Genomic DNA, 70,469 nt, shown 5'->3' with positions numbered 1-70,469 from the left:
CTTGAAGTCTTAGTGCAGATGCTGGGAGACACCCCACAGCCAGCGCACAGCCATAAAAGCCTCGGGACAGGACTGAGCGAGGACGGTCTCCGTGCCTGTGCGTTGTGAAGAATAACCTGCGTCTACCCTCAATCCTGCACCTATGACCAGCAGAAGAGAATGAGCCTTTGCAGCTGAAAGTCTAGGGGTTTTGGGGCCGTCTGTTCCAGCAGGATGTTCTGTCAGATTGCTGATGCCAGAGGCAGGTTGAGATCCTTCCGCTGACAGGAGCAGCTTTATGGGCAGTGGGCAATGAAGGGCTGTATTTGCAGTGATCACAGAATGACAGGTGCTGAATGGAGACACTGCTGCCTGAGACTTCAGCCCCAGAAGCTATGCTGATTGCCATACCCTGAGCTCTTCAGTTCTCCAGTGGGTATGGAGGGGAGGTGATGTTTATAAATGATATAAACATTTATAGGGGCTCTAAATATGCCTCTATGGTCGGGTGTGCTCACGGTACCATTTGGAAGGAAAGGGGGCTCCTGGTGGCAGGAAATGAGGATACTAAGTCTGCTGTTGAAATAATGACCCTGATACAGGTCGTGGTTGAACCCAAGCAGGTGGCTATCATGCACTATCCTGGTCACCAAAAGAGGAGACACGTTGCAAAAAGGAATCAGGCTGCTGGCAGAGATGCCTCAGGGCCTTTGATAGCCTAGCTGGATTTAGATCAAAATGAACCCCCTTTAAAACTGAAGACGGGGGCTTTGAATTTGGAATGGCACAGCTAAGTGGAGGCCAATTTTTTGGCCATCCTATGGCCTTTTATGAAGTGTCTACATGAATACACACATTATGGGTGTGATGCCTTAACTGGTTTGCTGGGACCTCATTTAAAGCCGCCCACACACACACTTTTTTGTTGCAGTTGTCATTGTTGTTCAGCTGGCCCAGGCTGGGCTGGAACCTGCCAGCCTCGGTGCATGTGGCTGACGCCGTAACCCCTGTGCTACGGGCGCCGCACCAAAGGGGCCCCTTTTGACAGATAACTCAGAGCCATTCTTTATGCTCTCGAAACACTTGCTGCACAGGGAACCTAATGTGGAGACCCACCCTTTCAATAACCGGCAGGTTCATTCAGATCCCTGAGCTTGTATTAGCAGGTACCTTTTCAGGCTGGTTAGAGGCTTGTCCCACCCAAATGGAGAGAGTGTCCGAAGCTACCAGAATCCTTCTGAAGGAACTTGCTCTGAGATGGGCTCCCAAAGAGAGCTGTTGGCCTGGGACAGGGCCTTCGTGGAACTCCTGTGTGCATAGGCCAGCGTGGGCAGGCACAGGCCTCGGAAGATGACAGGATGATGGACATCGGCAGTCCAGAGAAAGAGGCCAGGCAGGTGGAGAATGCCATGCTGGTGATGGACACTGCGGGCAGCTCCTGCTCCTACACTGGGGATGCCAGCGGGCACCCCAGCAGGCACCCCACCAGCACAGCTGAGCTGCAGAAGGCCGGGGCCAGGGGGAGACAGAGCTGGCCTACATGAAGGCCACTGGACTATACATTGCCTTCCTGAGCTTTTTCCTCTCCTTGTGTAACCACAGTGCCACCCTGGCTTCTAACTATTGGACCAACATCCCATCGTCAGCAGGACCCAGGAGCACACTAAGGGTCCTTTGAGTGTCTACAGAGCACTGGGCACTTGACAAGGTATCACTGTGTTTGGCCACTCCCTGGTGGTGTCCATGGGGGGCAGGGATCTTTGTTCCCCACCGTCTGCACCTGGACTCGCTGCAGTGTCCTGCGGTAGCCCACAGACTTCTTCAAGCAGACCCCCTGTGGGAACTTGGTGAATTCTCCAAGGAGCTGCACATGATGGGCTCAGTCATCCTGAAGGTCATGCAGATGTTCATGGACTCCCCTCCTTCATGCACAGTGATAACAGACCATCCTTTATATCAGAGGTAACTGGTGAGTAAGCAAAACCTTACTGGAATGGAAATTGCGTGTGTCCTGGAACTGACACCTGAAACCCACCTAGAGTGGGATAAGGTGTCGTGGTTTGCCCTCCTCCCAATACAGGTAGCCTCTACGAAATGTTTCTGAGAGACCCCTCCTGACACCCCAAGGTAAGTGTGGCACGTAACCGTGAGTAGGGAAAGCAGAGTAAAGCAGCCAATCAAGCAGGTCAGGTGCTAAGCCCTGGGCTTGAGTCTGCATCTTTCAGGTCCCTGCCCCAGCTGGAAGCAGAGAGGTGGAAGGGACCCTGAGAAAACCTTCTAACAACACAAGCCTTGTGGAGATTGTTGGCCCATCCTGCCAGAGTAAAAAGATGCCCCATGGAAGAGGAGGACCCACACCCAGTGGGCGGGCCATGCTTCAGGGACCTAAAATACCTGCTGAAAAAGAAGGAAAATGAAAATGTTGATGATGAGGCAACTCCTTATAAGGATTTCCCAGGCTATCACCCCTTCTGCTGGTCTGTCTCGCTGCTGGGTTTGCTGTCCTGTGATTTCTGAATCACCTGCAGGACATAACTGACAGCCCTGTCCTCAGAGGTCCCACGTTTCTGCCTTGCCCAGCCCTGTTTTGGACATTGTGGGCAAGGTGACGGACAGTGAGGGCCCTCAGTGAGGACCCTCTTCGGGTGTCCTAGATACAAGGTAGCCTCTTCCATCTCACCTGGTCTGTTCTCACGGCTGTAGTCGCTGCTTGCACCCTTTCCTCCCTGGCATTCTGTTGCCCACTTTAATTTTGTAAATCTGCTGCCAAAGCCTTGACAACGGCATAAGCAAATATAAACCTACTGTTGAAAACATCATTCCAAGTGAGTAAGAGTGGTGCGGTGATGGTGTTGCCCTTTCTCCCGTAGATGTGGGAGGGGAAAATTGACGACAGGGGAATATGTAACAGAGGCAAAGGCCCAAGGAAGAGCAAACGTGTTTTCCAAGCTTTCTCTTTAAAGCCTCCTCACCCTTTCTGGGAAACCTCCAGCCCCTTCTGAGGCCGGTATTCACAGGGCCCAGGGAGTGTCTATGTTTTTTGTTTTGTTGTTGTTGTTTGGAACACGGGAGATGGCATCACAGAATTACCAGGCAGAGGTCATGAGACGGTCTTCACTGGAGACGGGGTCCATTGGAAGCATCACCTACCGTTTAACAGCAATAGCTACGGGCTGAAAACCCCCCTTTAAAAGCTCTGTATTTCTGCTTATAGTTAGGATGTTGGTGTTTGAAGATGAGAGTCAGCTATTCTCTTCATTTGTCAGCAAATTAATGAACTTCTTTTTCCTTTTCCCCAAGCTGCATGTCATTCTCAGTTTGACCATGGAAACAAGCACCAAACTTTTGGTCACAGTGGGAGCTTGGAGTCGGCTACAGCCTGAAGTCATCAGAGGGAGGAGTTCTGGTGAACAGCTTGACTTTGCACTTCCGGCCTCCAGAACAGTTGAGTGAATAAGCTTTTGTTTTGAGCTTCCCCCTCCCCAAGCTTGTGGTCATTTTTTCTGGCAACCTGGGCACTAACTTGGGTCTTAAGGTGGCAAATGGGGAGCAGGCCGGTTATGGCCAGACAGGCACCAGCACTGCATGTGTGCACATCAGGGAGGCTGGACTCAGCCCCAGCTCTGATGCTGGGCCTGACTGGCTTAGGGCCAGTTATATCGTGATCAGTTGTCCCTTCTGTTATATGAGTTGATAATGCCGACAGGTGCAGACAGGGCTGCTGTGGGGTTGAAGGAGATAATGAATGCCTAAGATTCTGGGCTGACACCTAGCAATTACCCAGATTTTATAATTCCTTTTTTTTTCTCCTCTGTTGCTGTTTTAAGCATGGGCTCTGGCCGTGGACAGCCTGAGTTGAAGGCCATGTGTCAGTTGTATAACTTGGAATGTCTCTAACTTCTCTCTAGACCTCAGTTTCCTCATTTGTAAAAAGAGGGCTATTAAGAGATAAAGTGGGACATTGCAGCAGAGCGCTTGGCCCGTCCCCTGGCTCAGAGGAAGGCTGGCTGGAAGGGCTTCTTTGAATGTGGGTGGTCCTGCCTGGCTCCTCAGAGTGTGGTCTGTGAATGGCAGGTGGGCGCTGGCTCGTGTGATGCAAATGACCCGGTCAGGACATGTCAGAGGGGGACTTAGGAACCGAGGCAGGGAGCAATCATAGAAGTCCACACAAGTGGCAAGTCCCACACACTTTTATGTTGGGGGAACAGCAGCGGCAAAACAGCCAAACAGCAGTTACCTGGCCACAGCATCCCCACGCAAACCTGGCTGTCCAGGGAACATGGCGCCCCCTGGTGGGACTGTGGAGGAGGAAGCCCAAACAACTTAGGCCTTGCAACGCCAGAGCTGCTAACTCACATTGAATGAGGGCCTCAGGTGAACTGGGCACAGGCAAGTCTGAGAAGCTCAGCTGTGACTGAGTGTTTCAACAAGGCCACCACTCATTGCTGTGATCACAAATGCTCCCGGGGAAAGAGTGCAGGGAGGGGTGGTAATGTCCACATGTCCAGCTGGCGTGCCTGGTGAGTATTGGAGTGACTCTATGCTGTAGGTGTGTGACCAGTCCCAATGTATGGAGGAGGAAACTGAGGCCCAGAGGAACCTGGGTGACTATCACTCACAGCCATGAAGACTGTGCTACGTGGCCTGGTGGGGAACAGTCCCCATGTGGGGTGAGGAGGGCTTACAGTAGGGCTAAGTCATACAAGAGCTGCTAGGCCTGGGGACAGGAGGCCCCTGAAGGAAGGACAGGGGCAGAGGTGTGGCCGTAGAAGGTTGGCCAGTGGGTGGGGAGGTCTTCAGAGACTCAGTCTGGCTGAAGAGAGGGTAGGGAGCTGGGGAGGGGGCAAGCTCACACAGGTATAGTGGGGTCCAAGTGACCAGCTTTTACTTCCTGTCCAGCCATGTTGCTGCTGGTAGATGCTGGGCCTGGGGATAATATAGGGACAGCCCATGGGCCTCCTGAGCTTCTGGGACCCTCCTTTCATCACCGTGACCTGGTCAGGGGTCAGGCTGCTATTCTGAGATTTGAGGCATTGTTCTGCCCACTTGTCACCAGCTCCAGGTCACCTTCATGAGCCCCTAAATTCCAGAGGTGATGAGAGGAGCTTATCCCTGACTATGCAGCTAGATTGAAGCCCTGCTTCCCTGGATTTTGTTTGCATAGTTGGGAGGTCTGTTTGAAGAACTTAGGTTCCATGATTGTACCCCCAGGCAACTGCAGGGAACTCATCATGATAGCAGTTGGAGGGATCCTGGCTCAGCACATATGGAGGGCTCTGCTGGGCGAGTGGCCTGCGGCTGGCAAAGACTGAAGCCCAGAGGCTCCCTTGCTCATGTCCAAGGCTGTCAAGGATCGGGAGGAGGAAAAGGGAGAGAAGGGGTCCCCCGAAGAAGGGGGCATTGAAACAGGGTGGAACATTTGTTCCCCTCCACCTTTCAACAGCTCTGGGAGCGAGTCGTTCTTTGTCTTAACTGCTTTCTGCGTGAAGTAACTGGAGAGGTTTCTGTGTCCCTAAGGCTTATGTGTCACATGCACCTGTAAACACCTCCTCTCCCGCCTTCCTGTCCCTGGGAGCATTTGATCCTGACCATTCATCCTCCTGGACACCATAGACTGTGTCCTTTCTTCAGGTTCCCCCTTGAATACCATGGTCCCCATGAAACCTTTCGGACAGCTTGTAGGGGTTGCTCCCTGCTGCAATGCATTCATTCATTCATTCCTCATTCATTCAGTGATTGTTCACTGATGGTCTACTCTGCGCTAGAAAAAAAAGGCAGACACTCCTTAAGGCTCCTCTGTGCCACCTTACTTGAGTCTGCGCTTCTGGAAAACAGTGAGGATTGAGAAATACCCCCACCTAGAAAGTGGCTCATGGCAAAGAACCAAGCTTTCCCAGAGGACTTTGCAAGACCTGTAGATGTCCCCTTATTTGCCTGGGACAAAGCCTGATACAGACCCTCCAAAGTCCCATTCTTTGTATTGTCAAAGATTAGATTAACCATTCATTCCCCACTGACCAAGGGGAGCAATGCATTGATCAGCTTCTGTCCTTCCCCAGGTCCCTGAACTCCTGCCCTCCCTCAGCCTTGCCACCCACCCTCACCAGCCTCTGTTTGGACTTCCCTGCCTCTGCCTCGGCTCCAATGCTTCAGGGCTCATGCTCGGAGCCTTCTCGCTGTTAGACCTTGCTCTTCTTACAAAAACACTTCCCCATAAAGTCTCTCCTTACCTGAGTCCAAATTGGGTTTTTTGTATATGCTTATTTCTTTTTTTCTTGAAACTGTGGTCAAAAATAACATCAAATGAACCATCGTAACTAATTTGAAGAGTATAGTTACATCTGTTAGGACTCAGGCCACACAGCAGCAGCTGAGCCAGAGAAGCTTCATCTGTCATTGTCCCCCATCACCCCCAGATGGCGCCGTCCAGTTGCAGGAAAACAAGCTCTGGGTGCCTGCTGATTCTGCAGTATGGTGAACTGTGTATTACTTCACTATATAGAACAGTGTAATAATGATAGAAATAAAGTGCCCAATCCATGTAATGCACTTGAATCATCCTGAAACCAACCCACAACCCTGGTCCGTGGAAAAATTGTCTTCCATGAGACTGGTCCATGGAAGGTACCAAAAAGATTGGGGGCTGCTAAGTGTAAGTACACTGTTACACAGCCATCCCCACCATCCATCTCCAGAGCTTTTTCATCCTCCCAAACTGATACTCTGCATCCATGAAACACTGATTCCCCAGTCCCCTTCCCCAGCCCCTGGCACCTGCCATTCTATTCTCTGTCTCTATAAATTTGACCCTACTGTCTAGGTACCTCCTGTAGGTGGAATCATGAGTATTTATCTTTTCATGACTGACTTATTTCTCTTAGAAGAACATCCTCAAGATCTGTCCATGTTGTAGCATGTGTCAGAATTTTCTTCCCTTTAAAGGCTGAATAAACTTGCATTTTTTTTTGAGACAGAGTCTCAAGCTGTCACCCTGGGTAGAGTGCTGTGACATCATAGCTGACAGCAACCTCCAACACCTGGGCTCAAGCGAGTCTCCTGCCTCCACCTCCCAAGTAGCTGGGACCACAGGCGTCACAACGTCCAGTTATTTTTCTTTTTGGTTGCTGCCGTCATTGTTGTTTGGCGGGTCCGGGCTGGATTCGAACCTGCCAGCTCAGGTTTATGTGGCTGGCGTCTTAGCTGCTTAAGCCACAGGCGCTGAGCCATAAAATTGCATTCTTCCCACACACATTTTATGTACCCTGTCATCTATCAATGGACCCTGTGGCTGCTTCCACCTCCTGGCTGTTGTGAGTACTGCGGCTACCGTCATGAGGATGCTTCAAGACCCTGCTTTCCATTTTTTGGGATATATACTCACAAGTGGGGCTGCTTTTGTCAGTGGGAAAGAACTCAAATCCTGTAAAATAATTTAAAGAGGTATATTCTGAGCCAAATATGTGTGATCGTGGCCTTGGAGAACCCCTTGAGTGAAAGGTTATTTTTTTTTTGTGGTTTTTGGCCGGGGCTGGGTTTGAACCCACCACCTCTGGCATATGGGACTGGCGCCCTACTCCTTGAGCCACAGGTGCCGCCCTGAGTGAAGGGTCTTGCCATGATTGGGTTACAGTTTGGTTTTCTGCAGTTTAGGGAGGCAGAAATGATTCATAAAGTCACACAACACTACAGGGAAGATGCACATTGGTTTGGTCCCAAAGGCAGGACATCTCAATAAAGTGGGGGATTATAGGTTGGTTTAAAGATTCCTTGATTTGTAATTTGTTCAAGAAATAAGGCTTTGTCAGAAGGTTCATAATATTTTCAGATAAGGAAGTCTTTTTTTTTTTTTTTTGAGACAGGGTCTCACTATGTTACCCTCAGTAGAGTGCTGTAAGATCATCGCTCACAGCAGCCGCAAACTCTTGGGCTTAAGCGATTCTCTTGCGTCAGCCTCCCAAGTAGCTGGGACCACAGGCCCCCACCACAATGCCCGGCTATTTTTTGGTTGCAGTTGTTTAGTTGGCCTGGCCAGGTTCGAACTCAACCACCCTCGGTGTATGTGGCTGGCACCACAACCACCGTGCTACAGGCGCCGAGCCAAGGAAGTCTGTTAACCAGAGACAGACCACTGACACTTATATGAGATTCAAGTGATATGTTAAGTAAACCAATGACCTGCAGATATGGTATAATCTGTGCCTTACATAGCCTTAGGTCAGTTAATGATTTTGTCATATCTTATTGTTAGAAAGAGTAACTCCAAAAGGGAAGGGGAAGAACTAGGCGTGTCTGACCTCCTCCTCATGACTGACAACTCAGCTGTAAGGGTTTTCCCTGGGGGAGGGGGGTGCCCCATTGGCCAGGAGGGGATCCATTCAGTTGACTAGGGGTGGCTTAAGGTTTTACTTTAGTTCATTCTAGCTCAATTTCTAATGTTTAATTTTAATTTTTAAAATTAATTTTTACTGGCTCGGCACCTGTAGCTCAGTGGCTAAGGCGCCAGCCACAGACACCAGAGCTGGCGTGTTCGAATCCAGCCTGGGCCTGCCAAACAATAATGTCAACTACAACAAAAGAAAAACAGCCAGGTGTTGTGCCAGGCGCCTGTAGTCCCAGCTACTTGGGAGGCTGAGGGAAGAAAATTGCTTGAGCCCAAGAGTTTGAGGTTGCTGTGAGCTGTGATGCCATAGCACTGTACCAAGGGCGACATAGTGAGACTCTGTCTCAAAATAAATAAATAAATGAAATAATAATAATAGTTTTTTAAAAAATTAATTTTTACTTTAAAAAATGTTTAAGAAGCCGTCATATCATCTTCCACAGTGGCTGTATTATTTGATATCCCCTCCCAAGCAGTGCTCAAGAGACCCAATTTCTTCATATTCTTTCTGACACTTGTTATTTTGTGGGGGCTGATTATGATGGTCACCACTGCAAAGGGTGTGACATTAGATTTGCTTTTTATTTGACAAAATCAATAAATATTTCTGAGCACTTACCATGTATAAAGCCCCAGAGGATGCCATAGGCAGGAGGGATGAGGTGGTGTCAGGAGGCGAGCGCTGTGCCGCGGTCCTGGGAGGGCAGCAAAGTGCCTCCTTCTCTGGGTCAGTGCTTGAGTGTGTCTTCCTGAAACAGGCTGGGGATGAGCACTGGATGGGCGCTCACAACTGTCTGCCATAAAAGTGTAAAAACCAAGGTCTGGGACCCATAATAGACACAGTGGCATTCTAGAACATGTTCCCCTGAAGGGCCTTTGAGGTCATTTAGTCCAGGGATGTCAAAGATCTTCCTCTTGGGCTCAGCACCTGTGGCTCAAGTGGCTAAGGTGCCAACCACATACACCTGAGCTGGCGGGTTCAAATCCAGCCCAGGCCACCAAACAACAATGATGGCTGAAACCAAGGGCATTGTGGCAGGCACCTGTAGTCCCAGCTACTTGGGAGGCAGAGGCAGCAGAATCGCTTGAGCCCAGGAGTTGGAGGTTGCTGTGAGCTGTGATGCCATTGCACTCTACCCAGGGTGACAGCTTGAGGCTCCATCTCAAAAAAAAAAAAAAAAAAAAGATCTTCCTCTTGGTGCAATTGTTCTGGTTGAAAATACCTGCTGAGAGCACAGTGGTGAGGAGGGCCCTGCAGCCACCCTGCTACCAATGAACTGGGTCCCCGGGAGGCAGGTCATGGGGGGCACAGAGTGTGTTCTGCAAAGGACAAAGGTGAGGCCCAGGATGATGTGTGCCTTCCCCAGCACTGCGGAGCAGGCAGGGGCAGCGTGCAAGTCCCTGGCAACTCTTCTCTCTGCCGATGGGAAGGTGAGCCCAGAAAATAGCAGTGTTTTTTTCCCAGCTCTGTGGCTGCCCTTCCAGCCCTGTCTGCCAACACTGGAGACGGTTCCTGCAGCACACACCTGAGAGATGGGGCTGGCCCTGTGGTTTGGCTGGAGCCCACAGCCCACAGGTCCCCTGCTCAGCTTTTCTGGTGGAATAAAAACCAGCACCAGTCACTGAAAGGGGTGTGTGAAATCTTAAAACCCCCTAAAAGTGATATGGTGAAACTCTAACACCCAGTATGGCTGTGTTTGGAGACAGGGCCTCTAAGGGAGTATTTAAGGTTAGATGAGGACACAAGGGTGACCCTTGGAAGCAGAGGCAGCAGGGCTGAAGGAAAACCTAGACAGTTTGTAGTCGATTGGTTTCCAAAGTGATGATTTCATGGGGAAGAAATTCTGTGGTCTAAAAAATAAAAAGTAAGAAAAATGCAGAGTAACATTAATTTTAAGCACTGTCTGGGTGTCGGACACTGTGTCACCCACTTTGGATCTGTCAGGACTGTTGAGGTGGCCAGCTTGGCCTGTGGGAAATGCTGAGATGCCGACAGCAAATTCCCTTCTTTGCTTTGCCCCCAGGATTCTCCTGGCCAGACGAAGGCGGAACTCACATGTATTACCCGGCTGGACTATATGTATGTGTTAGTTTGCTGGGGTTTCCAGGACAAAGTACCACAGACTGAGGGGTTTAAACAATAGATATTCCTGCAGTTGTAGAGGCCAGAAGTCTGAGATTAAGATGAATTTCTAACGAAGGGTCTTCTCCGGGAATGATTCCAGCTTCTGGTCATTTCTTAGTGGGTGGCAGCTCTGTCCCTCACAAAGTGCTCTTTCCCTGTCTATTTGTGTCCAAAACCCCCCTTTTCACAGGGACATGGATCACACTGGATTAGGGGTCCATCCCATTCAGGGAAACGTCATCTTAACTTGACTAATTAGATCTGAAGGACCCTGTTTCCAAGAAGGTCCCATTCTAAGGTACTGGGACTTGAGACTCATATGACTTTTCATGGGATCTGGCCTTCCCTTGCTGTGCTCTTATGAGAAAGTGAGCTAGCTCTCTGCTGCCTCTTCCAAGGGTCACCCTTATGTCCTCATCTAACCTTAAATGCTTCCTTAGAGGCCCTGTCTCCAAATACAGCCATCCTGGTGTTAGGGTTTCACCATATGACTTTTAGGAGGGAAACAAACATTTGGTTCATAACAACCAGTAACAGCATGTTATGCATCTCTGAACAGCAGCCCAACCCCCCCCCCCCCCGCCACATTCACCACTTGACCCTGTTTCCCTTTGTCCCAGTCTCCATATATAGACCAAGATATCTCTATTTCTATAGTCTTTACGGAGTAAGGAGGTCTTTATAAATAACACAAGTAGAAGAAAAATGGCAAAAATGTTTTGGCCTTTGCATCGAGGAGTTACAGGTTGGTTCCCTCTGGGGCAACGAGGGAGAACCTGCCCCTCCCGCCCCATGCTACGTGGCCATCCTCGGTCCCCTGGCTTGTGGAAGCAGCATTCCATCTCTGCCTTCACCTTCACCTGGCTTCTCTCTGTGCACATGTCTATAAGGACACCTGTCACATGAGGGGCCCATCCTACTTCAGCATCACCTCGTCTTATAAAATTTATTGTATAAATTAAATTTTATAAATACAATATTGTATAAATTAAATTTTATAAAATGTAGTCATTATTGTATTAAAATGTATATATATAGTTAAATTTATACATATATATGTATAAAAGTTAGTCATTATTGTATTAAAATGATCAGTAATAATTTTATCTAAAATCCAAGCAAAATGTAATTACTGTCATGGATTGAATCATACCTCCAAAATCTGTATGTTAAGGTCCTAACGTCCTCACTGTTGCTCTAAGCTAGAATGCTGTGGTATCATCCTAGCTCACAGCAACCTCAAACTCCTGGGCTCAAGCCATCCTCCTGCCTCAGCCTCCAGAGTAGCTGGGACTACAGGCGCCTGCCACAACGCCCAGCTAATTTTTCTATTTTTATACAAGATGGGGTCTTGCTGTTGCTGGGAACTCCTGAGCTCAGGCAGTCCTCCCACGTTGGCCTTCCAGAGTCCTGAGATCATAAGCATGAGCACCACACTCAGCCTAATTTATGTCATTTAATATAAACTCCACCTCCACCATCTTCTCAAGAAAATAGGGGCTACTGAGGGTCTCTTATGTGCTAGACACTGCTCTAGGCTTGGAGAAGACAGTGAACAAAGCAGGTGAAAGTCCTGGTTCTCTTGGCAGGGACACAAGAAAACAATGACTGAAGGCCCGTGTTTATAGCACATTTACCACCTACCAGGCTGTGCTCTTGTTTCCTCTAATCCTCACCACAGCCCCATGAGGTGGGTGGGCATGGCTATTAGTATCCCATTTTATAGACAGGAGAACTGAGTCAGGGCTCAGTCCATTTGGATTGCTATAAAGGAAATAGCTGAGGTTAGTTTATAAAGAAAACAGGTTTAACTCAAGGCCATCTCTGCAGGATGTATGAAGGCAGGTGCCTGTGTCTGCTCCTGGTGAGGGTTTCAGGAAGCCTCCACTCATAGCGCAAGGGGAGCAGGAAGGAAGCGAGAGAGAGGGGAACAGGTGGGTGTTGGGCTCTTTTTAATTGCAGTTTGGCTGGGGCCGGGTTTGAACCTGCCACCCTCAGTATATGGGGCCAGCGCCCTACACACTGAGCCACAGACACCGCCCTGGTATTGAGCTCTTTTTAACAGTTCAGTTCTTGTAGGAACTAACAGAGGAATTCACCACCCTGAGGATCAAGCCATTCATGAGGGATCTATTCCCAGGACCCAAACACCTCCTCCCCCTGGGCCCCGCCTCCAACTCTGGGGATCTAATTTCTTTTGTTTTGTTTTTTTCCTTTCTTTCTTTCTTTTTTTTTTTGAGACAGAGTCTCACTTTGTCACCTTTGGTAGAGTGCCTGTGCTCAAGTGATTCTTTGCCTCAGCTTCCCAAGGAGCTCGGACTACAGGCGCCCTCCATAACATCCAGCTATTTTTAGACATGGGGGGGTCTCACTCTGGCTAGTCTCAAACTCATGAGCTTAGGCAATCCACCCACCTCGGCCTCCTGAGTGCTGGGATCACAGTGAGGATCTAATTTCAACCTGTATCAGTCACAGCTGGTTACTTGAGCCACCTCGCTCAACACGTCAGGTGCTGGCCAGCAATCGTCAGGTGCTGGCCAGCAATCGTTCAGCCTCAGTCGAGACTGATTGCTTATGGTGACTGTATTTTCTGAGCAAAAATCAGGCCTCACAGTATGAGTATGTTTCTGGTGTTGACTAGACAGAAGGACACCAGGCCCCACTTCAGTAAGCAGCTGCCAAAAGGGGTCTGAATCCCGCTGTAACCCACTCAGAGTGAGCGGGACGCAGCCAGTGGGGGAACCAGCCCCACGAGCTATTTCATCCTCACCACGGTCCTGTGAGGTAGAGCTATTTGGTTTTATTATTTTTTCTTCTGCTGAAATATACATAAGATTTACTGCTTTTCCCATTTTTAATGCACAGTTCAGTAGCATTTAGTACAAGCACAAAGTTGTACGACCATCGCCACTGTCCCCCGTCGAGCGTGCAGCCATGGCAAGATGCTACAGCCTGGGATGAGTGGGGGGTCTATTTTCTCACAGTCCTGAGGCCGGAGGTGCCGCAGGGTTGATTTTTGGTGAGGTTGCTCCCTTTGGCTTGCAGACAGCCCACCTTCTAGCTGTGTCCTCACTTGGTCCTTCTGCAGTAGGGGAAATAGATGAGGGAGAGGAAGAGGGGGGGAAGGATAAGGAAGGAGGGAAGAGGAAGGGGAGATAGAGGGAGGGGAGAGAGAAGGGAAAGGGACTGAAAATCCTGGTGTCTACTCCTTTTGTTATAAGGACATCAGCCCCACACTGACGGCCTCACATAGCCTCAATTACTTCTTGGAAGGCCTATCAGGTTGTGGTTAGAGCTTTAGCACAGAAATTTGTGGCGGAGAACACAATCCGGTCTGCAGCACCCTCTGTCTAGTTCCAGAACTTCTTCATCACTCCAAACAGAAATCCTTTAAGCAGCCCCTTCCCATTGCTCTCCCTCCCTGCCCCAGCAACTTCTAACCTACCTCCGTCTCTCTGGATTTGTCTGTTCCAACACTTCATGTAAGTGGAACTGGGTAGTGTGTGGCCTCTGGTGTCTGGTGTCTTTCACTCAACATCAGGTTTCCAGAGTCCACCCCTGCTTAGAGCTGGTTTATCAAACCCATTTTACAGAGTCAGGGAGGCCCAGGACACTGGGAGCTGGCCAGAGCTGGAGAGCTGGAGGTCTCGGGCCAGACATGAGGGCCTGACTGAAGTCAGCTCTCAATAGGTTGGAAAATGAGTAAGCAAGTAATGTTGCTTCTTAGGAGACATTCCTCCAAACTGGGGTGGAGAGAACGCCACCTCACCCATAGGCCTCCCTGGGTGGGGTGGGGCGGAGTGCACCACCAATGCGGGGTGGCACCTGTGGCTCAGTGGGTAGGGCGCCGGCCCCGTATACCAAGGGTGGTGGGTTCAAACCCGGCCCCAGCCAAACTGCAACAAAAAAATAGCCAGGCGTTGTGGCGGGCGCCTGTAGTCCCAGCTACTCGAGAGGCTGAGGCAAGAGAATCGCCTAACTGGGCCCATCCCAGGAGCTGGAGGTTGCTGTGAGCTGTGAAGCGGCAATGCTCTACCGAGGGCGATAAAATGAGACTCTGTCTCTAAAAAAAATGAAGAAAAAGAAATGCCCCTGTGAGTGTTTGCGTTGCCATCTGGTGGCTGGAAGGAAGTGCGCCACCAAGCAGGCACTGTGGTTGCAGCCTGAGAATTTGTGGACAGGGCTTGTTGTGTGCTCAGACCTGGCCGGGCCCTTTGCCAGCATCCTCAAGTCGAAGGCATGCAAGTCGGAGCTTCATACCAGTTCACAGTTTTGGTGACAGCACACACAAGGGCAGAGGTTAATGACAATTTTCTATGTGAAAAGGCAGATTACAAAACAGTATAATATGAATAATATTCATATACTATATGAATAGAATAGTATGAGCCACTTAAAAAAATGTTCATGCTTCTAAATTTATTTGTGTCACTGATGGACACACTATGTAATACTGTCATTCTAGCATTCCAGGTGGCTGAGGCTAGAGAATCGCTTGAGCTCAAGAGCGAGACCCTGTTTCTACTACAAATAGAAAAACTAGCCAGGTGTGGCGGCAGGGGCCTGTAGTCCCAGCTACTCAAGAAGCTGAGACAAAAAGATCTCTTGAGCCCAGTAATTTGAGGTTGCTGTGAGCTATGATATCACAGCACTCTACAGAGGGTGACATGTCTCAAAAAATAATAATACATTTACTTGTATTAGGAAAATGTCTGGAAGGAGATGCACCAAGGTGTAAACATGAGTTTCATGAACATCACACAGCTCAACCTAGAGTCGGGTTTTGTTCCGTTCCTGGCTGGGGCTCCCCCAGCTCTGGGCTTGGCCAAGCCGCCCTGCATGTTGGGCCTTCTGTACCTGCCACTCCCGGACTGGGAGGCGTTTGGTGAGTTCCGTGGGCTCTCAGGGAGTCAGGGAGTCTTTTCCTATAAGTGCTCATAGGATGTACCTCACCGGGTTCTTAGGAAGTTCAAACGAGCTGACACTTGAAAAGTGTTTACCGCGGTGCCCGGCACATGGCAGTCTTTGCCATCGCTATTTCTGGTCACCAGTTTCTGAGGGGTTTACACTAGATCAGAGCTCCTTCAAATACTGTCCTGTCCTTGTACTGCCTCAGAATCATCTAGAAAACTCGCTAAAGCAGAGTCCAAGGTCTTGCCCCTAACCTACGGAGTCACCATTCCCAAATGTCTGCCAGCTGAGCTCAAAAGTGAAACCCACAAAAGCAGGACATGATGTCTAAGGTCCCTTCCAGTCCAGACACCATGAGGTGCTCGGGTTTTGACGACCTGCCGGCCTCTTGGCCTCTCCCTCCAACTTTGCAATGGAAACCAGTTCTTGACCCTGGAAGGGTCTATAGAAACCTAGTCATGGGCTTTTCTCAGGAGAATCACAATGCTCTAAAATGGAAATTCCCACAGCCACCGCACGGTCGCTGAAGGCCAGGGAGAGGGGTATTTGCTGTGCACTCAGTGGTGAGCCCAAGAACACAATCCTGTATCCTGACCCTGCGCGCGCACACACACACACACACACACACACACAGTGGATGGCCTATGGCGTGGACAGCGCAAAGTCAGCTTGGCCCACTGTGGGATAGTTTGCTGAGTGCCTGTCTGGGCACAACCAGGCCTCTTAATCTCTTTTGAGTTAAGCTTTGTTTGGGGTAAGGCTTTGGAGGCAGTGACAAGGAGAGAAAAGGAAGACAGGAAATAAAGAGGAGAGCTTGGGTTTTAATGTTTTTCCCTCAAGTTTTATTCTGTAAAAACAAATTATTGTCCTTACCATGCAGTTTTTTAAAAAACAGTTACCTCCTCCAACCCCAGTGTTCTGTGAGCCTCTGGCGAACTCAGTGCCTGGAATACAGGAGGTGCTTCATGAATGCTTCCTACTGTAAGATGACTTTTCAGGTTTGTAGTCTGAGCACCTGGAAGGATGAACTTGTCACGTGGGGAGGTGGCAAGAGTGGCGGGGGAAGAGTTGGGAGAAGAGGAGGAAACAGGGCTCGGAAGCATTCAGTCTGTGACATCTGTGGGACAGTGAAGCTGCTGCTAGCAGCTCGGCACAGGTGTCTAGAGTGCTGGGGAGGCACGTGCACAAGGCCGGAGGGGAGGCTCCAGGGCACCCCAACTTTAGGAGTGGGTTGTGGGGCAAGAGTATGAGACTGACCAGCCAGGGAAGGAGAAACTCAGCGTGGTCCTCTTGGTTCTTGTTTTAAGAAGGGAAGAGGAATCAGCTCACCGCTGAAGTGTCGGATCCTGCCCAAGAGTCGACTTGGATGGAGACTGAGCTCCGACTCAGCCAGGGACAGGTGACACTGGTGAGCGAGGCAGAAAAGCATCCTAGCACAGTCGTGTGTTTTGACTAAAGGGATTGCAAAACACTCCCTAGGCAGTTATTACTGGCATTTACTAAGTGCCAGGCACTCTTACCGGCCCCAGGGACAAGCAGTGAATGACAGACGGACCCCGGGGAGTTCACATCCTAATTGGCACACAATGAAGTGTGGAGTAGGTCACAGAGTGGTAGGAAGTCCTAGAGGGACAAAGGCAGGCTGGGGAGTCAGGTGTGGGGAGGCTGTGGTGGGGCGGTGCAGATGCAGGAGGCGTGGGTGTGCGGTGTGAGGAGCGAACCACTACCCGTTTGCTCCCACCTCCTGGGAGAAGTGGGGAGCGAGGTGGGTGAGAGGGTGCACTCGGCTACAGAGGCGTGAGCCTAGTGACAGCGTGACACAGCCATCCAGGACAGCACATGGTCTCCATCAAGAAGGACTTGGGAGGCCTCAGGAGCGTCCTTGGAGAAATCAGAGCACGGCTGCTCCTCGCCAGCCTGGCTGGGGCAAAGCTGACCTCCAGGGGGGCTTTAGGGAACCACGGCCTGGCTGATGGAGCCCAGGGCGCAGTCTGGCTCCATGTCCACAGGGACAGCCATGGAGCTCAAGGGACTGTGGGGGTTGGGCACTGAGGAGCTGGAAGAAGGGTTGGGAGAAGCTGGAAGCAGCACCGACAAGGGGAACCTTGTTCTGCAACCATCTTGCCCCAAGTTCATGCCTCCCAGGCACGAGGGGCTGTGTGCTTCCTGTGACCCTGCAAAGCTCAAGTCCTCCCACCTGTGTGGTGGGGATAATGGGTGCTCACCGTGCCGCCTGCTGGGGCCACAGGGCAGTAGATGGCTGGAAACCGGGACATGTACCTGAACTGGCCTTCCAGGCAGGTACCCTGCTCTGCAACGGTGCGCTCACCTACTCACCATGTGTGTTCTGCGTTAGGGCCACGGGGGGCATGTTTGAAGGTGCTTCCACACTCTCGTCCTCAGTGCTGCAGGCAGAGCGCTGTCCTCATACCCTGACCCCACCTGGACATCTGGCAGCAGCACTGTGGGCCTATCTAGCTCTCCCACAGAGACTGTCCAGGCCAGGGCAAACGTACACCACTAGAAGGCCCTGCCAAGCACCAGGCCCTGGGCAGCTATTTTGGATGATCACATCATTTGAGTCTTAGAAAAATGCTGCAAGGTATTTATCGCATACCATGGAAAACACAAACCAGAGGAGATTCTGAGAGCTGGGGGGCTTGCCCATAACTTAGCCAGGAAGCGGCAGCCAGGAGTCAGACTGTCCCGACTGCTTTAAAGCCACCCACTGTCGTGGAAGGGCAGGACAGACACAGCTCTTACCCTCGCAGGATGGGTCCTTGCTGATACACAGTTATTTTTATTAACTCTGTCATCTCTAGATTAATAAAATGCTGGAGGAAACAGTCTTATATAGAAAAGCAAGTTTCATTTATTCAAATTAAATTATATGAGCTTCATATACAAATAAAATCTGTGTAAATAAAAATACAAAATGCTACAAATATCAATTTTGCAAAAATGCAAAAATATTTATATTATCATACATATAATCCCTTTCATATGACCCCAGTGTAGTCATTAACACCAAGTCTGCACAAGTCATGCTAGCTAAAGCGAATGAGTTTTCCAGTTCTATGCCCCACATCTGTCTCAGCGGCGAGCCAGCTGGCCTTCCTTCCCAATCCCTGAGCCAACTTTAGGGGGGAGGTTATCTAAACATCCCCTGGCTAGTGAGAAGGTGCAGTCCCAGGGGAAGTGGTTCTCTCCTGCAGGCTGACACCAGGTGGTCAGAGTGGACAGAAGACCCAAGCCCTGAGAACCATCGGCACGGACATCACTGATCCAGCTCACTCTCATTCTGCAGCGTCTTCATGGCTAGCCCCCAGAGAGTCATGCTGGAGAAAAACTGTCCCTCTGAGTTCCTGTAAGCTGTGGCAGGTGCACGGCTGCCCAGGGGGTCACTGCAGTGGTTGTCCAAAGCAGCCAGGGACGAGCGGATCATGGACATGCCGTCAGCCTGCAGCGGCTCGACACTGGCCGGGCCATCCGTGTCTGAGTAAGCATACGCCTGGTGCTGCACCTGCTGCAGGGGCTTGGCCGGCTTCGCAGGCTCCAAACTCAGTTTCTCCTGGTCACTAAGTCCATGAGGTTGAGTCATGGACTGTAACTTACAATAGGAGCTGGCAGAATGGCTGTCAAATTCTGGCATGGAATTTTCCACTGGGTTGACAGGGACTTTAACCGATACCGGCATCAATGTCACAGACGCATCCTGGGAGAAAGAGTCTGAACTCTGAGATTTCTCAAGGTCGGAGGTCTCGATGGCTTGACCAAGCCCTCCCAGCGTGTCTGGGTGTCTGCCACCAGCCTCACAGTGCATCTTCTTGTGACGCCGCAGCACAGCAGAGCGTGTGAAGCACTTGTCACAGATCTCACATGCGTACGGCTTTTCCCCAGTGTGTGTGCGCACGTGCCTGCGGAGGTCACCTGATCCCCCAAAACATTTCCCTGGAAAAGACAAAACAGTGTTTTAGCACTGGCCATTCTGGAAGGATTTCCCCCTCTTCCTCCTAAGATACTGAGATATTCCGATTTAAGGAGAGCTGCTCATGACAGCACTGCTCCCTTTGGAAGCCTTCCCTTCTGGGGGTGGTGTACTTCTCCAGCTGAGGACAGCCTGGGGTTTTGATGTCTCAGGGAGAGTCTGACTCTCACCATGTCCCGGCACAGGGCACCATGGTGGGTAGGCCAGGATGCCTGCTCCTACCAGGTTGGAGAGGGAAACCACAGCTCTCCTTATCAGTTTTGTAGATCCAACACAGCTGATCTACACTTTAGAAACATCTGTTCCAGCTCGGCACCCATAGCACAGTGGTTATGGTGCCAGCCACATACACTCAGGGTGGCGGGTTTGAACACAGCCCAGGCCAGGTAAAAAACAACTGCAATAAAAAATACCTGGGCATTGTGGCGGGCGCCTGTAGTCCCAGGTATTTGGGAGGCTGAGGCAAGACAATCGCTTAAAACCGAGAGTTGGAGGTTGCTGTGAGGTGTGATGCCACAGCACTCTACTGAGGACAACACAGTGAGGCTCTGTCTCAGAAAAAGAAACATCTGGTTTGGCGCCTGTGGCTCAAGCGACCAAGATGCCAGCCACATATACCTGAGCTGGCCAGTTCGAATCCAGCCCAGGCCCGCCAAACAATAACGGCTGCAACCAAAATTAGCTGGGCATTGTGGCGGGTGACTGTACTCCCAGCTACTTGGGAGGCGGAGGCAGGAGAATTGCTTGAGCCCAGGAGTTGGAGGTTGCTGTGAGCTGTGATGGCACAGCACTCTACCCAAGGTGACAGCTTGAGGCTCTGTCTCAAAAAAAAATGAAATATCTGTTCTAAACGTACTTACACATCCAGCTTTTAACAACATTTTATGCATATGTCTCCAGGTTCCATTTCCTTTTTTCTGTGAACAAAAATTCACAGAAAAATTGCTCCACAATTAGAACAGGCAAGAGGGAGGCTGGGCGTGGTGGCTCACGCCTATAATCCTAGCATTCTAGGAGGCCAGGGTGGATGGATTGCTTGAGTTCACGAGTTCAAGACCACCCTGAGAAAGAGCTACAAAAATAGCTGGGCACTGTGGCGGACACCTACAGTCCCAGCTACTAGGGAGGCTGAGGCAAGAGAAATCACTTGAGCCCAAGAGTGACAAAGTGAGACGCTATCTCAATAAAAAACAAACAAACAAACAGGCAAGAGGGAGGCGACAGCTCAATTCCTAACCTCACAGAGATCGTAACACACGTGTTATACAAAGAACCACCTAAGAATAGACATGACTTACAGGAATGTATGTCCAGAAATTCTTACTTATTTATATAGCCCTACATTTAAATTCTCAGCTACTTAGCCCCAGTCATGCAACAGATGGGCTATTAAAAAAAAAAATTTTAGCAATCAAATTAAACATGAGCATGCAAGCATTAAACTTGGAGCGCTTTTTCCATATAAAGATGTAGCAACACCACACCACAGTAACCTTGGCCTCTGTGTTTTCATTTCTACATTTTGCCCACAATGTCAGGCTTGGTATTCTTCACATAATGCTATAGTGATGGCAGTTTCACAGTTTCCTCTGTGCTCTTTTAGGGGATTCTGGGGATTAGAATTCATAACTGTTCCTTTATTGCTGCACATCCCAGCTGCTTCCAACTCGACAGGCATGAAGTTTTTGTCTGTCTCTTGTTTCTTTAGGATAAATTCTCCATGTTAGAATTCTCAATTTGTATCCCAGTTGTGAGGAGGGCTGAGCACAGGGACGCTGCCTCATGCAGGGAAAAGCCAGTGAGAGATAGGAGGGCAGTGCCCCCAGCACAAGACAAGGGGTACGCTGGAGCTGCCTCAAATCAGCCAAGAGAGAGTCTCCCTGGAGTGAACTGCCACAAAACCAAAGGCTAGCAGGAAGAAATGAGCTGGAGGGAAACGCATGCTTGCATCTTGGAAAGCTCAGTGAAGTGTTGGGGGAAAAGAAGAGAAGAGAAAGCTGTGTTGGGAAGAACCATGACATGGGGGGGGGGGGGCAGGCACATGCGGGAGCTCTCAGCAGCTTTAGATGCTAAAAAGCTCAGAAAATGAAGCCATCTTAAAATTGAAACTGTCTGAGCTCAGGAGTTTGAGACCAGCCTGAGTAAGACCCCCATCTCTATTAAAAATAGAAAAACCAGTGCGGTGTCAAGACGGGTGCCTGTAATCCCAGCTACTTGGGAGGCTGAGGCAGCAGGATCACTTGAACCACGAGTTAAGAGAATACGGTGAGCTATGATGACACCCTCTACTCCAGCCCATAGATTATAAGAGCAAGACTCTGTTTAAAAAAAAGTTTAAATTGAATCTGTCTATATAATCAAGAAAATAAAAACAATCTATATCTGCTTTGTATGTGAGTGTTCATGGCAGCTGCCAAGCCCTCATACTGAACTCATGTGAGTTCATTCACATGGATGTCCAGAACAGGCACATCCAGAGACAGAAAGCAGGTCAGCAGCTGTCAGGGCGGGTGGGGGTGGACAGTGACTGCTGATGGGTATGGGGTTTCTTTTGTGGGGTAATGAAAATGTTCTAAAACTAGATTGGGTAAGAGTTACCCAGCTTTGTGAATAAACCAAAAAAATCACTGAATTGTTCACTTTAAATTGGTTAAATTTTATGATATGGAAATATTATCTCAAAGCTGTTAAAAAAAATTAAACCAGTCATGTAAGAACACCCCTGCGCTCTTCCTTTCCCCCTCTGTCGCCCCCTCCCCAGCCCCCAGGCTGACCCCATCAAGGTCAGAGACCATGACTAGCGAGGTGAGGAACAGAGAGTCCTGCCTAGATTCTTCACCACAGGAGTATGGGCAACAGTGAGCCCTAGCAGGGGAGGGAGGGAGGGAGGAAGAAACCTGACTTTATATCAAGTTCACAGTCAGGACACCTACTTGGAATTGACACTAACTTAGAGTTGGAGACTACCTTTGTGATTTAAAGTGATGGAATTTTACTTTCTAAGAGCAATCAGAGCAATTACAATAGAATTGCCTAAATCCGTCTCCAGGAGATTTAAATACCGTTAAATGGAGAGACAAAAACAAAGTTGCCTTCTGGTCAATCCAGAAGTCCTGCCTGGTCTGATGACACAGTTAGAACAGCCCCTCTGAATCACGGCCAGGCTTTCCACAGCTGGACCCTCAGCATTTTCCCATTTGTTCTCAACAAATCACCATAACAAGCACCTCTGCTCTTGTCTTTGCCCCTAATTCAATATGCATTACTGAGTACCTGTCATGGGTGCACACACCGCCCTCCTTGGGCACACATACAGACCCTGGCTCCAGCATTGTGGTCCCAGCTCACAGGTTACCCAATCCTGAGTCTCCATTTCCTCCTCTGCCTGTGCCCTGAAACCAAGAGCTGCCAGCTCTCTGCTCCTTCCTTGATGCTCACAATGGTCTGTGTCCACGGAAACGACCTCTGCTCTGCTGATACTTGATCTCAAGAGACCCACTGTTGACCTCGGTATGTGCTCTGGAAGCTCTGGTGGGACAGGCTGGCCTGCAGCCCCCATGCCACACTCACTACTGCGAATCCCGTTCTCTTCTCCTTTGGCAATTGAGCACTTGGCACCTGAGTCTGTGGCACAGTCATCTGTGTATCTGGAGTATCTAGGACAGTTGCTGCGACCTTGAAGTCAGGCAGTAAATGTCTGGCTTGCAAACACAGCGTTAGCTGAGGGAAGATCACAGGTGGTAGTAAAGAAATAGCATTACTCTCATTTAAACTAGGAGAAAACAAAGGACTTACCCTAGATACCAAATCAGCCAAGGATGGAGTGGGGGCAAAGCCCTCCCCACACCACGAGTGACCAGGCCACAGCTAGAAACTTACCACAGGCAGAACAGCTGTGAGGCCGCTCCCCCGTGTGCCGGACTCTGTGTTTTACTAACTTCCTTTGCATGTTAAAGGACTTCCCGCATTCATCACAGGTGAATACTTTATCTGCTGTGTGTGTCTTTTTATGCTCCTTCAAATTACTGAAGTTACTAAACCCTAGAGAGACCAGGACAGGTGTTAGGATAAAGGACAGAGAACATTTTAACCAGAAATCTCCAAGAAAAAAAAGGAAAACACTCCGCTGTACCTCGACCACAGATGTCACACAAGTGTGGCTTTTCTCCTGAGTGAATGATAATGTGACGTTGGACATCGCCAGAGGCTGCAAACCTGGAATGTAATTTGGAAATTCAATTAAGAACCTTTCTGCCTTACCGTGGGTCTCCTAACTCCAAGTCACTAAGGGAGGAGAGATCTGCTCCCAGTATGATTTCAGAAGGGAATCAGAAGTGGCCTGATTTCATTTGGAATGCAATTTTAAAATCCCTTTTCTTCCTCTTTTTACTAGTAACAGTAAAAAATGATGCAAGTGTCTTGTTTTCAAAACAGTTTTTCTACCTGATTTCATTAAACTCTTCCTCAGTTTCATACAGCTCAAGACACTACGTGATTTAGCATCATTACCTTCGGGCAGTGGTTCTCAACCTGTGAGTCGCGACCCACAGGAACTGTACTAAAGGCTCGCAGCATTAGGAAGGCTGAGAACCACCGCCTTAGGGGCTGTAAGGAGAGAAAAAAGGTACCTCATTAGTTCTATAGCTGACCCAAGTGATGGGAAGGAGGGCTGCGCATCCTGGCTGACACACAGCACAGGAGCTCATCTACAGCACACTCTGAGAAGGCTCAAAGCACCACAGGTTTTATTCCATCTCAAGAACAAGATTCTAGGCTCACATCTGTAATCCTAACACTCTGGGAGGCCAAGGCAGGAGCTCACAAGTTCGAGACCAGCCTGAGCAAGAGCAAGACACCGTCTCTACTAAAAATAGAAAAACTTGCCAGGTGTTGTGGTGGGCACCTGTAGGCCCAGCTACTCGGGAGGCTGAGGCAAGTGGATCGGGAAAGCCCAAGAGTTTGAGGTTGCTGTGAGCTGCGATGCTACAGCACTCTATCCAGGACAACAAAATAAGACTCTGTCTCAAAAAAAAAAGGAATGAGATTTTTACTTCCCAGTCAAAATCCTACCCAGCAGCACGGCTTAGTCCCACCTCTCTGCAGCGGGGCCTCCCGGTCCACTGTGGACCCCTGGCTCACGGTACCTCCTGAAGTCTAGTCACTCCGGCTGCAAGTCCCATGTTCCCTACTAGACAGTTACCCCTTGCAGGTATTAACCTAGTTTTTGAAATGAACGAAATTTTAGAATAAAATTGTTTTATTTCACGTGAAACCTTTTCCCCCCAAGATTCCTGTGCTAGATGTTCTTTCTCTTAATTATTCTTATTATTGTTCCCTTGTGTGTCATATGACAAGACAGAGGGTTTGACCTGACCTGTGTTCCCCCGTGGCACAGACACTCGGACCGCGAGTGCCCTACACAGGGAAGAACCTGCCCAACACTGACCTCTTTCCGCAGATCTCACAGATGTATGGTTTTTCTCCAGAATGCCGACGTAAGTGAGTCTGCAAGTTACCTGCCTGCAAAAAGAGGAAAAGACAGACCAATAATGAAAGTTTTTTTGTTAAGTCATATAAATTCAAAAGGAAAACTGACAAATTTAGCCAGGTTCCAATCCAACTTCCAAATGAACACTACACACCTCCAATCTGAGAGCAGCCACGTGCAAGGAGGTCAGGTACAGGCTAATTCTAGCTCTGTCCAAAAGCTGAAGGCAGCTGTGTCTCCACCTGCTCTCCACTGAGGTGACGTCTCAGCGTAAGAACCCACTCTGGGGCTCTTCCCTCTTCAGTGGGATCCTGTGGAGGCTGCTTTCCTGGTCTCCAGCCTCTACTTTAAACAGACTTTATGTACTCTATGTGGACCATCCACGAGCAACATCACGGGGGGGGGGGGGGGCACTTATTCAGTATTCATTGTTTCCTTCTTAAAAAACATGATTTTTTAATAAAGAAAGGAAGGCACTTCCAAAAAGCATTTCCTCCGGCAGTACAGTTGGTTCTGCCCGACAGCTTTTCATTTTTACCTCTGTGCAAAAATGTGAATCAGGAGACTTGCAGCAGCTATTCGGGTGTGAGGCCTTTTCCGTTCCTAATTTCTGAAACTACAGGGCTTTACAGAGAATGACACTTAAATGCACATCATCAGGTAGATTTCTACGTACTCATCAATAAGAAATCAATATTAAATTACCTAAAGTATAGTGGAATTACATCTGCCAATGCCTCAGATGTTAAAAAAGCGACTTACTGATATTTCAAATTAGGATTTAGAAACAAAACCTTCTGTTACTGGAATTTAAGTTAATAGTCTCCACCTGTCTTTCCCACAGGTGGTAATTTGTAGGAATATGCACCAGATAAGCCCAAATTGAGAATGATCACTTTCCAACTGACATAACAAGCTTGGGTTTTTATATTTGCAAACCATATTTTAAATAAAATGCAAAGATAGTTCTCATGGTTATAGGTTTGAAGATGAGTTTGATATCTATTTGTGATGGAAACTCACAAGTAATAAAAATGTTGCCTGTGGATTCTATAACACAGAGGATTCATCGTGTCTATCAGACTCTGGGAAACATACTACATTTAAGAGTATGATAAATATAGTTTAGGAAAAACTCAAGTTTATTTTCAATGACCAAATTTTGAATTTGCCAAACTTTGGGAAATATCCTGATTTTAATAGCATGACTATCAACAACAATAAAACAACGAATATCAGCAATGTACATCTGTTGAAATTCTAATTGGGCCTTTACATGTGTTATTAAATTACCATTGGTAGTTGGTATTATCCTTCTTTTCGTGATAAAAACTGAGATTCAGACAAATAAAGCACTGGCTCCAGTTATAAGGTTGGCCCAGAAACTGAACTTGCTTTGTGTGAGTTTACTTGTGGGGAAAACCTGAGGTTGCACACGTTTCCATGAATAAACTGGCATGTTCTGAATATTGAATATGACAGGGACTACTTTGCCACTCAGGAAACAGCTCACGGGGGTAGGGTAGGGGTTGGGTGGGTAAGACAATGCACAGCTGTTTTAAATCAGTCACTTCCACATTTCAGAAAAGAGGATCAGTTATATAATAATCTGAATAGCACCATTTGCTCAATTGTTAAATTAGACCCCTGTTAAGCTATTTTGTAAACTATATATCGTAACTAAAGTGTTATCATATATATCATATATATCATTCTGCATCAACTCCTAGCATGCTGCACTTTTCTTTTAAAAATGGTGTAACAGGTGCCTGTAGCTCAGTGGTTATGGCGCCAGCCACATACACCCCGGCTGGTGGGTTTGAACCCAGCTGGGCCAGCTAAACAACAATGACAACTGCAACAAAAAATAGCCAGGCATTGTGTGGGCGTCTGTAGTCCCAGCTACTTGGAAGGATGAGGCAAGACAATTGCTTAAGCCCAAGAGTTTGAGGTTGCTGTGAGCTGTGACGCCACAGCACTCTACCAAGGGCAACATAGTGAGACGCTGTTTCCAAAAAAAAGGCATAACAATTACTTGTTTTCAAGGCAAATATAATCAAATGGTCTTCCACTTACTATTACAGTGATAGCAAAAAACTTTACCTATTTCATACTGAAAATATACAATGAAAATAATCTTTCCCTCAGATAAAGGAGTGGACACTAATCTATTATATTATAAAAGTAGATAAAATAAAACCAATGGAATGATTCAGATAATTACTATTGTAACAGTAATTATTACAATTACAATTACTATTGTACAATCTGAATAGTAATATTCAGATAATTTATACTAGATTACACAGCATAACAATCTGGGCCCAGATTACTAAAGCTTTAGTCAGTGTTTTTATTTTCGGTAAACTTTTGGTATATGCTAGTACTAACTATATCTTAAGTGCACAGACCACATTTTATAAATCATCGATAGCTGTATCCATAAAAGCTCTTCTATTGTAATAACAATAATAAATAACAATAATAAAGCTATTCTATTGTAATAACAATAAATAGCTATCATTTGTTAGGAGCTTGCTCTATGAATGAAGCTCTTTGCAGAGTGATTGGCTGCAAAGAGTATTTAACTTCATCATCACAATGTCTTATAAAATTGTATGAGTCACATTTTTCACAGCAGCCAACAGAGTCTCTGGGATTGGGAGACAGTAACTTGCCTTAGGTCATAAAACTGGTAATGAACACACTAATTCAGATTTGTCCTATGACTCTAAAATTTGCATTGTTAAGCTTATGCTGATGATAGTAGCAGCAAAGAAATTTCTATTCTTCTTCAAGTCAATACCACCATAAGATGGAGTTATTAGAATTTTTTTTGTTGTTGTTGTTAAGCAGGCCCTGGTGAAGTTCGAACCCTTCACCCCTGGTACACAGGGCTGGTGCCCTAACCTCCGAGCTGTGGCACCCAGTCAGAAGTTTTGATGGAAAAACTCTGCTGTAGAAAAGAATTAACATCTAAGTTGAACTCTTTTTATAATAAACTCCTCCTGGTAGACATTTGAACATCAGAGTTTAAACTTGAGCAAACCCCAGTTACCCCGTCATGAACTTAGTGACAGCTGAGTGTTTATTCAGAAAAGTCAGGGAACCTAAAACTTTAGAGACAAAAGGGATTTCAGATCTTAAAAGTCATTTAGGGGCGGCGCCTGTGGCTCAGTCGGTAAGGCACCGGCCCCATATACTGAGGGTGGCGGGTTCAAACCCGGCCCCGGCTGAATTGCAACCAAAAAAATAGCCGGGCGTTGTGGCGGGCGCCTGTAGTCCCAGCTACTTGGGAGGCTGAGGCAAGAGAATCGCTTAAGCCCAGGAGTTGGAGGTTGCTGTGAGCTGTGTGAGGCCACGGCACTCTACCGAGGGCCATAAAGTGAGACTCTGTCTCTACAAAAAAAAAAAAGTCATGTAGCTCAGGAGTTTCAAGACTTTAGGAATTCACAAAGTAGTAAATTAAAAAGAAAAAAATCTGGAACGCTGCCTAACAGCTGCCTCCTGTGAAGGGCTGAGCACCCCGGGGCCCAGGCAGACACCCCGCTCCAGGGTGTGCTGGGACGCGATGGCCTCTCAGTCTACCTCTGTACCAGCTGCCCCGTGCTCCTAGTTCTGCCTCCTGGGAGAGACAAAACAACTCCACTCCTTGCCCAAAAGGCAGGTAACCGTGTTGTGTTTTCTTTCTCCGTTTCTCAGGTGACAGGTGCTTCAGACCTGTTATTATTTTGGTTTCTCTCTGATGCACCAGCTTCTGTCATCCAAGAAACACAGCCCTCTAAGTGGGGCTCAATCACACTCTAAAGTACGGTATGACTTTTGCTTGCCAAGATGTGTGTATATAGTGTCCAGAGTCGGATGAATAAATGTAGATTCTGTTGCCACCACCCAGGATGATGCCAGCCTTCTCATGCTGATGTGCATACTGCCTGCTGACTCATTATGAACTGTCAGTGAGCAGGATTCTTATGTGGAAAGGTTTTTACATAAGAGTATTCCAGGCCATCATAGCCATAAACATTTATTCTGGTTTGTTATAAGAAAAGAGTGTTTGGCTTGTGAAGGATGGGCTAGCAGGCATCATTTGCTAAGTATACCTATGGAAAAAATCCAACTGCTCTCTTAGCCTGGAAGGCCAGAAACTTCAGGCTCACCCAGTGCCTGGGTTCACCTAGGCAAGCTCTCAAGTATCCCAGGCCTTCACACTGCCCCGAACTCACCTTTCAGGTAGAAATGACCCTTCTCTTTCCTTTACACACATTGTTCCCATACAGACTGTCACAGCACTTCTGACATTTTCATTGTACTTGCTCATTTAAACATCTGTTTCTTTCTCTAAACAGTAAGCTCCTCAAAAACATATTCATTGTCCCCCTCTCAGCACATGCCAGAGTTCACGGATACTGTAGGCTTGCCATAAACACTTATTGAAGTTTAATTTTTGCAGTTTTTGGCCAGGGCCGGGTTTGAAACCGCCATCTCAGGTATATAGGGCTGGCACCCTACTCCTTTGAGCCACAGGCGCCGCCCAACACTTATCGGAGTTTTAAAAACAGTTCCTTGTCCACCAAAATTGCATCACTTCACTATGAAAATAAAGCAGCGATATACATCTGAAAACTATATCTATATATAACCCTGCAGTCATAAAACCTAGCAATTGTACAGATACCAACATAAAAGAAAAAAAGATTTCTGTATCAGACAGGGCCACCCTTGGTAGAATCTAAAAGGTAAGTGCAAATCAAGGTCTAAAGCAGTGGTTCTCACCCTTGGCCACATCCTCAAATTGATTTTAAAAAAATACCCATACTTTCCTCCACCCCAAACCAGAATCTCTGGGTGGACACCAGGCATCAGTACCGGGAGAGGGGGCAGAGGGAGGGTGCAGGGCCCGAGCCTCAGAATGACAGATCTTTTGTCATTCTAACAGACTGTTACTAGATTTAAACGTGTGACAGCCTCCTCTGTCTGTTTTTTCATTATCCAAAGTAATCCCACAAAGCAATATTTTCCCTATTTTAAGAATTAGAGAAACAAACTGTCCAGGCATGGTGGCTCACACCTATAATCCCAGTACTTTGGGAGGCAGAGGTGAGAGGGCTGCTGAAGGCCAGGTGCTTAGGAGAATAGCCTGAACAAGAAAGAGACCCCCATAGCTACAAAAATAGAAAAATCAGCCAGCATGGTGGTGTGTACCAGTAGTCCCAGTGACTCAAGAGGCTAAGGCCAAAGCATTACTTAAGCCCAGGAATCAGAGGTTGCAATGAGCTATGACTGTGCCACTGCACTCCAGCCTGGCTGACAGAAGGAGACCTTGTCTCAAAAAATGAAAACAAAACAAAAAAACAACAGAAGAAAACAAAAAAAATTAGAAAAATGAGGCCCAGACAAGTTGTGGTTGCTAATCCACGTCTTAGACTCTTCCCACTAAACTAAAGCTGCTGAGACAAACAGCAGAGCAGGGAGGTGTCTAGGGGGCCGACAAGCCAGAGTCCGAGTACGAGGACACAGCAGGAAACGACGTCTCCTTACTGCGAGCCACACAGTTGAGGGCTTCCTCTTATCAACCTGCTCACTCCTTACACACTCCTTTGGGGTAAATCATCTCATTTATCCTTGTTTAACAGATAAGAAAGCTGCAGGGCCAAGAGCTGAGGTAGCTTGCCCAAGGTCACAGAGTAGTTCCCCTTAACAGAGGTGAAGTTCAAATTCATGACGAACGGCTCCAGAGACTGAACTCTGAACCCCCAGGCCAGGCTGGAAGAAGAAGGCAAGGCCTCACAAGCAGACTGGCCGGAGGACTGGGCAGTCGGCTCAGCTCACCTAGTACTTGTGGAGTGTTTCCTGGCCACCAGGCATTCTCCTGAGCAGGAAGTACCACACAGCCCTGGCCCAGAGAAACTGATAGTCCCAGAAGGACATGACCAATAACCTGAAGGAAGAACATCAGTACTGGGTGAACCCGGGCGGGTGGGAGGGCGAAGAGTAATTAAGATGGCAGATGTGGGTGTGTGTGGGGACACGGAATGACACCCTCCACAGATGAAGGGAGGCTAATGAGCTGGCTCTGGGGGACGGTGTCAAGAGCCAGTACTCACTGAGCTCACCGCTTCCCAGCTCTGCAGGGGCTCCCCCAGCTCCCGATGTCACCTTCCCCGTGCTGTCGCACGTGCACACACTGCTCCTGAGGGGCCTAGCGTGCGTGTGCAGGATGGCCGCGCTGACCGTGCTCTGCAGAGCCGTGCCCTCATGCCCAGTGCGGCTTCCGGCTCACTGAGCTCTGGAAACCTGTGCCCTGCACATGGCGATGGACAGAGTCACCTTCTGTTTCACAGAGAAAAGGAGGTTCTCACAAGCCATTTGATTACACCCAACATTTTCTGTAGGACAGTAAGTCTCGAGGCTTCTTTGCATCTAATCCACAGCATGGTCCTGGCCCATGAGAGAATATGACAGATGCTTCCAGAACCAGAGAATTAACACAAAAGACCCTAAGGGAGGTCAGCTAAAAGGGTGCAGTACAAGCAAGGAGCAAAACTTGGTCTTTTTTCCAACATCTAAAACAGGCGTCCTCAAACTTTTTCAACAGGGGGCCAATTCACTGTCCCTCACACAGCTGGAGGGCTGGACTATAGTTTAAAAAAAAACAAAACAAAACTATGAACAAATTCCTATGCACACTGAATAGATCTTATTTTGAAGTAAAAAACAAAATGGGAACAAATACAATTCACACCGCTTCATGTGGCCCGCGGGCCGCAGTTTGAGGATGCCTGATCTAAAATCTATAGTCCTAACAAGGATAAAAAGCCTGTTTGTCTTGGTCCTCAGCCCACATCACCGGCAGTCCAAGGAAGCCAGGCTCTCAGTGTGGCCGGCTGTGAACTCATTCACAGATCAGAAGACGCGTTCTAGGACCGGACTACCCTCGGTGAGGAAACAAAAAAGATGCAAGAATTCATACCCATAAAAAAACACTATTTTTCCCCCTAAGGAACCAGAATTTGTTTTTTTGAAAACGATTCTCCCGATTTAGTCTAAAGTCTTCAAGTTATAGATACCATCAGAGGCTTCTCTCACAAGTACAAAAGTATGTCTTATTTACAATAAAAATAAACACTGGATTTCAGGTTTCCAATTATTAATAATAAATAAGAGTATTCCCACCTGAGAGAAATGTTTCCCACAAATGTTACATTCAAAAGGTTTCTCACCTAAAACAAAACAAAATTTGAAAAATCATTACTAACACTTGCAAAATCTTTTATTTAAAGTGTGTAAATGATCTCCTGTGTCCTACCTTTGGAAAGAGAGCATTACATTCTTTGTCCTAGCAGTGCAAAAACAGGGGGTCTCTACCTCCTTACACTCACCCTTTGTCCGTGGGTGCTACACAGAGACAATAAAAGTGAAATATTTATTTTCCTCTAAAAAATTAAATTGTTCTCCAAATATAAACCCATGTTAAAATCAAATGTATTTATTTGCATCCAAAGCAGACACAGGTTTTGAACACAGTCTTTTCCTTCATTTGAAAATCAAGTGTGAGTGTCCTTGGTGGTCAGCATGAACTCTGCTCTCCTGCTCCTCAGCCTCGACCTGACCGCTGATGCTAACAGAGGCAGTCGCTCACTCACACCACGCGCATGGGCAGGGAAAGGCTCCTCTCCACTGCCTTCCCATCTTGGCTTAAACAAGCTCACAAGAGAAAATAAGACTTCATGATGGGTGACGTGCTCCTCTGCTGACTTCTCAGTCACCTCTGATTTCAGTAACTAACTACATTTGGGCACAGAACAGATTGTAGAAAACAGTGCTTTACGACAAAGAAACAACAGCTCTACTGAGCACAGTCTATAGAAAATATTCTGTTTAAAAATACACTTCAGGTATTACCTTTAATCTATACAACCCTAACAAATAGGCTTTAAACCCTAAGAACCTTCCATTTTCCCCATTCTCCTCACATCAAACAGTTTCATTAAGATCCTCTTTAAAATACAACAATCCTTTCCCACAAGGGCCTGCTACCTTTCTGGGCTCATGTTAGCGTATTTTAATTTTATCCCCAAAATTTTTAATGGCTTTCTTAAACCCCAAATAAGTATAATCATATTATTTCTGTATTTTTAGACTGCATTTATGTCTGAAATTATTGGGATAATAGACACTATAACTTAAAAGCCCCATATGAGATGTAAGAGTTTGAAGAGAGAGGTCACCGTAAGTGACCAAGGTCAAGGACCCAGCTCTAGTAGGTCTCAGACTTTTTGGCCTTAGGATTCCTTCACACTCTTTAAACTGAGGCTCTAAAGAGCTCTTGTTTCCATGGGCTGTATCTATAGATACAGACCACATCAGAAATGAAAATGGAATGATTTTAACATGTTTCACTGGTCATCACGCGTCACATAGCCTCTGGCAGACTCACTGTGTACTGATGAAGCAGGAAAGGCCAGTAGCATTTAAACTATTTTGAAAAGGTTTGGCTTGATAGACCCCCAAAAGTCTTTCCCAGGCCATACTTTGAGAGTTGCTGCCCTTCTCAATACAATATTTACATCCCAGTAAGCGTATCAGGCCACGTGACTATATCTGTCATTCAGAGATATTCTTAGAATAAACAATTTAATTTTTGTTTCCTTTAAAGCTAAACAGTTAAGTTTCTCAAATAAAAAATTATAATACTGAGGGACTTTACCTAACAAATGCAATCAGTGTAACCTGGTTTCTTCAATGAATCCCCAACAATAAAAAAAAAAAAAAAGTAAAAAAAAAATTATAGTACTCATTAGGCTGCAGGAAATATAGGCAAACAGAATGATCCAAATTAAGTTTTTTCAGGGCAAAACTGAATCTGTGAAACTTCACATGGAATAATTCTGAACTACCAGTAATAATGCTACCTATATTCAAATGCACTGACATTTATTTTTTTTTTTTTGTAGAGACAGAGTTTCACTTTATTGCCCTTGGTAGAGTGCCGTGGCGTCACACAGCTCACAGCAACCTCCAACTCCTGGGCTTAGGCAATTCTCCTGCCTCAGCCTCTCGAGTAGCTGGGACTACAGGCGCCCGCCACAACGCCCGGCTATTTTTTTTTTTTTTTTTTATTGCAGTTCGGCCGGGGCTGGGTTTGAACCCGCCACCCTCGGTATATGGGGCCGGCGCCCGGCTCACTGAGCCACAGGCGCCGCCCTGCACTGACATTTATAAAAGACTTTTACAAATCTTAATGACGTCTGCCAATAATACCATGAGGTCGTAACAGCTCAGCAAACTGGGAATCTAAGGTAGTGACAGAAGGTCATATTAATAAACACAATTACACAACCCCCTTAAAAAGAATTATTATGGAGGCATCCTGTTACACAGTGCTTCTCGTACCTATAAGATAACTGTTAATTTGTAATGTGTTACTAAAGTCATCGTGTTTAGCCATAGGAAGAAAACTAATATATACATATTGTATAACATGATGAGTACATATTATTATATAATACTTTAAAAAAAATTGGGAAAGAGGAGGAGGCATGAATTAAGATAATAAAACTTCGAAAATTCAATGTTTAAATGGAAAATTTTTCATTTGAAAAATCAAATGGTTAAAGCTAATTCTTATTATTTTATTTTATTTTTTTTGCGGTTTTTGGCTGGGGCTGGGTTTGAACCCACCACCTCCAGCATATGGGGCCGGCGCCCTACTCCTTGAGCCATAGGTGCCACCCGGTTAAAGCTAATTCTTATTAAAATAAGTTTACCTCTTGCCTCCCAAATCACAATTTTAGGTCGGGCATGGGGGCTCATGCCTGTAATCTTAGCACTCTGGGAGACTGAAATGGGAGGATCACTGGGCTCAGAGGCTTGAGACCAGCCTGAGCATGAGGGAGACCTCCTCTCCACCAAAAATAGAAAAATTAGCTGGATGTTGGGGCTGGTGCCTATAGTACCAGTTACTTGGGATGCTGAGGCAGGAGGATCACTTGAACCCAGGAGTCTGAGTTGCTGTGAGGCTGGCTGATGCCATGGCACTCTAGCCTGGGCAGCACAGTGAGACTCTGTACCCCTTCTCCCCACAAAAATCACAACTTTAAAAATCAAATATTCAAATTACATCTGAGAGAACGTTTAGAATTATTCAAACTATTTTAGTATGACTTAACCTACATTACGCTTTCAAAAGTAAGTTTACTCTAATTCTTTTTTTTTTTTTTTTTGAGACAGAGCCTCAAGCTGTCACCCTGGGTAGTGTCATGACATCACACCTCACAGCAACCTCCAACTCCTAGGCTTAAGCGATTCTCTTGCCTCAGCCTCCCAAGTAGCCAGGACCACAAGCGCCTGCCACAATGCCCAGCTATTTTTTGGTTGCAGTTGTCATGGTTATTTGGCAGGTCCTGGCCGGATTTGAACCCACCAGCTCTGGTTTATGTGGCTGGACCCTTAGCCGCTTGAGCTACAGGCACTGAGCCAGCTTACTCTAATTCTAAGAAGACAACTAAATATAGCTTATCTGTTTTAAATTAACTTGAAATTTTGATCAAAATAACTTACTATACTTCTTTAGAGATGGATAGTTTATCATATTAAAAAAATTGAAATAGGGTGGCGCCCGTAGTTCAGTGTAGGGCCCCAGCCCCATACACTGAGGCTGGCGGGTTCAAACCTGGCCCGGGCCAGCTAAAATAACAATGACAGCTGCAACAAAAAAATATCTGGGCATTGGGGCAGGCACCTGTAGTCCCAGCTACTTGGGAGGCTGAGGCAAGAGAATCACTTAAGCCCAAGAGTTTGAGGTTGCTGTGAGCTGTGACACCACAGTACTCTACCCAGGGTGACAGCTTGAGACTCTGTCTCAGAAAAAAAAAAAAGAAAAAAATTGAAATAAAAGGCCATCTTTTAAAAGTGGCTCTCTAAAACTACTGCTAGAACTTTAAGTTAGATGCATCATCAAAAATATAAAATAAAGTATCTAATGTCCCTTGATTATTGTTTAAAAACATCAACGACTTCATCAAACAACAGCAAAGCTTCTTATAAAAAACAAGAACAGGCAACGGAGTTCACACTCTGTGTTCCTTCTTCCCCTTGTGCCTGTGGTACTGAATCAGTGTACCTGTATGAGACCGTTTGTGCAGCTCCAAGTTGCTGGGGTGTTTGAAAGGTTTCCCACACAGTTCACACGCGTACTGTCTCTGTGAAAGAGTCTGGCACTGGTCTTCCAGCACCGCAGGGTCTTCGCGTCTCTCCACTTCACTAATGCAATTAAAATTCTCACAAGGGACTAGTTCTTCACTTTCTTTTTCTTCAACAAGTTGGCTACTACCTTTCTCTATGGGATTCTCATCAGCGGACTCCATCCTCTTTGTTGAATCATCATCCAACCTGGGTTCTGATGCTTGTTCCGCTGATTTCTGTGACTTTAGGAAATTTAGCTTCTTTAGGTGAATGGCCTTTTTGAGCCTCATCTGCTTGGTAGGCTGTGGGCATGTGGCGTCTGACTCAGGGTCTGGGGCAGAGTCACTCAAAGGCTGGGCCAGGAAGTTGGAAGGCAAGTGCTCTGAGGACTCCAGCATGCACTGGGGATGGCCAGCAGCACACGGCTGGCTTCCTACCACAGTGAGGTCTGTGGGGGGGCTCAAAGTCAAAGGCTGCTCAACGACTCGCTCATGGCTGGGACAAGCAATATCTTTATAGTACTGCTTACTGTAAAAGTTTCTGAGTTTGTAATAGTAACTCGGCTGTTTGAAAGGCAGATCTGCACAGCTGCCATCTAAAGCGTCAGAGGTTTGTTTTGCTATTTCACTTGTGGAATGATGAACACTAACTGATGGTGGAGCGTGAGAATTTGATCCGTCCAAAACTTTATTATGCTGTACATCTGCAGAATACTCTTGCAGTAAATGAGAAGGGTAGTTTTCATTCACAGCACAAGTAGCATCAGAGGTGAGAGAGCTTTGCAGGGAGAATGTACTATTACAAGACATGCCAGGAGGCTGCTCTACAGTGGCTGATTTTAAAAACGTGTGGCACAGATTCAGGACGTTTTGAACTTGCAAACACTGTGCTGTATCCAGCATTATTTGTATATTGTCCTGGTTGAGATCTAGATGAGATGTGTACATGAAGTCCAGGATCTGCCCTATGCCACTGACATTTTTAATATCCAAGTGAAAAACATCATTCTTCTGGCTTGAAGAATTCTGAAAGAGGCTCCTGGTAAGAGAAAGGATATGTCTATTGTGTTAACAATTTACACATTCTAACTTTTTCTATAAATAATATTCATATATTAATATTAAAAAATACATCCTTCTATGAATGCCAAGACTTTTAACATATGTATGTTTTAATCCTTTAAAGCAGTTTGGCAAGCCATCCAAGAATTAAATCAGTATGTTGGGGTATTCGACCCTCAAAATAGATCTCCAGGTAAATATTTGACATTTACTCACTAAACTTACAAATTAAAAAAATTACAATTATCTTGTGGCTGAGAAAGCACAAATCAAGATTTTAAGGTAATTCCCAAGAAGATCTACTTAACATATACAAGACTGCTCTAAATATTTTTAAAAATTATCCATATGTATTAATAAATACTAAGGGAGTATAGAAACTAAAGGATACACATTTTTCAATATTTCATGTTTGGTTTGTCAAATGATATGTTTGGCACTGTAAGCCATACACACAAATATTTCCATACCTAAGTGCTTTTATAACTTCTAAAGGTAAAAATAACTGTAATAAATCAACCCTAGGTATACACTCACTTTGCAATCAATAATTTATTTGGCTGTTAGGTTTTTCTACAACCCAATGGTCCATAAGCCAACAGGAAGAAAGGCTTGAAGAAACCAGGGTTTTTGGCCATTCTGCATATAATGGGAGACGACCTAGATTCATTACAGTGTGTTACACACTATATAGAATAACCAAGACTTCATCTGATGATTCAAGATCATCAAGGAAAGAGCAAATCGTGTCCCATACATTGTTTACTAGGGAAGTAAGACGGTATACATTTTAGAAACAAAAAGTACTTTAAGAAAAAGATCCTGGTATATAAAAGGCTATAAAAAAATCTGTTAACCAGAAAATTAACTTATACTGTATAGAACACTTAACTCTAACGATATTAAATAAATTGAAATATAACTGCTTAGTGTTATTCAGTATTTATAAATAAATCTTTCATATGAGCAAAAATCATAAGGTTTTCTTACAATATTCAAATGGAAAAACTAAAAATGCTTTAACTTAAAAAAAATAGCACATAGAATGTTTTCCCCTTTTTCATTTCTTATCACAGAAAAATTCTTGATAGGAATTTAATTCTTCAAACATTTTACTATAGACACATGCCACCACAGTCACCTAATTTCTTTTCTTTTCTTTTTTTTTTGGTAGAAACAGTATCTAGCTATGCTGCTCAAGCTGATCTTAAATTCCTGGCCTTAAGTGATCCTCTCATGGGTTGGTGCCTGTGGCTCAAGCAGCTAAGGCGCCAGCCACATACACCTGAGCTGGTGGGTTCAAATCCAGCCCGGGCCCCCCAAATAATGATGGCTGCAACCCAAAAAAATAGCTGGGTGCTGTGGTGGGTGCCTGTAGTCCCAGCTACTTGGGAGGTGGAGGCAGGAGAATTGCTTAAGCCCACAAGTTGGAGGTTGCTATGAGCTGTGATGCCACGGCACTCTACCCAGGGCAACAACTTGAGGCTCTGTCTCAAAAAAAAAAAGTGATTCTCTCACTCCAGCCTCCCAATGAGCCACTGCTCCTGGCCACAATCATTTTATCTTGAAAGGATAAGAAATATATGTATAGAAGACTGACAGTTAGAATTAAGAAAAAGTGCCAAAATACTCTCAATCAATCCAAATTCTCTTTTTTTTTTTTTTGAGACAGAGTCTTACTATGTCATAAGCGATTCTCTAGCCTCAGCCTCCCATGTAGCTGGGACTACAGGCATCTGCCACAACGCCCGGCTACTTTTTGTTGTAGCTGTCATTGTTGTTTTAAGCAGGACTGTGCCAGGTTTGAACCTGACAACCCTGGTGTATGCGGTCGGCACCCTAACCCCTGACCTACAGGTGCTGAGCCCAAATTCATTTTAGTTAAGAGCTTCTTTTCCCTTCAGGTTAATCTCAACACAAAAACAAAAATAAAAATAAAATAATTCAATTTTTTGAAAGCTTACAAAATCCAATGATAAAGATAGTGAAATCCAAGGAAAAAACAAAACATGGCCAAAATACTTCTATACTAGTCCTTTCCCCCCCCACATTTAGAAGAATGAAGTCTAAATTGCATACCTAAAATACTGGCTAAATGCTGCTAGGACATTTTTATGTGCTTTAAAGCAGACTCCTTTCACCACCAACATACAGTCACAAAGCAGGCCTTGGATCCGCTGCTCGTGCAGTTGCTGGAGGAGATGGCAGCTGTGGGTGGCAACAGAGTCCATGCTAAACCAGTCAAGAGACCTATGGCAAAGAATGCACATAAAACAGATGTTATTAAAGACATGGTTGGTAACCAAATGGCGCCCAAACCTGCTGACTCATCTGTGCTTCACTGCTGTAATCCTCTAGCAGTTGGTGTCTGTCTCTCACACACACACCCTGTTTCTGAATCATCTGGACCAGTGCTGTTCAACAGAACTATGTGATATGACAGAAATGTTCTCTGTCTGCGCTGCTCAGAACAGCATGTGGTCGCTGAGCCCTGACACATGAAATTTTAATTTATATGTAAAAGCCACCATGTCTGACGGTGCAAACCTACAATATGACTATGACAATACTGTATGTACTTCTGTCTACTTAGGAATATGTCAAATTAAAAATAAAGTAAAATATACACATATATAAAGATGTGTAAGGTAAAAGGCAACTGGTTAAGATCAAATTTGTATTTACTGAACACCCGAATTAGAAGCTGGGGACCACTGGGAGCCTATTTGGGAGACAGGTACAAGTCAGAATACCCCGCCTCACTAGCATTGAGGCAAGAGGCTCACAAAGCAGCATATCCACTCATTGTGCCTTTGTCCTTCCCTAAGGTGCTTCTTGAGCAGAGACCTGAAGGAAGTATCTACAAGGGAATGAGCTGTGCGTGCAGCTGGGTAAGAAAGACTCGTGATCAGAAGTCTCTGAGGCACCAGAGCGCTGGGCCTGAGCATGTGGCCGATTAGCAGTAGGAAGTAACATCCTGGGGCAGGGGTCAGGTCATGTCGAATGTTACAGGCTTGTTAAGAACCCTGAGAACCCTGACTCTGGCTCGGCATGAGATGGGAAGCTGTTATGTGGACAATGAAAGTCATTCAGTAGCTATTTACTGGCTGACTACTCCATGCAAGGCTCTAGGGCTGCAAAAACAAATGAAACTTGCCTGTCACAAGCTCGTGAAGATTAAATTCTAGTGGGGGAAATACACACAAAATAGTACATGACACACAAATGAACAAACTCGTCCAGCCAGGCACTGGAATACACACAGGAGTGAGCCCTGGTCTCTAACGTTCAGGAGCACAGTCTAGCAGGGGATGACTTACGGGAGAGAAACAGTGGCAAGAAATTCAATCAGAGTGGGACAAAGCCATGGAGGTTAAAATGGCAGTCTGGAGGCAATGAAAATCTCAGAAACCTTATCTGCTTTCTTTGCTTTCATTCTCAGAACTTTAGTATTGCTGAAAAGGTCACTATACCACTAACCCAAACTCTAAGCTTTTTAACATGGCCCAGACTTCCAGGCATTATCTATTACTATTGCCTCCTGCATGTGCCCAACTACCCCCATTCCCAAATCAACTATATTCTTGGCCAGTGGGTTGGAGCCCTCACCCACCACTCATTAGCTATGACTCTGGGCAAATCACTTCTCTATCCTCCTTCATTCCCCTGCCTCACAGGTTATTGTGGTAACCCATGTAAACATTTAGAATGGTGCCTGGCATATATAAATACTCTGTAAATGTTACCAGAGGATCACCCGAGGAGCCTGTTAAAAATGCAGATTTCTGGCCGGTATAGTGGCTCAATGCCTGTAATCCTAGCACTCTGGGAGGCTGAGGCAGGTGGATTGCTTGAGCTCACAAGCTTGAGACAAGCCTGAGCAAAAGCGAGACCCTGTCTCTACTAAAAATAGAAAAGCTGAGGCAAGAGTTGGAGCCCAAGAGTTGGAGGTTGCTGTGATGTCATGACACTCGACCCAGGGTGATAGCTTGAGGCTCCGTCTCAAAAAAAAAAAAAATGCAGATTTGTGGGTACTGTCCCAGAGTTCTGCTCTCAGTCTAGAGTGGGGCCTGGTATCTGCAGTGGAAGCAACCAGGTGATTCTGGAGCAGGTGGACTGCAGACCTCTGCCTTATACTCTCCCTCCCCACCCCCAAAGCCTTTGGTTCTGCTACTTCCTGGAATACTTCACTCATACTGACCTCCAACCTCCCAGCTCAGGGCTCAGCTGAACTGTCACCTACTTTCCTGCCATTCTTAACACACTCCCCTCCCCATTCCCCCCTCCTATCAGCTTTGGGGTGACTCTGTGACCTCACAGAACCCTGAACATATGTAAGATAACTTATTGTGTCCCTTCACTGGTGTCTCCACATGGTGCACCCTTACTGGCACACAGAAGGTGCTCATGCACTGCAGTGCTATTCATACTGGTTAGCAATGTTTTCATTTATACCTTTTTGTCCCTTCCCTCTCCATTCCCCTCAGGGGCTACTCTCCCTCCCCCGTAAACATGACTGTGACTTTGACTTCACAAGAAGGCTGGGCCTGAGAAAACCTGAAGTAACCCGAGTGCCTCCTACTTCTCTCCTCAGCTCCCGGTTTCCCACTCACCCTGCCTTTATTCCCTCAGCTTCCCAGGATGAAGAAGGCCTCCTCCTTTCCACAGCAGACGTCCTTGCCAGCCTCCCCCAGCGCCCTGTTGCATCAGTGAAGCTTTCATCTCTTTATCCTGTTCTCTGTTGACTTGCTGGTTCCTACAAACACAAGGTCACCCCAGGTTGAAAACGAAGCAAAACAAAAGAACAACATACGTACTCATCGCAGGCCTCTCTTGCACACTTCTCAAAGTTGCAGTGTATGTGTCCCACTCTACTTCGTCAGGACTCCAGTTTCACCTCGAAACCTTGCTGCCACTTTCTATGCTGAAACAGACTTTCCCACAACCCACACTTCTCGGTCTCAACCACCCTCCCCCGCTTTCCTGCAATGCATGGTAGTATAATCTAGCAACCCCCACCCTGAAATTCCTCATGCTCCACAAATCTTCTGGTTCTCACCCTACACCCCCAACCCATTCCATCCCATGCTGTGAACATCTATGTTCCTTAAGGTGCAGAGCCTTAGCCCTCTCCTCTTTCTGATATCACTTTATACTCAGCTTTTACCTGTTCTAAATAGACAACTCCCACTACATTCAAAGCTTTAGCTTTAGCCACCAGTTTCAAATCTCCACCATTCTGCTAAACATCTTTACTGGCATGGCCCCTCAACTCAGAATCTCTGCACCTCATCCCACATCAGCTCACCCTTCAAAACTATAACTCGTTCCAATTCCCCCATCTTTACAGAAAGCTTAATTTCTGATATGTAGAGTCTAGGGGTATTGGCACAATCTCCTGGTTTGAGATAAGGGCAGGATTCAGAGAAAACTGGAACTAGACTTGGTGGCACCTGTGGCTCAATGGGTAGGGCACCAGCCCCATATATCTAGGGTGGCAGGTTCGAACCCAGCCCTGGCCAAACTGCAACAAAAAAAAAGCCAGGCATTGTGGCAGGTGCCTGTGTCCCAGCTATTTAGGAGGCTGAGGCAGAATTGCCTAAGCCCAAGAGCTGGAGGCTGCTGTGAGCTGTGACGCCATAGCACTCTGCTGAGGGTGACAAAGTGAGACTCTGTCTCCAAAAAAAAAAAAAAAAAAAAGAAAAGAAAAGTGGGACTAGACATGGACTAGACAGCAAAACCCTAGGATAGATAATATTGCTCCAGTAAGAATACAGAAAGAGAGGCATTATGATAGGTGGTAGCCACCGGTATTAATGCTGAATCCTCTACTGCACAGCCAAATGAGTAAGCAATCAGTTTCCTAACCCTGCCCCACTGGTTGCCTGAAAAGGCTTCTAGGGTTATTATTATTGTTGTTGGCTATCATTTGTTGACCACTTACTGCAGATTCATGCTAAACATATTACATCCATTAACTCAAACAATTTTACAAGAACGCAATTAACACTATTTACGAGAGAAGAAACTGAGAAATGAGGAGTTTAAGTAACTTGTCCAACACCACAGAACTGTTATGTGCCAAAGGCAGGATTTGAATCCTGGTTTCTAAACTCTGGAGTCCACGCTCTTATACTACGTTTCTCCCACAAGAAAAAAGGACATCAGAAACAAAACACAAAACCCATCTCCACAGACTTAAATGTTAAAATGCAGCAAATATTCTGAATCTACATTAGATATTTTCTAGTGCTACAGAAATGATAAAGGAAAAAAATTCTTTGGAATGACACTCAGAGTTATAATCATATACAACGTTATAAGCTGTTTCACAATTTGCTTTTGCTATAAAAATTATACCTATTCTGTATCATTTTGTGGTTTTCTAAATTAATTCATGAAGCCAACCTTACATCTGAAACCCCATGACTCGCATCACTGTCTGAGCTAACCCACCCACCTTGTCTGTGGGAAAACTAACTTCCACTAAACGGGTCCCAGGTGCCAAAAAGATTGGGGACCGCTGGTGCAAGCTGCCCTGGATTTTGTTATGGCAAGCCTAGCAAAATGATACGCCTACTTCTGACCCAACCCTGATCAGTTCTAGAGTGTAACCTCATCACCCACATACACCCATCCTGGGGTTAATGTTATTCACAACCTTCTGTCCATACCCCGTTCAACTTTCACGCACTCATTTAAGCAACAAACACTTAGCGACCACCACTGAATGACAGATCCTGTCTTAAGGGCTGAGAACAGCTAACGTTTACTGAGCACTTACTACGTGGCAGATACTGTCCTGAGCGCCAAACACGCACCAAACAAGGACCCAAGGCGGCGCCTGTGGCTCAGTGAGTAGGGCGCCGGCCCCATATACCGAAGGTGGCAAGTTCAAACCTGGCCCTGGCCAAACTGCAACAACAACAACAAACAAGGACCCAAGGCAGTAGGCCCTGCTATTTCACCCGTTTGACAGATGCGGGACTAAGCCACAGAGAGGTCATCCCTAGCTGGGCTATGAGCTCTCTAGGCTTGGGCACTGCTCTCAACTACAGTGTGATAGAGGCAAACAGGAACTAGACGGGCAGGCCAGGGTGGGAGAGAAGCAGGTGGGCTCCCGGTGGGCGAAGCCTGGAGATGAGAGGAGGCCGGGCGAGGACACGGGTGGTGTTTCCAGGCCAAGGGAGCAGGCCCGGCTCTCAGCCTTTTGTGTTTCTGTCGGCGTTCCCACCCGCTCCGGTGTCGCTGACTCGCACAGCAGCCGCCGGCTCCCCGGTTACCTCGCAAAGCTTCCCCCACCCCAGCCCCGAGATGCGGAGGTGGCGGCGGGTCCATGCCCCGCTGGGCCACCTTGGGCGCCCAGCCTCCCCTCCGGGGCGCTCCCACCGCGAGGACCCCACTCACTTTACCTCCGCAGGTCGCTCTCTGCCCCGCCGCCTCCCCCGCAACTGCAGCGGCCGCGCTCAGAGCCGCGCGTCCGCCCGTGCCGGCAGCGGAAACATCCCGGCCACGCCCCCTCCGTCGGGGGGCCCGCCCATCGGCTCCCGGTAGCGTCACTTCCGCTGCGACCTCAGTGCGCAGGCGCACCGGGAAGCACCCGCGACGTGAGTTGTGTTCCTGGAAGCTCTGGCGGTGGCTGCGGCTCTAGTTAGGCGGGCCAGACTCCACGTGCTCCCGGCGAGCCGGTTGAAACCGTTGGCGGGCGCTGGCTGAGAGGTGAGGGGCGGTGACCCAGAGGTCTGATCTAGGAGGCTGGAGCTCAGAGAGTGAGGGCGGAGAGGCCGGTGCCTGTTTCCCCGCACTGGGGAAGTCCTTTCCGTCCTATTTGTGCTCTGGACAGTGGCCGAACTCCTGCACATTTCGTCCCGGTTTTAAAACTGAAAGCCCCGCGTCCCTTCTCGGCCCTGGACAAACCAGGACGGGTGGTCACGCTGGACTGGCCTTCAGGCGTGCACCATGATGGGGACAGGGCCCTTCTCGATGTCTTGGGGTGTTCGGTCCCTAAAGGAGCAGGTCTTACGGAATCAAAGAGAGGGCACAGATTAGGGCCTGAATGTAACTGCGTGTGAATCTGGGTTGCCACTAACTGGATGTGTGACCTGGTGCAAGTTACTTAACCTCTTTGTGCCTCAGTTTCCTCATCTGTCAAAAGGAAATAATGTAGAACCTAACTCGGAAGACTGATGGGAATTACGTGAGTAGAAACGTGTTACCACCCGTGAGAGCACTTGGCGCGCAGTACGTGCTCAATAAATGTCACTATTTTCTGTAGTACCTTTGTCTGAGGGGTGACGGGGAGGAGAATGAGATAGGTATTTGCAAGCCTGACTTTGCTGCAGAGAGGGTCCCTTTGGCACTTGTTAATACTTTGCCTAGCGCCTGACGCATGGTAATTATTCCAGTGAAGGAAGGCTTTTTAAAACAATGCTGGTAATGTAGTAGGGGTGGGGGGCTGTCTGGAGATGAAAGAAATGGCTTCTTTTCTATTTTTTAATTTTTTTTTTAGAGACAGAGTCTCACTTTATCGCCCTTGGTAGAGTGCCGTGGCGTCACACAGCTCTCAGCAACCTCCAACTCCTGGGCTTAGGCGATTCTCTTGCCTCAGCCTCCTGAGTAGCTGGGACTACAGGCGCCCGGCACAACGCTGGCTATTTTTTGTTGCAGTTCGGCTGGGGCCAGGTTTGAACTCACTACTCTCGGTATATGGGGCCAGCACCCTACTCACTGAGCCACAGGCGCCACCCAGCTTAACTTCTTTAAACCTCTGTTTGTTTACCTCTTAAAAGGAGTTAAGTGCACCTATTGCTAGGGCTTTTGTAAGGACCAAGGAGCACATTGTAACTCTTGTCACCCACACATTCAATAAAATAAATAATACAAGAATATAGAGAGAAGGTAAAACAAAACAAAACAAAAACTACAGATTCCAACCCCAGAATCAAACCTAAGGGTATATTATCAGGGACTAGGGTGAGGAGCCAGAGAGAGCTAGAGTGAATTTATGAAGATAGATGTGCGGGTTGAGAGTCATATTTAAGGATCATGGGTTTGAGAGGGGATTGGGTAGAATAGCATTGATATGCAAATTAATCACTTACTGGGAAACCTTTGTATTGTTGGAAAAGGATGAAGCTTTCACATTTTGGTATCTTATTTAACTTTCTACACAATCCTTTGAGATAGATATTAGACCCCTTTTACAGATAAACAGGTTCTGAGATGTTAATGATCTTTTTGACATCATCAGATGCAGGTGTCAGCTCGGATCCTCTACCTGAGTCCAGACCCAGTTCACCAAAACATGGTGACCATCTTGTTAAGGGAAGACTAAGATGCCTGGAGTCCTTTGCAAATTCCCAGCCTCTTACAACCACTGGTTGCTTCCCTGGATGTTGCTGACCAGCACCCGACAGCTTCTTCAGTGACATGCCCAGTGTGGGCTGGCTTTAGAATTAAGACTTAGGGTTCTATGAAAGGTCATCTATTAGAGCCTTTACTTTTTTTCTTCTTTGGATAAGGATCTGAAGGTCCCAGATGCTGAACAATGGTCAAGCAAATGGCAAAGACACTACAAGTCAACACAGAGGCAGGCCAGGAACTTGGGCTTGTCACCTGCTCTTTGAGGCCACCCCCGCCTCTTCTTGTGACTTCAGGCAGATCACTTAACCTCCTGAGCTTCAGTTTTCTCCTGTAGACAGTGGTGGCACGGTCTTGGATGGTCTGGAGGTATTGGGTACAGTTGTGCTTGTTCATGTGAAATGAGCTAATGATCATGGGTTCTTTTGCTCAGGCCCTTGTCATCTTTCCCTCAGGTATGGCAGGTGATGAGAGCTCAGTAAATTGACCTTACAGGCAGAGGAGTAGACAGTCAGAAGCACTCACAGAGGGCTTTGAGGGCACCCAGGTGTATCTGGGTTGCTAGTACCTGGCACACACTTAGCATTCAGTAAATGTCCTGCTGAAATGAGTTAAAGGGTGAGAACTGGAGGAGGCTCTCACCAGTCCCAAGAACACTGCTTTCTACCTGCCATCTCTTTTATCATGCTCACATATCTAGAAGGAAAAGCAGGTAGAATTTCTGTGGCTATATTGGGGCCTGGCTTTGGGCAGCCAGGGAAGGAAAAGGGGACCCTTTTTTAGGCCCAGTTCTGTAAAAAAAATGCTGACCTTTTTACACTTAGGGCTAAAAATTGAAATTGATCTCTTCTGGTGTTCTCAGTCTTAATGTAGCTTTGAGCTTTCATAACTTCAGAAGCACAATTGATGTAGATTTACCAAAGACAACATTTGAAAGTTTATTTACATTTCTTCCATGTTTATCTGTTCTTGTGAAATTTGAGTAATATGTTTTACTTTTTGTTTTAGGCAATGTTTGCTATCTTCAATTAGAAGGACTGAGTTTCAACAGGATGACTTTTTGTAAGTGTGTAGCCTTTACACTTCTCAAATTATTAAGCTTGCACTGAGACTCCGGCCCCTGTCTGCTGTGCAGTTAAGCTGGTTTGGATGATTTTGAGGTTGTTTTTTTTTTTTGTTTTGTTTGTTTGTTTGTTTGTAGTTTTTGTTCAGGGCTGGATTTGAATCCTCCACCTCTGGTATGTGGGACCGGTGCCCTACTACTTGGAGCCACAGGCGCCGCCCATTGACCTTGCTTTTCTTTGTGGGTTAAATGGAAGGTATTTTTCCCAAGGGCTAGGTGGTTGGGGAAAAGGTGACTCTTGGGCAGGTGCTGGTATGTCCTCAGGGCTCTGAATGAGGGGGAAGTAAGCTCCTTACAGACTTTATCTCATTAGCCAAACAGGTGGACACACTGTTCCCATTTCATGTCAAGTGTAAAAATCTAGACTAAGGCAGGAAGAGATGGAGCTCTTTCTGTGTCCTGCCTTGAAAAATAAAAGGCCAATTGACAATGGTTGGAAATATTTTTCAGATGGACATGTGACCAAATTCTAATCCTTTCCTGAATTGATGTTTGCACTGTGTGTGGCTAATCTCCAGAGGAGTGGTGTGTTTTGCACAGGTATTCTGAGCATCTTTTTGTCCACATCACTGCCTTTTTTTGGTTGATAAAGTTTTTAAATCCTCACTTTACACAACAAGCTATCCAGTGGGGAGTCTCCCAGTTGGGTTGGATCCTAGGGCTTGCTGAGACCTTTCTCTCTCCATTCTCCCTTCTTCCTCGAGAAACAGAATAGTCTATAGCAACAAAGTTTGCTTAGGCTTGTCTCTAAGTCATATCTGCATTTCTGGGGGGGGGGGGTTTGTTTGTTTTTGAGACAGTCTCTGTCATCCTGGGTAAAGTAGAGTGGCATCATAGCTCACAGCAGCCTAGGTTCAAGTGATCCTCTTGACTCAGTTTACTGTTTTTGGCAGAGATGGGATCTCAGTGTTGCTCAGACTCCTGAGCTGAAGCAATCTGCCCAATCTCTTCTCCCAGAATGCTGGGATTACAGGCGTGAGCCATCTTGCCCAGCTCTGGGTCACGGGGTGGGGGGGGGAGTTTCATTGTAGTGTCTCATTATGAAAGTACTTTAAAATTTTTTCGAAAGATAATTTGGCTTATCGAAGCTGCTTCTACCTTGTATATACAATGACCATCTATTTCTTGGTGACTAATTAATGGTTTACTCCTACACTTAACACAGAAGTACAACTCCAGAGTATTTGATAATGTGATACTGGCTCTTGTTCCAACCTTTGTTCTCCCTTGTGAGGCCGAGTGGCTGTTCTTGCCTGACACACTGAACATCCATCTGCTTCATGCAGAGTGTTGAGGTTTGAGGGAGCTGGGTTGTAGGAGACTGTCTTGCACACCCTTCCAACAACCAGATGAGATGACAGGTTTTAGTGTTAGGCTACAGCTGATCATGTGCCTTCCTTACTAACTTGCTCTGATGGTGAGCTGAGGAGCAGCACCTGGGTTCCAGGGCCCGGGTCTGCAGTTTATACATAGCATAGAAAGTGAACTAGTGTCTGTCAGCATTCTGTAGGACAGGGGGCCTCCACAAGAAACTGGTTGGGTGGGGTGGTGCCTGTGGTTCAGTGGGTAGGGCGCCAGCCCCATGTACCGAGGGTGGGGGGTCAGCCCTGGCCAAACTGCAACAAAAAAAAAATAGCTGGGTGTTGTGGCAGGCATCTGTAGTCCCAGCTACTCAGGAGGCTGAGGCAAGAGACTCGCCTAAGCCTAAGAGTTGGAGGTTGCTGTGAGCGGTGGTGACGCCACGGCACTACCGAGGGTGATACAGTGAGACTCTGTCTCTAAAAAAAGAAAAAAGAGACGGGTTGGGCCTCTGTAAACTGAGGAGATGCAGCCAGGATGTACATTTCCATTCAAGGCTGAATGGATGTGAACAGCTGTGGTCCTGGCTTACGTGTGACCTCACCAGCGGTGATCTGGAACATGTTGGTGGAGGAGAGGTGGTGGTTTCACGCATGAGACTTCTCTGTGAACCAAGAGTGGATGACGTGTGCCAAAGGATTCTTGGGTGAAGTCTTTCTTCTCTGGAGTAAATTGCAGCAGTTTACTTAAACCTCATCTTTGTTTTTATAATGAGGAAGAAAATGCTGGGTTACAAATAACAGAGCTCTTTTGGAATCTAGTGATTAAAAAATCACGTAAACATGGAGAGTTACTGTGACTCCTGTCCCACTCTTAGGGGAGTCTGTAGTGTGTCATGCACAGCAGCACTTCTGTGAAAGTTCTAAACGGTGGGTTTGTGTATGCGCAGAGACACTTCACATTGAGGCAGTGCGGGGGCTTCTGGATTCAGCGCCCAGCAGGTGGGACCCCTGGATGTGGTTTCACTTCTGTAACTGCTCTGATGAGAAACCACATGCAGGAGGCCCCTGCCCACCAGCCCGAGGGCCTGTCCTCATGCTTCACCCCTGTGGCTGCACAGTGACGTCTGTGTCTTTTAGTGCCTGTAGTGTCTCTTCTCCGCTTCCTAAATGTCTCCCTATTTCCCTTTGGCTGTATTCTCATTGTATTTTGCAGCCTGAAATCGTTTGCATATACACCTTCTATGTGTTTCATTTTATGTATTTTATAGCTAGAGGAAGAGCTTAATGTTTCTAGGGAGAGTAAGATATGGCTCTTAATGCTCCAAAAGCTCTTCATCTTCTAATTTGCCAGGTTTAAATCCTGGTCTGTTATTTGGGCAAGTTTATCTCTCTCTGCCTTACTTACCTCCTATAAATTTTGAACAAAAAGTCATTTTCCTCTCCTAGGGGTACTGTGTGGATGGATTATTATTAGTGCACATAAAGCTCTTAGAATGGAGCCTAGCATGTGGTTAGCATACATTCCACAAATGTTAGCCACTGTCAGTATTAATGGTAGTCTTACTTACATGGGTGTTTTATGTAGATTGCTAATCAATTTTTTGTTATTTTTATGTGAAATTATGATTGAAAAGTTAGCTGTATGAATCATTTTTTGGGAAACTTAAGTTTATAATGGTAATTATCTTTTTTTGTTTGTTTTAGGACAAGACTTAAAAACCTATCTTGGATAGAAGATATTTAACCATTTAGCTAAAAATGGTATTTTTTACATGCAATGCATGTGGCGAATCAGTGAAGAAAATACAGGTGGAAAAGCACGTGTCTGTCTGCAGAAACTGTGAATGCCTTTCCTGCATCGACTGTGGTAAAGACTTCTGGTGAGCTCCATGTAATTCATGCAGGTCCACAGGAAAGGTCCAGACCAATTCTGGAAGCCTTGGCCCCCCCAAAATTGGAAAAATAGAAATTTCAAGAAATAAATTAAGCAAAAGAACTTGTAGGGTCTGTTGGTGAAAATTGGTATGATTCTTTGAAAAATGCCTTACAAAACAATTTGCTTTTTAAAGATTTTGCCAGGCACATTGGCTCAAGCCTATAATCTCAAGCCTATAATCTCAGCATTTTGAGAGTCCAAGGTGGGAGGATCATTGGAGGCCAGGAGTTTGAGACCAACCTGGGAAACATACCAAGACTTTGTCTCTACAAAAAGATAGAAAAATTAACCAGGCACAGTGAAACACACCTATAGTCTCAGCCACTTGGAAGGCTTAGTAGGAGTCTGGCTTGAGCCCTGGAGTCTGACATTACAGCCTTAGCATTCCAGCCTGAGTCACAAAGTGAGATCTTGTCTTGAAATAATAAAACAGAAAATTTCAAGAGAAAAGTAGGGGAAGGAGAATTCTGATGATGAGAGCATCCGCTCAGTCTGGGGTACTGGTTGCTATCTTTTTGCCACTGTTCCAAGGTTCAGGGAAGTAGCCATATGGAAGGAGGATCGGGGCGGGGGGGGGGAGTTGGGGCTGGTTTTGTTAGACCAGGGGTATCCTGTGCCCATCGCACTGCACAGGTGGACATTCATAGAGATGACAAAGTAGATGTATGGATTCTCAGGGGAGATAACGTAGCAGAAGAGACCAGGTCCTCCCTCAAAAACCAGAGGTGCTGGTAGAGGGGAGTGTTTGGGGAGACACTCCCACAGAGGAGGCCTCCCAGGTGAGTGGTCAGCGGGAGGTGTGGGGCAGAGCCTCAGGAACTTGGGCACTGCAGCTAGCTGTTGCAGAGGGCTACCCTCTTTGAATGTATGTTGATTCCTCTTCAGTTTCAGAGGGTACAGCTGAAAGCTGGCTTATGGCTGCCTCTGCTTTAGTGTCCTCTGGTATTTAGGTGGTATTTGCTAATAGTCCATTTTAATTCTTTTTAGAGCAATGATGTTTTGAGGGGGAAACTGCTAAAAATCTATTTAGATCTAAAAAGCTTGATATATAAAATAGGTAAAAATTGGCTTGTTTTAATTAGGAGTTTTACCCTCAATCTTGTCCCCACCATTTTTCTGAGGAACTCCATAGAGTTTTAAAAAGATGATGTGAGAGAAAATTGAGTTTTCTTTTTTTGAAGACTCTGAGACTTTTGGTGACCTGATACTGCCATTTTATATCAGCTTTAATTTATAGCTGCAACTGACTTTTTTGAGATAGGATTTTACTCTTTTTCTTTTCTTTTTTTTTTTTTTTTTTAAAGAAACAGAGTCTTACTTTGTCACCCTCAGTAGAGTGCCATGGCAACAGCTTACAGCAACCTCCAGCTCTTGGGCTTAGGCGATTCTCTTGCCTCAGCCTCCCGAGTAGCTGGGACGCCAGGCGCCCACCACAATGCCTGGCTGGTTTTTTGTTGCAGTTTGGCCGGGGCTGGGTTCAAACCTGCTACCCTCGGTATATGGGGCCAGCGCCCTACCCACTGAGCCACAGGTGCTGCCCAGGGTTTTACTCTTTGACCTGGGCTAGAATGCAGTGGTGTCATTATAGCTCACTGCAAATCTCAAACTCCTGGGCTCAAGTGATCCTCCAGCCTCCTGAGAAGCTGGGACTACAGGTTCATGTCACTGTACCTGGCTAATTATTTTTTGTAGAGACAGGGTCTCACTCTTGCTCAGGCTGGCCTCGAACTCCTGACCTCAGTCTTCTCACCTTGGCCTCCCAAAAGTGCTGGGTTTACAGGTGTGAGCTACCACACCCCTCCTACAACTATCGCTGGCCTCTTATAGTGCCAGGAAGTTGAATTTTTATAATTTAAGATAAAACTACCCTATTGCAGCAAAGTATTTTCTTTTTTATTCAGTTTACATATACTTGTGAATAAAAAAGCCAATACTGCCTATTAGTTTGGCTTAAGATGTTTATATATAAAAATGAGTGGAAAAGTACAGTGGGTTTTGTATTGAAGAGTTTAGAGGAAGAGGAGTGTGGTTGAGGCCTGGAGGTCATGTGCGTGATGGTGAGTAGATGGGTTGCTGGTGCAGTGGACAGATGGGGAAATACAGGGTACAAGGAACGTGCCGGCTCGGGTCAGGGCCTGCAGCCAGGGGTCAGTCTAACAGTGGGATTTTTGATCTCTAAAGGGGCGATGACTATAAAACCCACGTGAAATGCATAAGTGAAGATCAGAAGTACGGCGGCAAAGGCTATGAAGGTAAAGCACACAAAGGCGCCATTAAACAGCAGGCGTGGACTCAGGTAACGTCTCACTCACGGAGCAGCTTCACCTGACACCCTCCACCTTCTCTGGAGGCCTCAGAGACTAAGTACATGTCATCCTGGCTCACGAGCCCTGGAACAGTCGTGTCTTAGGGCAGACCAAGGTTGAACTGAAACCTCTTGAACAGGAGCTCTTTGTGTTTCTGTCAGTACAGTTACATTGCAGGGCATTAGGTCTTTAGTCTGTGTGTTCTGCAGGTTTCTTGCAGAAAGATTTTAGAGTTCTCCTTAGTTTTTCCTTGGCTAGAAAACTGAACGGAAGCATTCTAGTCTTTTTCTACATTTAGTGGTAATGCAGCTTCTAAAACTCAACTGTGTTATTCTGTTACGTCAGTCAGTCATCAAAATCACTAAAAATAAAGATATTTTCATTAATATAAAGGTAGATGGTTTCACTTCATTTTAGTTAAGTGGAAAATTTGTTGGCTAAAGCATTGAGATTCCTAATTCACTGAGAAGCATAACTTCTAGAATGTTGCTGATCATTTTCGGAGTAGGTAGTAGGAGGAAGCATCAGAAAGGAAGATGGTGGGAGAAAAGACAGATACCAGCTATGTGGAGAAAGTTACTCCATTTGATGAAGGATGTTTTTGTTTGTTTGGTTGATATTTGTTTGTGATTTAATTTTTTTTTTTTTTTTGGTTTTTGGCCAGGGCTGGGTTTGAACCTGCCACCTCTGGCATATGGGACCGGTGCCCTACTCCTTGAGCCACAGGCGCTGCCCTTGTTTGTGATTTAGAGTCTCACTCTGTTGCCCAGGCTAGAGTGCTGTGGCATCAGCCTAGCTCACAGCTTCCTCAGACTCCTGATTTCAAGTGATCCACCTGCCACCATGCCCAGCTAATTTTTGTATTTTTAGCATGGATGGAAGCTGGCTGTTGCTCAGGCTGGTCTTAAACTTCTGAGCTGAAGAGATCTTCCCACTTCAGCTTCCCAGAGTCCTGGGATTACAGGTGTGAGCTACCATAGCTTGGCCTGGTGAAAGAGTTTAAATGTGAATGTGCTGATCACTGACTATATTGACCAGTGCACTGATTTATATACTCCTAGGTGTGTAATTCTTTGGTTTACCAAGAACTTACAAAGTCTGGCCAGTGCAGGTGGAGAAGCTATTGAAATCTTAGCTAAGATATCTAGGCTAGTGACCATCAGCTGCACTTCAGGTACCCTGTCTGCAGTCCTTGGGAACCAGACGACATTGCTGAGCTCTGAGGTTGAGTCGCTTGGTCTCTGAGTCCTGCCTCTGCTGCTATCATGGGAGAGCGAAGTCCTCTAAGTCTGGAGTCAGCAAACTGGCCTGCACTAGGGTTTTATTGGAAAATAGCCGTGCTGCTTTAGTGCTGGAAGGGCAGCACTGAGCAGCTATGAGGGAAACTTGCAAAGCCTCTGGCCCTTTACAGAAGAGGTTGATCAACCTTGGCTTTGCACATCAGGCTGCAGCAGCCTGACACTGTATTATAAATGAGGAACTAACTGCTCTGTCCTGGCCCGCTGATCTGCTTCCCTGCCAATCCCCCTCCCCCCACACCCATCGCTGTTGTTAACAGAGAGTGAATGTGGTGTGCTGGGAGCATGAACTGGGCAGGGCTGCTCTGGGACCTTCTGACTGATGTGGGGTTGGAATTTTGTTCTTTTCCTGAAATATTTGAAACCCACATTTTAACAAGTAGAATTAAAGAATCTTATCAGAAGGGATACCTGTTCTCCAAAAGCTTGAGTAGGTTGGGTATTTAAAGTCATTAATATTATAAAGGGCTCAGAATATCGACCCTTTCACAATAAGATTTGACTGTTTTCATCCTTCGTTTCATGTCTTCTTTTCAACCTTTCCCCCATGATTCAAGAAACTTGCTCCCTTAAAAGTTACCTGGATCCAGCTACTCGGGAGGCTGAGGCAAGAGAATCACTTAAGCCCAAGAGTTTGAGGTTGCTGTGAGCTGTGACGTCACAACGCTCTACCCAGGGCGACATAGTGAGACTCTGTCTCAAAAAAAAGTTACCTTGGATCCTACCCCATCTGCTGTATCTCACGTTTGGGGCCAGCTCCTCAGGTCTTGCTCATTTCAGCTCTGAGACTCTGATCTGCCACTCTTCCTTTTTTGTTACTTTTTTTTTGCAGTTTTTGGCCAGGGCCAGGTTTGAACCCACCACCTCTGGTATATGGGGCCAGTGCCCACTCCTTTGAGCTACAGGCACCACCCTTTCTGTTACTTTTTAAAACTTTATCATTTTAATAAAAAATCATTTGAATTTAAAAAACCACTCAAGTAATGTAGAAAAAAATACAAAGAAAGCAACATGAGACCAAAACCAATCAGCCAGAGAAGACCAGTATGAACGGTCACTGAGCCATCCACAGATGTGTCTGGGCTCACAGGCACACTGGATAGATCAGGAATATCACGTATGGTTCACACTGCTTGTTCCAAACTGTCCCCAGGGCCCCGTTCTCTCCTGACTGCTGCCTGTTTCACGAGTGCCGGGCCAGCCTCGTGTTTCCCAGGCCCCATTCTCTCCTGACTCTGCTTCCTGCTTCACGAGTGCTGGGCCTGCCTCATGAGTGCTGGGCCAGCCTCATGTTTCCCTGTTGGCATTAGTCTTGTTTTTTTTGATTTACGTTTATCTGTCTGGGTACCTGAGGCCACCTCGCCTTATTGTTAGTATCCTGTATCAGTCGTTTCTGGCCTGTTTATATGTAGATCCCTAATGCAGGGACATTTTTCTCCTTTGTATTTGTTTAGCTCCAGCATTTGTCCTAATTTTGGCTCTTTGGTGACTTACTTCCTGTCCACTGATGTCTCCCTAACTTCAACAGTTTTTTTTTTCTTTTGAGACAGAGTCTCACTATGTCATTCTCGGTAGAGTGCTGTGGCATCACAGCTCACAGCAACCTCAAACTCTTGGGCTCAAGCGATTCTCTGGCCTCAACCTCCAGAGTAGCTGGGACTACAGGCGCCTGCCACAACGCCCGGCTATTTTTTGTTATAGTTGTTGTTTGAACCCACCGGCCCTGGTGTATGTGGCCAGCGCCCTGGCTGCTGAGCTACAGGCGTCAAGCCTATTTATTAGATCTTAATGTTACTGTCTTATTCTCAGTTTATACCCTAGTCCCTGTAATATCCACTTTCTCTGATGCTTTTGATCGCATGTGGTTCACATTCCCTTCTTTTTTTCATTTTACTGTGGTTAAAATATACATGACATAAAATTTACCATTTAACCATTGCAAAGAATTCAATTAAGTATATTCACATTATTCTACAGCCATCATTACCATCCATCTCCAGAACTTTTCTGTCTTCCCAAACTGGAATTTTGTCTCCATTAAACACTAAATCCCCACCCCCCGTCCCTGGCATCCACAGTCTACTTTCTGTCTCTACAAATTTGACTGCTCTGTGTGCCCCATATAAGCAAAATGGTAAAATACTTGTGTTGTTTTGGCTGGCTTGTTTGCCTTAACATAATGTCTTTAAGGTTCATCCCTTTGTGGCATGTGTCAGAATTGCCTGCCTTCTTAAGACTAAAACGTATTCCAGGTTGGGCGCAGTGGCTCACACCTGTAATCCTAGCACTCTAGGAGGCCAAAGTGGGTGGATTGCCCTAAGCTCACAGGTTCAGGACCAGCCTGAGCCAGAGCAACACCTCGTCTCTAAAAATAGCTGGGCTACCTGAAAGGCTGAGGCAAGAGAATCACTTGAGCCCAGGAGTTTGAGGTTGCTGTGAGCTATGATGCCTTAGCACTCTACTAAGGCGACAAAGTGAGATGTTGTCTCAAAAATAAATAAACAAATAAATAAATAAATCGAACACATTCCATTGTATGAATGGACCACATTTTGTTTTCTCCTATTGGTAGACACTTAAGTTGCTTCTCCCTCTTGCCTGTTGTGAAAAATGCTACTGTGAACATGAACATACAAATGCCTGTTGAAATGTCTGCTTTGGATTCTTTTGGATGTATACCCAGCAGTGGGGTCGCTGGGTCATGTAGGAATTGATGTTTTGAAGAACCTACATACTGCTTTCTACAGCAGCACCGTATTTGCTTGTACTTCCCCCCAGTCATGTGCAGAAATTCTCGTTTCTTCACAGCCTGCCAACACTTGTTACTTTCTAATTTATTTTATAATTGCTATCCTAAGGGGTGCAAAGTGGTGTCTCATTATGGCTTTGGTTTTCATATCCGTAATGATTACTGATGTTGAACATCTTTGTTTTATGTTTATTGGCTATTTGTATATTTTCTTTGAAGAAATGTCTGTTTAAGTCCTTTGCCCACATTGTAATCAGGTTGTTTGGGGTTTTCGTTGTTAAACTGTAAGAGTTCTTTATATATTTTGGATGCTAACCTTATAGCATTTATGATTTGCAAATATCTTTTCCCTTTCCATGGGTTGCCTATTCACTATGTTGACAGCATCCTTTTGTTTTTATTTTTGAGACAGAGTCTCATCTGGGCTGGCGTGCAGTGGTATCATCATAGCCTTGAGCACCTAGGCCAAGCTCTCCCCCTCAGCTTCCTGAATAGCTGGTACCACCAGCCTGGCTAATCGTTGTCAAGGGGGAGCCTTTCTGTGTTGCTCAGGCGGATCTTGAATTCCTCCCCTCAAGCGAGCCTCCCACCTTGGCCTCTCAAAATATATACCAGGAGCCTGGTCCTTTGATACAGAAAAAATTTTTTTATTTTGATGTAGTCGGATTCATTTTTTTATTTTGTTGCCTGTGCTTTTCATGGCCTGTTTACATGTAGATCCCTAATGCAGGGACATTTTTCTCCTTTGTATTTGTTTACCTCCAGCATTTGTCCTAATTTTGGCTCTTTGGTGACTTACTTCCTGTCCACTGATGTCCATGCACACTATTGCCAAATCCCATGTCTTGAAGCTTTTCCTCTGTGCCAAATCCCATGTCTTGAAGCTTTTCCTCTGTGCCAAATCCCATGTCTTGAAGCTTTTCCTCTGTGCTTTCTTCTGAGAGTTTATCATTTTGCCCCTGAAGTTCAGGGCTTCTATCTGTTCTGAGTTGGTTTTTACATACGGTGTCAGGTGAGGGTCCGTCTTGGTTGCCTTGCATGTGGATTTCCAGTGTCTCAGCTTCGCTTGTTAAAACTGTCTTCCCTCCCTTTGAATGGTCCTGAGCTCTTGTTGACAGTCACACAGCCGTGTGTGTGAGGCTTCTCTGCCGAGTCTGTGCCCTCGGTTGGCGCGCTTGTCTTGATCCCAGTGCTGCACTGTTTGATTACTGCAGCTTTGTACAAAGTGTGAGACCTCCTACTTTGTATTTTTTCAAGATTGTTTTGGTGTTCCTTGAGATTCCAAGTGAATGTTAGGATTCATACGGAATTCTCCCTCCACCAGAAAGAAGGAATTGCGTGTGGATTGGATGTCCATAAAATGTGGGGCATCCTCACCTAGCTCAACACTACAATGTTCAGAGGCTGCCCATGGCCCCCTTGCAGCTTATCTAGAGGAACAGTTTGTCACTATGTCTGTGGGGGAAACACACACACACAGGATTTTGGTAGGAATTGCACTGAATATATAGATTGTGCTTTGGGTATTATTAACATCTTAGCAATATGAGGTCTGACAATTTAAGTTCATGAACTTGTCCTAGAAAAAGTGCTATATACCTCACTGCTGAGTACCTTGGACTAGCTAGTGCCTAGAACACCCTTCAGAGCTATTTGGAACTCTTTTTCTGGAATGGCCATGAACGCTGTCACCCTATCGAAAGTCTTACTTTTGATATTTCTCATATTGTTGGGTAAAGAAAAAAGTCGCTGGGGGCCAGATGAGGTGAAGTAGGAAAGGAATTCTAGTACTCGAGTTCTTTACTGGCTAAAAACTTCCTCACAGACAGTGCTGTGCGAGCTGGACATTACTGTGATGCCGGAACCACGAGCATTGGCCAGGATTTGCAATGGAAATTTCCCTGTTTCTCCATCAGTGTTTACTGGGTCTGCCGTGCTTCTCACAGTCAGCCAACGATCTTGATGCACAATTTGCGATGTTTTTGTTAGTTCTGCTGGTCACTGGCTACTGTAACCTCTCTTCATGAGTGACACTTTCTTTCCCTACATGTGTACACAGCTGTTCTCTTCATGACATTATCTCCACAAACGTGTCCTTCATTTCATCTCCCCTCTTTCCAAGTTTAACAAGAAATCGATGAATGTTTGTTCCTTGATCTAAATTCAAGCTCTGATATTCTCGTGATGGCACAAAAAAAACCACAAGACAATCGTGATCGTCACTCAGCAAGACACTGCCACACATCAGCACAAACACGTCTGTGAGATGCTCACACAGCAGGATTGTGAGTCCTCACCAAATTGTACAGTGCTGCCAACATGAGTCCGTGGTGGCAAGTTCGCTGACTTAATTGTTGAGCTCATATTAGGTCTTCTAGTCCATGAACATGGACTGTCTCTTCATTCATTGATGTCTGCTTTAATTTCTTTCATTAATAATATTGTAGTTTTCAGTATGTAAGACTCTTCCTCTTTGCTCTAGTCCTAGTCCTGTTCTTTTTGATGTCGTAGCAAATGGAATTGTTATCTTAATTCCCTTTTTGGGTTGTGCATTTTTGGTGTAGAAATACAACCTGATTTTTGAGTATTGACTTTGTATCCTGTATTGCTGAATTCATTTATTAGTTCTAACAGCTTTAGGGTGGAACTTTGGGGGTTTTCTATGCATAAGACCATATTGGCTGGGTGCTGTGGCTCACGCCTGTAATCCCAGCACTTTGGAAGGCCTACGTGGGAGGATCACCAGGGGCCAGGAATTGGAGACCCACCTGGGCAACATAGCAAGGCCCTGTTTCTACAAAAAAAACTTGTAGTCTCAGTTATTTGAGAAGCTAAGGTGAGAGAATTGCTTGACCTCAGGAGTTCAGGTTACAGTAAAGAAAAAGGACTGTATCCTCTGTGGACAAAGATAATTTTACTTTGTCCTTTCCAATTAGGCTCTTTCTCTTTCTTGCATTAACTTTCTGGCTTGGATTCTAGTACTGTGTTGAACAGAAGTTAATCTGTATCTCTTTAAGAATAGATATAAATTTAGAATGTAGGCTTGAAAAATGTGAACGCTTTGGCCATGGCAAGGACCTTTTAGTTTGGCTTTCATGAAACTCATGTGTCAATTGTTTGTTTTTGCTTTATCTTCCTTTTTTGTAGAAAATTAATGGATTGGTAAAGAAACCCAATGTCAGCCCCAAAGTGAGAGAACTTTTAGAGCAAATTAGTGGTTTTGACAATGTTCCCAGGAAAAAAGCAAAATTTCAGGTATGGATTGGATTGACTTTCCTGAGGTGGGGTGGGGAGCCATGGCTGAGCTCGTGTGTACTTGTCAAAATGGGATAAATGTGGGGGAGAACGGAGGACAAACCCTATCTAACGGGTCTACTGAACACCACCGGGGTGATGGGCACATCCAACCCGACTCAAGCATTATAGAAACTATCCACATAACAAAAACATTGATACCCCCTTAATATTTTGAAATAAAAATTTTTTAAAATGGGATAGATAAAAGGTTCTTGATTTTTACAGAATTGGATGAAGAACAGTTTAAAAGTTCATAATGAATCAATTCTGGAGCAAGTGTGGACTATCTTTTCTGAAGCTTCCAGCACTGTAAGTTGGATCTAATTTTAATTTGTAGTGTGGCAAAAATTTGTAATAATGAAATGGGAATATCTTACTTTTGGAGGTCAAGACAGCCTTCTTTTTCAGAGAGCCTCTTTATGCCTTCATTTATGGGGAGGAATACACTGAGTGCACTGCAGAGAAGATTTCCTTATTGTGCAGAGAAAGGTATTTAATCCTGATGTTTGATGATGGTACCAGCTGGCGCATTGTGATTTGCTTGGATTATCAGGTAGTGGGATGCATTGGGTTTCTCACAGACCCAGCAGCATCCCTGCTGTGCTGTCTGCCTAACATCTGATGTTGGGCACGTTATTTACCCTGTAAGCCTCGGTTTCTTTTTCTAAAAAATATAGCTGTTAGGCTCAGCATCTGTGGCTTAACCAGCTAAGGCTCCAGCCACATACACCTGAGCTGGTGGGCTCAAATCCAGCCCGGTCCTGCCAAACAACAATGACGGCTACAACCAAAAAATAGCCAGGTGTTGTGGCAGGCTCCTGTAGTCCCAGCTTACTTGGGAGGCAGAGGCAGGAGAATCACTTAAGCCCAGAGTTGGGGGTTGCTGTGAGCTGTGATGCCACGGCACTCTACCCAGGGTGACAGCTTGAGGCTCTGTCTCAAAAAAAAAAAAAAAATGGCTGTTAATATTCATTTATTTCATAACAGTCATGCCAGTCCTTATAATTAAAAACATACGAGGGTTTAAAAAAAAAAATTCATTTATTGCATACTTACTGAAGGCCATACATGGTAGCTCACACCAGTAATCCTAGCACTGTGGGAGGCCAAGGCAGGAGGGTCCCTTGAGGCAAAGAGTTCAAGACCAGCCTGAGCAACATAGTGAGACTCTGTCTCTACAAAAAAATAGAAAAATGAGCTGGCTGTGGTGGCACATGCCTGTGGTTCCAGATACTCAGGAGGCTGAGCCAAGAGGATAGCTTGAGCCCAAGAATTTGAGGCTGCAGTGAGCTGTGATGATGCCATTGCACTCTAGCCTGGTGACAAAGTCAGGCCCTATCTCAAAAGAAGAAAAGAAAAAGAAAATACTTACTGAGTGATACATGCCAGGCCCTCAACGAAAGAAATCTATAAAGTATCTCGGGTGGTGGTGCTATGGTGAGGGTATAGTGACGAGGGGGTCCCCAGCTAGGGGGTCGGGGCCACAGGTGGCCCTGTCGTGCGGCAGTATCACAGTAGATGAGGGTCCCCTCATTAGTTCTCACACAACTGCTTCCTTCTGGTGGAGGGAGAATTCCTCTGATTAATTGTTAATAAATCCACTGCCTCTTAGTCGGTGGTTTGAGAGTGCAAGGTCTAAATGTGTGATCTACATACAGACAGTCTTGGTTTGATACCTTTTAGCCATATTGTGATTACATTGTTAAATTAAAATTCTTTCTCCATTCAGTTACACTTTGCTTCTGTTTGGAGCTTATATCCTATTTGGAGACTTACATCAGTAATTTTTAAAAACAAGCTTCTGGCTGGTCTTTTATTCTAGTCAAATGATCCGAGCTTGATTTGCTTTATGTAAATTGGGATCAAAATGAAACTTGGCAGTATATGTAGCATTTATTTCTGTCAGAATACCCAAATTGGGCCTTTGAAACATGATAGTCAGTCATTTAATTGGCATTTATGTGGCACCTATTATTTATAGGTTATTTATTTTAACTAAGAATCAAAGATTTGAAATTGCTTGGTTCAACAGCAGCATTTTTAAAAAATATGTTTTCCAGATTCCCTTTTGAAGCAACATGTCAACATATGTTGAAATTAAATAAAACGATCAGTAAACAAACAGCTCGTGATAAGTTCCTTTGCCCCGTGAACCTCCCAGCAGCACATCCCTAGTTTTTTCAAAGCAAAGGTCCAGAGGCTTTCCTTGTCCATACATCAAATGTTTATCTCCTGCAGCTGGACACCAGGCCTCAGGCTGGTGAGAAGGCCTTTCTGTCCTTCTCTGCCTGGCTGTTGTGGATTCAGCCGGAATCAGACTCCTGCCTGCCTGCAGGTGCCTTCTAGTGGGGAGACAGGCAGCCTTGGATATGGGTCAGGGTGTAGAGTCAGATCCTGCTGAGAGCTGTGCAGAGGCAGAGGGCAGTGGAGGGGCTGAGACCCACAGCAGCAGTCTGCTAGGGGAGAGTCAGTAAGAGTGCCGTGGAGAAAACCTCAGGTGAGGAGAATAGGGCATGAAGTGCAGAGAAGATGGGGAAGAATTGCTCCACCCGTTGACTGAGCAGCTGCGTGATGGGTGAGTGGGTACCTCCCTCTCTCACCCTCTCCGGGCTGAGGAGTTGGTTTGGACATAGATGCCAGCTGGCCCTTGGTCTGGATTGGGCAGAAGGGAAGCTAAGATCTCAGGCTAATAGTTTTGTTTGTTTTTTTCAGAAATAAAGTGAGTAGGATCATGATAATATTTTACTAAAAGGTGCTACAGAATAGATGTAAAGTTTCTTTGTCCCTTTCTTCCTCCTGAGTCTATTTCTGAAATCATCCATGAGCTTTGACAGCTCCATGTTGCTCAACCACAGCTGCTGAGAAAACTTAAACTATTTAGTTCAATATCCTTTTCCTAACACTGGGTCTTCCAACAAGGGGTGTGAGCATTGAGGTGTGAGGTCTTGTCCTGTAGTGAAAGCCCATCCTCTTCTATTGGGTCCAGTTTTAGAGATAAGAGTTCCCCATCTTGGGCGGCGCCTATGGCTCAAGGAGTAGGGCCCCAGTCCCACATGCAGGAGGTGGCAGGTTCAAACCTAGCCCCGGCCAAAAACCACAAAAAGAAAAAAAAAAGAGTTCCCCATCTTGCCACCTACAGTCTCCCAGAGGAGGAAGAGGGTAGCCAGGTGCCCTCTGTCGGCTGGCCTGCAGTTGACAGAATTGGAGCTTGACCCCAGGCTCCCAGTGGTGGACCCGGAGCTGCTGCCACTGGCCTACCCCTTCCTCCCAGGGGCAGTAGGGCTCTCGAGTGGACCTGTAAGTTGCTGGTCCATCTCTTGAGGTGAGACGTCATAGCACATGCAGAGGTGTTTCCCACCGATGACCAGTTGCTGGTTCATCTCTTGAGGTGAGGCATGTTTCCCACCGGTGACCAGTTGCTGGTTCATCTCTTGAGGTGAGGCATTGTAGCACATGCAGAGGTGTTTCCACCAGTGCGTGAAGTGTGGTTTCCTGGGGCTCCATCCTCAGCTCTTTGCAATGCATCCAGACAGGCATCCCTGCCCACCCCTCTGAGGGTAGCCATCCAAACTGAATAATGGTAATGATGGGAACAGCAATTCCTTTGTCTTATGCTAAGGATTCACGAAGCAGTTGTACACACTGAGCTGGTTTCCCGAGTGCCACTGTGCCCAGCACTTGCTGTGTCTTCTCTCAGTTTCTGTGTCCATTGCTGCACGAGGGAGGTATTTGCCTTTTATTTTACAGAGGAGGAAACAGCTTCAGAGCAGATGAAAACTTGCACTGAGTCACCTGCCTCATTAAAAGAGCTGGAACTTGACCCCAGCTCTGCAGACATGTGGCCCCGTGGTTTCTGCCTCACCTAAATGCTGCTGTCTCTTTTCATCCAAAATGAAAGTGGACAGTGAGCCAGAATGAGTGTTCTGGCTCAGGTGACAGGATCCTTCGCTTTCTCCGTGGAGTGAAAATGTCTGTTCATTGCAGTGAGGCCTGTGGGCTAGGGGAGTTTTCCCATTTTGTGTATTTACTGCTTCAGTTCAGCTCTTGGGGTAGGGTCACAGTTACACAATAAGTGATAAAATCATCTTTCCTCAAGAGTTTATTTAGTCAATGCAAGCAATGATGTGAGCATCTGTGTCCACACATTCAGAGCCAGGTTTGTGTTTCTTTTGCTTAATAATAAGGAGCCAGTCAGTAAGGGACAGGACCAACAGGCGCCCAGCCAGGCGACAAATCCATGTGCAGAGAACTCCGCACCCTCCAAAGTGAGTGACACCCGGGAGAGGCCAGCAGAGGCAAAGAAAAACAGAAGAGAAAGGAAGGAAGAGCGGCAGAAGAATCGGAAAAAGGAAAAGAAAGAACTAAGGTTAGAAGACCACCAAGAAAAGGCAAAGAATCAGAAGCCTAAAAAGCGCAAAGAGGAGGCTGACCTTGGGGCCGACCTAGAAGCTGCTGGGATGGGAGCCCCAGAGGCCAACGGGTCGATAAGGAAGAAGAGCAAGAAGAGGCACCAGGGCCAGCCTGCCGGGGAGCGGCCTGCGGGTGAGGAGGGGCTGCCGGCCACCGGAGCCAGGGGCCCCTCCCACCAGGAAGAGGCAGAAAGGGCCGCAGGGAAGAGGAAGCGGACGTTCTCAGAAGGTGAGCCGCTAACTTATGCTCTCAGAGTCAGTACAAAATATTAAAGCTGCGGGGCAGCGCTGGGGCTCAGTGCGTGGGGCACCGGCCCCATATACCAAGGGTGGCGGGTTCAAATCCGGCCCTGGCCAAATTGCAAGAAATAAATAGCTGGGCGTCGTGGCGATCGCCTGTAGTCCCAGCTACTCGGGAGGCTGAGGCAAAAGAATTGCCTAAGCCCAGGAGTTGGAGGTTGCTGTGAGCTGTGTGACGCCACGGCACTCTAACAGGGGCAATAAAGTGAGACTCCGTCTTTATAAAAAAATATATATATATATGTATATGTATATATATGTGTGTATATATATATAGATAGATAGATAGATAGATAGATAGATATAAACGCTGTGAACTTGGGTTATATACAACCTGTTCGACCTTGTGTTTGACCCAGGTAAGGGAAAAAGCATGAGCTTTGGGGTCAGGCCAACCTGACCCTGGATGGGTGACCTTGCCCTGACCGCTCCATTACCCACCCTCCAGCGTGGAGGAGGGTAAAGTCCGGGGTGCTGGGTCGCTGGGAGGTTCAGTAGGATGATGTGTGGAATATGCCTGCTTAAGTAAGTCTCATTGGATGGTAGCTGCTGGCATAAATATAAACTTTTAATATTTTAATTTTTCTAAATACTTAGTTGAAACAAATTCCAAGAAGAAAAAGGTGAAATTCTCAGGACATTCTGAGGGTGCAGAACCAGAAGACCATGTGGCTCCTGCAAAAGGTATCATTTCCATTACGTGAAAAGCAGGTGCAGGTGTGTGTAGGTTGAGGCAGGAGACAAGAGATGTCTCTCTAGGGAGAGGGGAGGTAACCGGCACTTCAGGAAGGGTCGCACCCTCCAGAGGCACATGTGAGAGTCCTAAAGCTGAATCGTTTCCCCTGGGCATGTGAGTCAGCATCTTGGGAATTAGAGTAACCAGGATAGCTCACTGAGACCCTGCTGCCTTTCCCCCAGCCACATTCTCTTGTTCTTGCTTCTCATTCCTTTAGAAGTGTCCTGAGGGGCTCCCAGACGTGGTTGCTCTCCTCCCCTTCTCTGGGTGTGTTCCTGCTGTCTCCTGGTGCCCCACTCCCTGGCCACTCGCTCTTTCTGAGCCGTAGTGTGGACCTGTCAGAATCCCATCCCTGGCCACTGGCATGTTTTACATGCTGCCGCTTACACAAAGCTTCTCCTGCTTCTTGGGGTCTGGAACATTCTCTCCAACTGGGAAGTAGCAAGTTCCCAACCCCACCCTGGGCATATTGCCAGTCCAGAGCAGCCCCAGAGTTGTAGCTTTGCCGAGAGAAGTTCCATAACAGCCAGAGCTGAGTCCATCTCTTAGCTTAACACCCTTCTTCCAGCTTTATGTACAGGAGTCCTAGATCCCAAAGAGTTTTTGTTTCAAAATTATTTTATTGGATAGGTCTTTTTTACAAATAGTAATTTTATTTATATTTAAAGTGTACAACTTAATTAGTTGTACACTAATTAGTAAGGTAGTAAAAAGAATTGGATAAAAAGGGAAGAAAGAACTAAGATTAGAAAACCACCAAGAAAAATCCAAAGAATCAGGAGCCTAAGAAGTGCACAAAGGGGGTTGTATATAGTGAAATCATCTCCATAATCAAGCTAGTAAACACACCTGTCACACATACTGTGCATGTGGTGAAAGCACTTAATATACACCCTCTTAGCAAATCTCAAGTATACTCTAAATGTTTTTTTAGTTTTATATTTTACATTTAAATCCATGATGCATTTTGAATACATTTTTATGTAAAGTGTAAGGTCTTGAGCTTTCTGCCTTAGCTGGCTTTTTCTCACATGACTTTGGAAGTGTGGAAAGGGGTGTCACCTTGTCACTCCGAGGCAAACAAGAAGCTCAGGCCCTCCACTCAGCCTCGATCGACCCCAGAGGACAGATACTCCTTGTCCTGCTGACCAGAACTTCCCACGTGGACTCGAGTGACACCCCAGCAGGGCCACCTCGTCACTGGCCAGTGTGTGTGGAAGCTCAGATTTCCTGCCTACCCACTGCTGCCATGGGTGGAGGTGGAGACACAGTCGTCCAGCTGGAGTAGAGTGGTAGTTGTGTAAAAGCTTTCTGTTTTGCTAGGCTGCCCCTTTCCTGTCCCTTGCTGGCAGAGGAAGCTTCTGTTGGGGCATTTTTGTCTGTACCTGTTGGTGTTCTAGGTCGCTGGATTCTTTAGCTCCAAATCGGGTCCAGGAGGCAAACAGGTCATCTCCCATCCGAGCTCCTGGCTGGTCTCTGCCCTTTCATGGTTGTCTGTTTGCTGCATTTGTGATGTCAGGATTCTTAGTTGTACTGAGCGAGAGGAGCAGGGAAAGCATGCCTGACTTCCAGGAGTGTGAGTTCCCTGGAGGGCTGTCTGTGTCCTCCCTTTCCTTCATGGTCAGCTCCTGCTGCTGGCATTGGTCTTCCTTCCTGTGTTAGCACCAAAGCCTTGGCGATGCTTGGTGCTTCCTTACTGAGTTCCCTGAAGATAGCGCTGTCTTTCTGCAGAGTTTGCAGTGGGGGTGGTCCTCATTCTGTTGCTAAGTCAACCTGCTCACTCTGAGGATGGACGCTTTGAAGAGAAACAAGTGCTGCTGGGCCCCCGTAATGGGAAGATGAAGGGACAGCTCCCTGTGCTGTGGTTCCCTGTTCATTAGAGGGTCACTTCATCTCCCAGGAAGCAAATAGAAATTGTTTCTTTTCTTTCTTTTTTTTTATGTCAGATTGACATGAAGGTGCGGGTGATTAGGTTACAGTGTTTGCATTTGTTGGGTAAAGTCCCCGTTGCAGGTGTACCGGGTACCCTCAGACCGTGCCTCTTACTGGGGAGCACACCAGTACCCTGCCCCCTCCCTCTTCCCCTCGCTTCTCCTCTCCCCATAACTTGAATTAAATTGAGTTTTTCTCTTACGCGTGTGTGTATTAGTTCATCTACTGGCTTCCTATTAGTATTAAGTACATTGGATACTTGCTTTTCCATTCTTGTGATACTTTACTACAGAAATGTTCTCCAACTCTATCCAGGTTAATATGAAAAATGTAAAGTTTCCATCTATTTTCATAGCTAATAGTATTCCATGGTGTATACATACCACAGTTTATTAATCCATTCGTGGGTTGATGGGCATTTAGGCTGTTCTGCATCTTGGCGATTGTAAATTGAGCTGCCATAAATAATCTAGTGTAAGTGTCCTTATGATAAAATGTTTTTTTTTCTTCAGGGTAGATACCAAGTAATAGGTTTACGGGGTCAAATGGAAGGTCTATCTTAAGTTCTTTGAGGATTCTTCATACTTCTTTCCAAAGTGGCTGTATTAGTTTGAAGTCTCACCAGTGGTGTAAAAGTGTTCTTCTCTCCACATCTGCATCCCCAGCTTTGGGGCTTTGTGATGTGTGGGCTATCCTCACTGGGGTTAAATGGGACTTAATTAAGCTGAAAAGCTTCTACACAGCTAAAGGCACAATACTTAAAGCAAACAGACTTTCGGAATGGGAAAAGGTATTTGCATCTTACGAATCTCACAAAGGGTTGATAACTAGAGTCTACAGAGAACTCAAACAGATCAACAAAAAGGGAGCAAATGATTCCATTTATCAGGGGCAAGAGACATGAACAGACCGTGTCTGAAGAAGGCAGACGAATGGCCGACAAACATGAAAAACTGCTCATTATTCTGAATCATCAAAGAAATCGTTTTTACTGTTCTGGTTGTACAATAAAACAAGATGTCTTACATGTTACTCTTTATGTCGCAGGTAAATTCAACTGGAAGGGAACTATTAAAGCAATTCTGAAACAAGCCCCAGACAATGAAATATCAATCAAAAAGTTAAGGAAAAAGGTATGGCGTATAAAAAAACCCATGCATGTAACAGTTGGGGAGAATTTATTTAAAAATGTACAGTTGTTTTATATATACTTAACCTGAAACACTGTGAGTGTAGGGTGTTAGAATCAGTGATGTTTGAGCTGCGTGGGGAGGGAACTGGCCAGGGCCCCTCCCACAGCTCAGTGGGGCAGGGCCTTGATTTGGGACTTGATTTTAAGACTCTGAAGAGAGACTCCATTTACTTAATTTGTAGTATGTTTGAAAATTATTGTGTGGGATATCTTGCTCTCTTGTCTTTCGTTCTTTAACTTCGTATCTATGTATGACACGCTCACAGCCAAGTGCCCATTCCCAGGCAGTCGGGTCAGTTTCACAAGCAGCGTGCACCTGTGTAACACCCCCCACCCCACCCCCCCCCCCGACCCCCAGGCTTCTTCATTTTTTACTGTTGGTCTTCTTCTGGGTTAAAGAAAGTACATTTTAAGGCAAATTTCCATGGTAAATACACCCATTTGCCATCTGTTTTTCTTTGTGAAGGTTTTAGCTCAGTATCACATGGCATCAAGTGAACGTCACAGGTCTGAAGAGGAGCTTCTGGTCATCTTTAACAAAAAGATCAGCAGGAACCCCACCTTCAAGTTGTTAAAGGACAAAGTCAAGCTTTTAAAATGAACATCTCTGTTTTTAAAAGTTGAATTCATTCTATTGACTTCTTTTTTTCATTGCTGTTTATAAAATGTGTAATGAATTATAGCAACTCAAACTGTGTTTTCCAAAGCCATTATTTTTAAGTTAAGGAAAAATTATATTTTTGGTAGAACTTTTATGAAAAAATAAAATATATTCTTGTCCAAAATTCTGAATTTGTGGTGGCAAAAATTATTGTACTTTAAAACATAACTTGGCACCTTGACTACAGAGCAGCTGGAGCGCGAGTTACAGTTTAGACCCCTGGCGGGGACATAGGACCACCATATGTCCTGCAGCTGGCCTCAGGCACCATCCTCCTAGCCCTTGGGCGTAGATTTGATTTCAGATGCATAGGACAAACGGCAGCTTGTAGATTAGCTCTGTGACCACACAGCTCCTCTACATTCTTTTCCTGATGTGCTGCTGCAAATTTATCTTCGAACTTCTCTTTTGTTTTTGGTAAAATTCTCTTAAGAGACGCTTACAGTGGGTCTGATGCAATTAACATAAATTACATACTCAAGAAAGGAGATGTGTTTGTCTCATTTCTCATCTGTTTGAAAGATGATTTGGGGGCACTAGAAAGGTATTGGGGAAAGTCTGTGTTGAAAACATCCAGCTGTTTGGAGTAAAGGTTAGGAACATCTGGGGTATATATAAAAGTAAATATTCTTTTTAAGTCTTTTAATATTTAAAACATTTTTTTCCTGAAAATCTTAAATCATAAGTTTTGGGGGGGTTTGTTTTGCTTCCTACTTTAATTGTTGCTTTTTCTGTCATTATTAGTATTGAAAA

The 70,469-nt window shown here is 46.1% G+C and overlaps 2 protein-coding genes across 7 annotated transcripts; one reads left to right on the top strand and one right to left on the bottom strand.

Moving 5' to 3' along the window:
• Positions 1-18,255: 18,255 nt before the first annotated feature.
• ZBTB49 (zinc finger and BTB domain containing 49) lies at positions 18,256-44,615 on the bottom strand. Of its 4 annotated transcripts, none has more exons than XM_053567070.1 (9): positions 44,529-44,615; positions 41,730-41,872; positions 39,196-39,366; positions 35,994-37,093; positions 32,045-32,091; positions 24,830-24,903; positions 23,516-23,598; positions 23,263-23,424; positions 18,256-19,346 (listed from the first exon to the last, which is right to left on the bottom strand). In XM_053567070.1, exons 3-9 carry the CDS (start codon positions 39,345-39,347, stop codon positions 18,673-18,675), a joined length of 2,292 nt encoding a protein of 763 aa, XP_053423045.1. In that variant the 5' UTR covers positions 39,348-39,366; positions 41,730-41,872; positions 44,529-44,615; the 3' UTR covers positions 18,256-18,672. The 4 variants fall into 4 exon arrangements, with proteins under 4 accessions (XP_053423045.1, XP_053423044.1, XP_053423046.1 ...); XM_053567069.1 differs by lacking the exon at positions 44,529-44,615 and adding an exon at positions 43,901-44,455; XM_053567071.1 differs by lacking the exon at positions 41,730-41,872 and having other exon boundaries at positions 44,529-44,597.
• Positions 44,616-44,705: 90 nt separating this feature from the next.
• Positions 44,706-69,844, top strand: LYAR (Ly1 antibody reactive). Of its 3 annotated transcripts, XM_053566909.1 has the most exons (10): positions 44,706-44,835; positions 47,485-47,538; positions 50,605-50,780; positions 53,018-53,132; positions 60,337-60,444; positions 60,712-60,795; positions 64,671-65,124; positions 65,793-65,879; positions 68,911-68,996; positions 69,522-69,844. In XM_053566909.1, the coding sequence occupies exons 3-10, from the start codon at positions 50,659-50,661 to the stop codon at positions 69,654-69,656; spliced, it is 1,191 nt and encodes a 396-aa protein (XP_053422884.1). In that variant the 5' UTR covers positions 44,706-44,835; positions 47,485-47,538; positions 50,605-50,658; the 3' UTR covers positions 69,657-69,844. The 3 variants fall into 3 exon arrangements, with proteins under 3 accessions (XP_053422884.1, XP_053422885.1, XP_053422886.1); XM_053566910.1 differs by lacking the exon at positions 47,485-47,538 and having other exon boundaries at positions 44,729-44,835; XM_053566911.1 differs by lacking the exons at positions 44,706-44,835; positions 47,485-47,538 and having other exon boundaries at positions 50,714-50,780; positions 53,018-53,088.
• Positions 69,845-70,469: the final 625 nt, after the last annotated feature.

The sequence above is a fragment of the Nycticebus coucang genome, chromosome 17 (genome assembly GCF_027406575.1).
Source record: "Nycticebus coucang isolate mNycCou1 chromosome 17, mNycCou1.pri, whole genome shotgun sequence".
Taxonomy (NCBI): domain Eukaryota; kingdom Metazoa; phylum Chordata; class Mammalia; order Primates; family Lorisidae; genus Nycticebus; species Nycticebus coucang.
This window is presented reverse-complemented; position numbering and strand designations above follow the sequence as displayed.

Bases quoted from the DNA above. Each gene is read 5' to 3' on its own strand.
- LYAR (XM_053566909.1), top strand. From the start codon at position 50,659: ATGGTATTTTTTACATGCAATGCATGTGGCGAATCAGTGAAGAAAATA. The intron at 50,781-53,017 runs GTGAGCTCCATG...TGATCTCTAAAG, and splicing joins GACTGTGGTAAAGACTTCTG to GGGCGATGACTATAAAACCC. The intron at 60,445-60,711 runs GTATGGATTGGA...TGATTTTTACAG, and splicing joins GGAAAAAAGCAAAATTTCAG to AATTGGATGAAGAACAGTTT.
- ZBTB49 (XM_053567070.1), bottom strand. From the start codon at position 39,347: ATGGACTCTGTTGCCACCCACAGCTGCCATCTCCTCCAGCAACTGCAC. The intron at 23,599-24,829 runs GTCAGTGTTGGG...ATTACATTCCAG, and splicing joins TGTGAGATCTGCGGAAAGAG to GTTTGCAGCCTCTGGCGATG. The intron at 23,425-23,515 runs GTACAGCGGAGT...TGGTCTCTCTAG, and splicing joins GTGTGACATCTGTGGTCGAG to GGTTTAGTAACTTCAGTAAT.